The sequence below is a fragment of the Toxorhynchites rutilus genome, chromosome 2 (assembly GCF_029784135.1).
Source record: "Toxorhynchites rutilus septentrionalis strain SRP chromosome 2, ASM2978413v1, whole genome shotgun sequence".
NCBI lineage: Eukaryota > Metazoa > Arthropoda > Insecta > Diptera > Culicidae > Toxorhynchites > Toxorhynchites rutilus.
The window spans coordinates 222,632,941-222,693,888 of NC_073745.1; the positions used below are offsets into that span (position 1 = coordinate 222,632,941).

General features: G+C 38.1%; 3 protein-coding genes across 7 annotated transcripts; all 3 read right to left on the minus strand.

Moving 5' to 3' along the window:
* Positions 1-11,900: 11,900 nt before the first annotated feature.
* LOC129764447 (uncharacterized) lies at positions 11,901-13,845 on the minus strand. 2 transcript variants are annotated; one of them, XR_008741149.1, is made up of 4 exons: positions 13,411-13,512; positions 13,018-13,133; positions 12,578-12,954; positions 11,901-12,272 (listed from the first exon to the last, which is right to left on the minus strand). XR_008741149.1 is itself a non-coding variant. In XM_055763525.1 (4 exons), exons 1-4 carry the CDS (start codon positions 13,579-13,581, stop codon positions 11,973-11,975), a joined length of 834 nt encoding a protein of 277 aa, XP_055619500.1. In that variant the 5' UTR covers positions 13,582-13,845; the 3' UTR covers positions 11,901-11,972. The 2 variants fall into 2 exon arrangements, 1 of the variants encoding a protein (XP_055619500.1); XM_055763525.1 differs by lacking the exon at positions 13,411-13,512 and adding an exon at positions 13,541-13,845.
* A 2,994-nt stretch (positions 13,846-16,839) lies between these two features.
* On the minus strand, positions 16,840-18,310 carry LOC129764443 (ribosome biogenesis regulatory protein homolog). The gene is made up of 4 exons (XM_055763522.1): positions 18,050-18,310; positions 17,490-17,979; positions 17,175-17,431; positions 16,840-17,112 (listed from the first exon to the last, which is right to left on the minus strand). Exons 1-4 carry the CDS (start codon positions 18,196-18,198, stop codon positions 16,965-16,967), a joined length of 1,044 nt encoding a protein of 347 aa, XP_055619497.1. The 5' UTR covers positions 18,199-18,310; the 3' UTR covers positions 16,840-16,964.
* Positions 18,311-32,467: 14,157 nt separating this feature from the next.
* On the minus strand, positions 32,468-60,746 carry LOC129765346 (akirin). 4 transcript variants are annotated; one of them, XM_055765539.1, is made up of 5 exons: positions 60,589-60,746; positions 59,215-59,533; positions 44,195-44,400; positions 34,636-34,792; positions 32,468-34,545 (listed from the first exon to the last, which is right to left on the minus strand). In XM_055765539.1, exons 2-5 carry the CDS (start codon positions 59,426-59,428, stop codon positions 34,535-34,537), a joined length of 588 nt encoding a protein of 195 aa, XP_055621514.1. In that variant the 5' UTR covers positions 59,429-59,533; positions 60,589-60,746; the 3' UTR covers positions 32,468-34,534. The 4 variants fall into 4 exon arrangements, with proteins under 4 accessions (XP_055621514.1, XP_055621513.1, XP_055621515.1 ...); XM_055765538.1 differs by having other exon boundaries at positions 60,552-60,708; XM_055765540.1 differs by lacking the exon at positions 60,589-60,746 and adding an exon at positions 60,338-60,526.
* Positions 60,747-60,948: the final 202 nt, after the last annotated feature.

Sequence of the window (60,948 nt, forward strand, 5' to 3'; positions counted from 1 at the left end):
TTACTCACACAGGAGAGGCCAGAACTTGTATTTTTTGTTATTTCTTAAAATGCCTGAAAAAACCTAATGCACTGCTCCATAAAGCATCACTGTTGTGTCGTCTAGATAGTGAATGTGTGTGCCCTTGTTATCCCCAAAAACAGTTCTAGATTTTCAAATCTTGAATGAAAATAATAGAATGATGTTCTTTGCTTATTTAAATTCGTAGTATTTACTCTTACTCGACCGATGGTAAAATTAAGAATTTCATCATTCAAAATCAAAATCTTTATCACCAAAAAATTTGTTCAAGATTCCTTGCAGAAAACTTGATACCCAATCGAAGGATATTTATACTGAAAGGAAAATTGATTTATCGTTCATTACTTTGAAGTAAAAATGTGTTTATTTGTCTCTAAAACATATTCCTCTATTAGCTTCTTGTACTTATGCAGTTTCTCCCCGTTGCGTATTTGCAAACAAAGAGACGGATATTTGGCTATCCGGCCTAGAAACTTGCCGGATATCCGGTATCCGGTATCCGGCCAGACCACTATCCGTTTCATCACTAGTTAAAACAAAGTGTGCTTTGCGATCCTTTAATGCTGGTAAAACGGGAGCTTCACGCAAACGAGTGTGAAGCAGTTCCCTGCAGACCAATTCGTAAATTCATAACGAAATGACTGAATAACTTTGAGATACAATATTTCCAGAAACAGTTATAGAAATTTTTTTACACACAAAAGCTAGCCGAAGACAACATAAATGGAATTCGAAAGAAACTGAACAGCGATACAAAAAAACTTCCCTGGCAATGTTGAAGAAGTGGAAACAATAAAGAACGAATCGCTACTATGGCGTTGTGCACTGATGACATAACGCAAAAAACGCGGATTTCGTACCCCCTCTCTCCCTAACGTAATGCAAGACACACCCATAAAACATTAGAAGTATCATAACATCGACCCGTTACTACTTCATTTTCTGAACATCATCGTATCTTTATTCATTGAACATCATCATATCTTGTTCGAAGATATTCAAATTCAAAATACAACAAATAACTTGAAGTAATCCTACATCAACTATTTAGTCATAATTCGGAAACAACTCTTAAATTTTCTTGTTTTTCGAAAAAAAAAAGAAAATAGGAAATAGAAATGAAATAAAATTCAAGCACAATTCAATTATTTTCTTGAATTTTTGACGTAGAACTACGTCTTACATTAAGGGTGCCAAATCAGAAAACAGGTCACGTTTTTATGAAATAAAGTTAACGTTAATAACTATTTTTGTCGCGAACGGATTTAGGCGATTTACATACTGAACGAATCGGAAATTCCCTAAGATTTGTTTAATATGCTATACATTAGAATCTCCTGGTTTGTAAATGGTTAAAATACATGAAAACTTTAAGTGCTTCCATTTTCCCATATATTTGTTCTGTCCATATGTGTGCTTTCCCGAACAGAGCTGTCAATAACGAGCAACTTATCGACGAGCAACGAAGGGGAAATCGGGCGTTCATAGTCTCCGTGAACAAAGGAAAAGAAGAAGAATGAAGGGGAATATTTGCCTAGAGTATAAACAGTGGATCTCGCTGAGGCAAACTTTCATTCGGCATCGGACTGTTGAGCAATCCTGTTCACTTTGCTTTCGTTGCGCTTCGATCCAAGATTGGACCCCACCAGTGGTAATTCAACTTGGATATCGTCGTGTGGTTTTTCCAGTTCGTTTTTCGCGTTATTCGTATCGTGTGTTTTTCTTTCCGCGTTATAAATTGGACGCTTCGCGTAGTGTGTGATGAGTAAGAAGAAGAGGAAGGCTGGTTCGAGCACTGCAAAAAACGAAGCGTCGTCCAATAATGCACGCGATGTTGGTGCAGTGAAAAGCGCTCGCACTGAACCGAGCCTTCACGAGTGTGACACCACATCGAACAACAGCGAAGTAGGTGACTTCGGCGCGTCGGTCGAAAATGTAAACGCCGTTACCCTGGCAGCAACCAAAATCAAGCTCCCACCGCAGGTGGTGAAGGCGGTCGCTCTTGACAAACTTATCAGCGAATTCGCATCGATGGGTGTTACAGCAGAGTACAAGCTCTGTGGCATAATTCAGTTTTTTTCCAAGCAGTTAACATTGTCTGTTTTCCGTCATCATAAGGGCTTCGTTGGTGTCTTTGGTGCGCCAAAAAATTATTTGGGGAATTTCAAGCATCTTGAATGTCTCACTGGAATGTTCTAAGTTATTTGAGTTTGCGTGCCAGTTGCAAAACTGCCTTCAACTAGGATTGCATTTGCACTAATATTGATCATAATGAAGCATTGCTACTGTTTTCGAGGTAGATACTAACAAAAAGAGTTTATTTCGCTTGTTTAGTCACCAAGAAAGTAAATGTCGTTCTGGAATTTTGTATGTGATTAGATTTCGCTTGCCAGTAACAAAACTTGCTCCACTAAGGGTGACAGCTGCGCTTCTCTCGAGCATAAGAAAGTAATGCAACTTTTTTCGATGCCAGTAATATTAACAGAAGCGTTTCTTTTGAGAATAGCGCAAAATGACGAGAAGTGTTTATATTCCTAGCCACCAATGTATGGCTCTGTATGCATGCTATGGCGAACGCTTGTTTGGCGCGTTGTCATTGTTGTTTTTTACATACGGTGCCAAAGATATATTGATATAGTTATGAGATGTGGAATAATTGTGCTGGTACAACATGTATATAATCGACTGTAGCCGAGTCTATGTCAATTGCGATAAAGGCCACCGGAATAGCGTTCGAGGTAAATTTCCAATGCATTGACATGAAATAAATTGCGACATACGATCAGCTAGTGTATTGTTTTGCGAGGGCAAGAATGAATCATCAATCAATTATCGTCAACGGATTCTACAATGAAAAAACCATTTCAGAGATTATTCTACTAAGCAGTTGTTTCTAAAATTCCACAGTATTATAGAATAATATCCGAAAATATAAATAAGCGACTTATATAACAGCTTATATAACTTATATAACAGCTTATAATAACTTATATAACATCGTAGTTCTACGTCAACAATGCGGTCGTATCTTGGATACAACCTCCTACACTTTTTTTCCAAAAAAATTCGAAATCTCCACGTGGACAAAAGGGGACGGGTATGAGAAATGTCCACGCTTGTCCGCGGAGGAGGAGAGGGCTGTCTGAAATCGTGCTTTTTCTGTCCACGTGATATGTGGACAGCCCTTTTGGAGGGTTATGACTGTATCCTCAGTTTATGCACGAAACACGCGCGGGTCTATCATTGCAGTGAAAATGCCATCACTGGTTACAGGAGGGTTGTGTTCGTGACACGACTAGTGATGTCTAAATTTTTCATTTATTCGATTATCGATTAATCGTTGGGGCATTTTTCAATATTCGATTCATTCGGATAATTGTCTTTCAATATTCGATTAATCGAACGAATACTTATTTCTCGAAATAATCACGTATGACGTTGTCATTATGGTCACCTGGTCTATCGGGTTGTCGATGTTAGATGGTTGAATAAAAAATGTTGGATAAAAAAAATTAAACAGCCTAATTCTTAGCCTAAAAATGCATTAACTTTGAGAAAGATTCCTACTTTCATTAATCGCGATTACAGTGACAATTATTCGATGTATTCATATTTTGATTTCAAATTATTCGATACAAAATTAATCCGTTATAATTTCAGATATTCGATTATTTGAATTAATCGAACGATTAACCGACGTCTCTAGACACGACCGCATAGTTGACGTCAATCAGAACTGCCTCTGGAGTGTTCATAACAAGTCATTCCTCTGCAATGATAATCGAATGTGGCCAGCTGCCATTAAAGCACTATTTAACGGTCTGTGTGGTTACAAAGGCTGTGCGTTGGCTTAACCTCAAAGTTATCGGTTGGCTACAGAATTACCAGCGAGTGCACAAATATCTGTTTCTCCATATCCTCATCCTGTTCCATCTCCAGTGCGAAAACCTACTCTCTTTTGAAAGCCTCCACCCTTAACTCTTCCAAGTCTGGAAAACCAGTGATTATCTCCAGCGATTCAGCAAGCAGTTTACAAGAATAGAAATCCGCTTCCACCAAACACCCTTGGATTCCTTCCACCGAGATTTTTGCATTAAAGAGAAATGTTTCCTTTTGTTGGATTCCAGGTCACTCTGGAATTTTCGGCAATGATGAAGCCGATAGACTGGTGGGTTTAGGCAGAGACTGTGAGATTGAGGAGACTGCTGTGCCTTCTATGGATGTCATCCGTTGGACCAAAAATGTCATAAGGGAATCCTGGTACACGGAATGGTTCAGCAGGCACAACACTGCCTTGTGGCGAATCAAATCGGTTACATCTGGTTAGCCTGACAATCCCGTTTCACAACATCGTCGAATTCTTTCCCGCCTTCATATTGAACACATAAACCTTACCCATAGTTTCCTAATCACCAAACAATATCCCCCAACTGCATCACCTGCGGTGTTGCCCTATCCATCCTCCACATCCTCCTTTCGAAAATAAAGTGATTCGATTTCTGAAAGATATCGGCCTGTTCGACAAGATTTAGATACTCCAACAGGGACGAATGGCCTTCGGGATAACATCATTTAAAAAACAAGAATAGAACCTAGACGCCTAGAACCTAGACGCTTGGAGTGCAACATGTTATATGATAGTTAATTATTGACCCGAAAACTTATCATTTTCTTTTAAAAATAGGTTTGAAATCACCCGAATTCGTATATATGCTGGCGCCCGGAAATTCTTCGGAAATCAACTCAATCGTTGTTGGGATGTAAGATGAAGAAGGTCACGCTCAAACGCCTTTGCATTATGCTGTCCTCTCCCAATTCCATTTCGTTTCTGCAGCCGAACTGAAAGGAGCATTCATCGAGATAGAGATATCGATAATAACTCGATACCGATGGGTGCCATTGACTATGGATTTGACAGTGACGAATACGAAATATTTGATATAGTGTAGTGAATATTTCATCATATCAAAGAGTAATTCCGAGGAGGAATCCTTCTTTAAGTATTAATAATTCTGCTTCGGATCAACGGAAGGGTGTGATAATCGGAGCCGCATTGTTTGTTTAAACTAAAGTTCTATTATCGAATGCTCACGAATACCGATGATTCCAATTGCCGTGGCTTGGGGAGGGAGTATTATTTGCGCTGTGTATTTACGAGGAGGAATCGATTCCTCCTTTGAGCGTTAATAATGATTTTCCGGCTAAACGAAGTTGTATGATAATCACTTTATTCGAATTATATGCTTGTTACTTATTGATTGTTAAGCCAACGTTAGTCCTACGTCCACCTTGTAGTTGTATCACATATACACTCCATTTCTAGTTTTTTTCGATGCCGGTAATATGGACATATAGTGGGGTGTTAAGCGGACCTTACACGGTCAAATTTATTGACAATATGATGACATTTGAGAGCATAATGACAGCTGAACATGGCCGACAACGCAGAAATCCGGATTTTCTGATTTTCGGGCATCAATATCGTGACATTTCATATGGATGCATCATGATGACGTCTTACCTCACGGACTTCCAGACTGAGTTGCCAGATTTGCAAGCGGACATTTAATGTTTGTTAGTCTTTTTTGCGATTGCAATTAAAATTTATAAACTTTTGAAATTGTACGAATCATAAATGAAAGCTTTTGGTTTGGAAAACTGATACAGTAATTTACATTTAATGCGATATGCCGGAGAACCACTCAGTGTCGCATTGGAGGCGATTTGACCTGTAATTGGACATTGAAGATGAGAGTGGTACAGCGTCGACACCTGGGCCCGAACTCGATGTTTACAAAAATGTCTAACTAAACGTGTCGCATACAGGTCTGTCCAATTAGAAAAATGTCGCATTAAATGTAAATTACTGTACTTAAAATAGCAAAATACTGTACTTTTCGCGATACAAATCAAAACCTCAAAGTAAACTGACAATGGGATGGTGAGAGAGTGAATGAAAATTAACAACGTCTTAGGAATTTTTTAACATTGAACTCAGTCATTCTTTGCGCTAGCGAGCGGGGCAGCCACTTTAGTCTAAATTGTGTGTTTCTTCACACTCCGCTATAAAATTTGGAGAATGAGAAGATCTGGGAAAATCACAGGTGAAAAAACATCACGTGTTAATTCAAGTTACAGTATAATCCCGATTATCCGCGAATAGTCGAGATGATGTTTAAACATAAAAACTATGTTCTATCAATACAGAAATAGATACAGATACAGATAATCGGGGTACAGATACAGATACAGATAAACGGGGTTCTACTGTCATAGTCTTATTTATCGAATAAAAACATTTGCTTGCAGATAATATAATTTGCATATATTTTCGCAATCTAAAATAATCTGGCATCCCTGAAACTGAAAGGATCAGTCTGTATTTGTGAAGCGAGTATTATGATGTATTTTTGAGAAGGAAAAACGAGTTTTAAAGTGTAAATTATGAATGAAAATTAACTTTTTCAAATCAAATTAGTATTCTATGTGAATGCAAATCACTTTTTTTCTGCGAGTGGTGAGAAAATCCCATACAAAAATTGTATCTGAAACTGACGTTATATAATAATAATAAATTTTACTAGAAATATCTGAAAATTCATAGAAAATAGGTAAACTTAGAGTTAGGACTACGCGCCGCGATGGCTAGTGGCGACATTCGAGTTTGGGATCCAAACTATTCTCTATCAGATTAGAAGGCTAAAAGGCAATTTTCAATTGGTAAGATTTGAATGAAAATATCTACTTGGTATTATTTAATTAGTTGAAGCGCGTAGTCCTAACCTTAACTTAACCTATTTCCCCTGAATTTTCAGATATTCCTACTAAAATGTATTATTATAATATAACGTCAATTTCAGACATAATTTTCATATGGGATTTTCTCACCACTTGCAGAAAAAAAGTAATTTGCATTCACATAGAATACTAATTTTATTCGTAAAAGTTAATTTTCATTCATAATTTACACTTTAGAATTCGGTTTTTCTTCTCAAAAATACATCATAATACTCGTTTCACAAATACAGACTGTTGCTTTCAGTTTCAGAGATGCCAGATTATTTTAGTTTGCGAAAATATATGCAAGTTATTTTATCTGCAAGCAAATGTTTTTATTCCATAAATGAGACTATGACAGTAGAACCCCGATTATCCGCGAGCGGGTGATCCGCCCTGCGGATTATTCGTGACTGCGAGTTCCATAGTAAATCAATAGGCCTTTCCGGAATTTGTTAGTGAGTGGTAGGCCCATGCTCTTTTGTCGTGGTCATGGCTTTTACATTATTTAGCCACTGGTGTACACGACCTTATAGATGGATAGTTGATTGATTTCTGTTGATAGAATCTGTTGATAGAACATAGTTTTTATATTGAAACATCTCTTTTCGTGTTTGCATATTTTTGTCCTTTAATGGGTCATCGCGATATTCGTTAATCGCGGTGAGTTTGCCCGACTATTCCGCGGATAATCGGGATTCTACTGTTGCTTGAATTAACACATGATGTTTTTTTCATCTGTGATTTTCCCAGATCTTCTCATTCTCCAAATTTTATAGCGGAGTGTGAAGAAACACACAACCCGCTCACTAGCGCAAAGAATGACCGAGTTCAACGCTAAAAAATTCCTAAAACGTTAAGTTTCATCCACTCTCTCACCATCACTTTGTCAGTTTACTTTGAAGTTTTGATTTGTATCGTGAAAAGTACCGTATTTTGCTATTCAAAGTATCGGTTTTCCAAACCAAAAGCTTCCATTTATGATTCCTACAATTTCAGTAGTTTATAAATTTAAATTGCAATCTCAAAAAAGACTAACAAAAATTAAATGTGCGCTTTCATATCTGGCAACTCAGTCTGGAAGTCCGTGAGGTAAAACGTCAACATCATGCATCCATATGAAATGTCACGATATTGATGCTCGAAAATCAGAAAATCCGGATTTCTGCGTCGTCGGCCATGTTCAGCTGTCATTATGCTCTCAAATGTCATCATATTGTCAATAAAGTTGACCGTGTAAGGTCCGCTTTAGGTTTCAGGAATGAAATGAGATCTTTATTGACGGATCATTTTATACACAGTAAAGGCAAACTTATAATTTGAATGGACTAAACTACACTCTTAACATCCCCCTTCAATTCAATAATCTAAGTAAATCGCGAAGTACGCGAAATCTTGATGCAGCCAGCCCCTTTGTCGTCACGTCAGCCAGTTGGTGTTCAGTTGGCACATATTCGAGACGTAATGCTGGATATCTACATGTTTTATCCACCTCTGCTTGCGAGGTTCCGTATTCAACGCGATGCACGACTGATTGTCTTCATAAACTGTCAAAGGCTGTTTGATGTTACAGCCAATCGATCGTAGTCGGCAGGGCTACCGACGATTGTTTCGTCGTTGCCCAATCAACCATTGATTCGTGCAATTTGATAACGAGTCCCGAAACAGAACGTCAATCATTACGGTCATTGCCCCAGTCAGATCCGAAAATCCCAAAAGTCCTTCCGACGAGTCCTGCCGTCGATATATGAGTTGATGATTCATTGTACCCCTTAGGTAGCGCTGCACTCGCTTTAAGTATCCCCAGTGTTCGTCCATCGCACAACACTGGAACCCTGCAAAATAGTTCACCGCAGCACATATGTTCGGCCTTGACGTCACCATCAAGTACATAAAGTGGGCTACACATACAACGTCCCGTCACCGTGAAGTCAACGTAAAGGAATGAAATGTCAAATATTCTCCCATGGAAATCGTATGCTAGCATTTACATACACAATCACCTGCAACTTTAACGTTGGCAAAATAAGTCCAAGAGAATAGTTGACAGGACGGTGACGGTGATGCTGTATGTGTAGCGCAATTAAGGCAGTCAATCAGTTTCCTGTATGGTTTGTTAGTGAACTGATTAGTGTCCTGTCCTTTCCCAAGTTTCAAATGCGGTTTCATAAGCAGTAGTCTTGTTTGATCCTTTTAAATTTCATATGGTTCATGAAATCATATAAATAAAGCTATGAAAAAATGTAGTTTTGACATGTGCATCTCCAACTGGATGCATGCCATGCTAACCAACCGACTAATAACAGCTAAATTAGGAGGATCTACTCTAACAACGAAACCAACTAGAGGTTGCCCTCAAGAAGGAGTTCTGTCTCCCCTGTTGTGGTACCTAGTTGTCGACGAACTTCTTAATAACCTAGCTAATTTAGGATACGAAGTCATTGGTTTCGCTGATGACATAATCATTTTAGTGAGGGGTAAATGTGCGTATACTATTTCCAATAGAATGCAAACAGCCCTTAACTACACACTCAAATAATGCAACTTGGAAGGACTTAGTGTTAACACATTCGTCACCCATACACTTAGAAAAATCCTCGGTCGAAAACTACTGAATACATTTGGTAATGCAAAATTAGTAGAATGTACAAATTTTTTGTACATATTGTCAACAAACCCGCATCCCTACCAGAGATTAGTATATTTTACTCGATAACATTAGTAAGCTTGGATATTGTCATATCTGAAAATTGGTGAGAAAAGCGCGTATTATACATTTTCATTGTTCCCATAAGGCAATACGGAGGTATAATAAGGATATAATTCTGATACGTGCATTTTCGGCGAGAAAAAAATGTAGCCGATATTGGGCTTCCGAATCATGGTTCTGCTTGACATATGTGTTTATTAGTACGGTCGAAAATGACTATAGATTGGTAGTATTTACCAAAAAATTCGTTGTATTTACTAATTATTTCTCTCAGTGTAGCGACGTTTTTGAGTCTCTTGCGGGACCCAACTTGTGAATAAATTATTAAGTGAAGATCAAACTAAGTTCATAAACAACTTTTAAATCATCTAATAATATCTTGATCAATTTGAAGACGAATTGACAACAATAACACATGCCAAAGCCATATTCTAAGGGTTTCGCAAAAAACTGCAGTACAAACCATCGGTACTATAAATTAATAAAAAGTGTAGTATAAACATAATAATAATGTGGTTATGATTTTATTATTTTTCTACATATCCTAAAGTTGATGAGGGTGCCTATTCTATAGAATTCCATTTCAAAATTCTATTCAATTTGAACGAGAAAAATGGATGGGTTATATCTATGATACAACCGCAAAATTGACGTGGAACTAGCTTAGCTTAGCAATCATTTGTTTGTATTGATTTACTACTTGATTGAATGAAACAATTTCCGAATTCAATTGAACTCAATATATTTGTAAGCAGCCATGTTTTTGGTGCCAACATCTCAATCATCAAAAGTATTTGTTTTGTTCAAAACAGCGATCTGCGTTGACGGCATTGAGCTTCGTTTACTAGTTTAGGGGAGCGTCAAAGAATAGCTGATTTTCAGTTGGAATGAACGTTTTCAAAATATAAAATTATGAATGAAAATTAGCTTTTCTATATCAAATTAGTATTCTATTTTTGTTTGCAGGTGGGTGCGAGCGCTTTTCACTGCACCAACATCGCGTGCATTATTGGACGACGCTTCGTTTTTTGCAGTGCTCGAACCAGCCTTCCTCTTCTTCTTACTCATCACACACTACGCGAATCGTCCAATTTTTAACGCGGAAAGAAAAACACACAATACGAATAACGCGAAAAACGAACTGGAAAAACCACACGACGATATCCAAGTTGAATTACCACTGGTGGGGTCCAATCTTGGATCGAAGCGCAACGAAAGCAAAGTGAAGGAAGGAAGGTCTTGTATTATAGAGACTTTAAACTTTTGCAGTTCATTCGTCTCTAGCCTTGAGAAAGGCCCTTTGAAAACTCTACTCTACTCTATTACTCTACTCCAGCGCTACCACCTCCGCCCTCTTGCCTTGAGAAAGGCACTCGATCCCTCGCCGTCCAGCTCGTCCAGCAACGATGTTGTCCAGTCGGTGTCCACACGAAGAATGAAGCAAAGTGAACTGGATTGCTCAAGAGTCCGATGCCGAATGACAGTTTGCCTCAGCGAAATCCACTGTTTATACTCTAGGCAAATATTCCCCTTCATTCTTCTTCTTTTCCTTTGTTCACGGAGACTATGAACCCTCCGATTTCCCCTTCGTTGCTCGTCGATAAGTTGCTCGTTACTGACAGCTCTGTTTGGGAAAGCACACATATGGACAGAACAAATATATGGGAAAATGGAAACACTTAAAGTTTTCATATATTTTAACCATTTACAAACCAGGAGATTCTAATGTATAGCATATTAAACAAATCGTAGGGAATTTCCGATTCGTTTAGTATGTAAATCGCCTAAATCCGTTCGCGGCAAAAATAGTTATTAACGTTAACTTTATTTCATAAAAACGTGACCTGTTTTCTGATTTGGCACCCTTAATGTAAGACGTAGTTCTACGTCAAAAAAAAGAATGAGAGAACAAGGAATCCTGTCCAGACTCAGAACCGGCACTGCTCGATCTCACACGGATTCAACAGAGAACCATTCCATCTACTCTGTAACAACTGCCGAATTCGCAACTCCGTGTGTGGTCAGCGAAATCGTTATGGAATCAGCCGAAGTGTAAAAGATGCCGAACTATTTCTCAAGATCTAGCGTCTGAACGATGGATCAGCCAAGAAGATTCTTGTTGCTTCCTCTCCACGATGAAAGGTAATTTTCAACGGCACGGTTTCCTCTCCACTGACCTCGAACCATGGTCCGAGGACATCCTTGCCATCTGGTCCTGCAAGCAAACAGCTTTTTTGTTAAGTTATGTTTTGTAAATGGGTTCGTGTCTTTAATTTGTGTGCCTTTTGTAGTCCAATTTTTATATAATAATTTGATGTGCAATGATTTGTTCTCAACGAGGCGAACCAGCCCAGGAGGCCTCTCAAATAAAGAATAAAAAAAATATAATATATTGTTTGTAGTTTGATGTATGATACTATATTTTCTATCGTTTAAAAGATGAGGTATGTTTGGGAAATTGGCGTTAAGGTAAAATATAGTCTAGTTCATCCAGAGAGTCGATCAGCTGCCTCGCTAGTTTTCGCTGAATCCTGTTCGCAGCGTTTGCATCGGAAAGCTTACGTAACTCCTCGGCAATATAATTCCCGAACACCTGATAGCTATCAACTTCAGACAATTTCTTCAATGCCGCTTGTATTCCTTCTAGAGCAATTGCTGTAGTGGGATCTCCTGTAGACTCTGCAGATTGTTGCGTACCCTTATTGCTTTTCGGGCTGCTGATTTGCCGTTTTGGTGTCCCCTTGACAGAATCCTCCTCTAGGGTCTAAAAAAAATAACATTTTTTGATATTATTACAGGTTCCACAAACAGAGGCCGATTATGATAACAAAGCGGTGAAGTTCAACAGCTCATGAAACTTCCCGAACCTGTCCAAGTTTCTCGGGAAAAGAAACTGTAGATTCCAGAAAAAACTACGAATATTCCTATAAACAGATTGATGATACAATCTTTGTAAAAGAATGTTCTACAAAAGTCTCCAAGATACAATAAAATGAGTGGAGCACCTTCAGTATAATCTGCACGGTACGGTGTTTGATTCAAAATATTATGGTATACAATTCAACTTACCAGATTTGATTCGGATTTTTCCGTCTGTTGGTCCTCGGCGTTATTAATAAACATCATTTGCCTGTAGAATCGCCAAGATATTCTAGAATAAGCCCCTTGGTCAGATTTTCGCTTATTTTCTTTTGCATGGTATGATCGGAACTGAATTCGGAGGTTTGTCCATTTGGCGCATACTTCTGCTACACTATATTGTCCGTCAAAAACATTTTCGGTTATATGTTGCCATGAAGCATCGCGCATATCACGATTTTTGTATTCTTTGTTCCCAGCGTTCCAGATGCAGTCATTCTCCTCTACGGCACTAATGAGTTTGTTTATGTTTGCCTCATCCCACGCTGCCTCAACCTTCCCTCGCTTTCTTTTCTTTTTTACCTGATCTGGAACGTATATAAAAACCCATCAGTGAAGAATGGACTGTAAAAAAATATGTAAACATTTACATATATCCTTTTCTTCCACTAAGACTTCCTGTTCGATATTTTTAATCGATTCATCGTCAGTGCCAATATCCACGTCGATTTCTTTCGCCAATCCAGAACGGTCTAACCTTGATAATCTAAAATATAAATTAATTTGAAATGATAAAATATATAATCTTACAGAAGAACCCCGATTATCCGCGAAATAGTCTGAAAGGTCACCGCGAATAACGGAAATCGTGGTTAACGCGATAAACGACTAAAAATGAGGTGCAAATACGAAATGAAGATATTTTAGCATGAATACTATGTTTTATCAATACAGAAATCATTAAACTATCCATCGGTAAGGTCGTGTAAACCAGTGATCAGATAATGTGAAAGCCATGACTAAAACAAAAAGCAAGTATCAACCTCTAACTAACAAATTATGGGAAGCTCTATAGAATTACTATAGAGCTCGCTTTCGCGGGTAACCCGTACCGCGGATTATCCGCTCGCGGATAATCGAGGTTCCACTGTATATAGAGATTCACAAACTTACCTTCTTGCCATAATGCGAAATATAGTGCTATGGGTGCTCATGCACTGTTTCACCGAAGCCAAATATTTGACACTTTTCGACGGATAAAATTTGATCAAAGTGGACTAGTCAAATATGTTCGACACAAAACACGACGCGCAAATATTCAGTTATTGAATGCCTAAAATACTCTTTCGATCTGTTCGCACGATATTATTTCCATGTTCGATGTTTGACGTTGTTTGCCACTGTTGATATTTGAAGAGTGACAAACGAAATAGTGTTTGTAACGAATTCAAACCAAACTTTATCGGTCAAAAAATGTCAAATATTCTACCTCCGGACCAGAGATGCCAGATGCCAGGTTTGAAGACATTTGACTCAATGTGAATACATTATGAAGTGTGTGAAGACATTCCAATATGATGATGTATGTGTTTTTGGGAGATATTATTTCCATGAGGCGTCGTGCACAAATTACGTAACGCGAGAAGGTGGGGGAGGGAAATCTAGTTTGCGTTACTTACTGTGCATTAGAGATATGGAATTGCGTCATGTAGGGGGAGAGAGGGTCCAAATTTCGGATCTTTATCGTTACGTAATTTGTGCACGACGCCTAAAATTCCAAATATCGACAAAAGAAGTGAGACTTTTGTCTCAATATCATACGCTCGCTTTTTCATCAGTGTCACTTGTTAAATTTTGTCCTTGGTAATCAATGGTTACTTTTATCTCAGTGTCGCTCGCCTTTCACCCACCACTTGTTTATATCAAGGCACCTAGAAGTATATACTAAGGTGGGCCAACTTGCTAAAACCAAGACGGGTCTATGGTACTAGGTGAGGCCGTTTCGTCACTAAGTTGGTTAGGGGAGCGGTATATGAAAACAGTACGGAAGAAAGCAGAAGGGGAATTATTTGCTTGTAGCGCGAAAGAGACAGACTGATCACGAGCGAGCTTCGGCACTAGCGTATTGTGTTTTGTTTACAAACAAAACACAGTAGACTTCCAATATGGCTGAAGAGTGGTTTTAGCAAGTTGGCCCACCTTAGGATATACTTCTAGGCGCCTTGGCTAAAACCACTCTTCAGCCATCTTGGAAGTCTTCTGTGTTTTGTTTGTAAGCAAAACATAATACGCTTGTGCCCAAGCTCGCTCGTGATCAGTCTGTCTCTTTCACACTCCAACCAAATAATTCCCCTTCTGCTTTCTTTCGTACTGTTTTCATATACCGCTCCCCTAACCAACTTAGTGACGAAACGGCCTCACCTTAGGAATCCTTCTAGGCACCTTTGTTCATATCTCATTATGTTTACCCGCCAATTTTTTTCTCAAGGTTCCGCTCCGATGCCATCGTTGCCAGTTTATTTGTTATTCTTAAATTGTTTGATAGCATTCCTAACTTCACCTATCGTTGGGGGTGGTATATTTTCATTTATTACTGCTCCAACGTATAGCGAATTCGTTTTTAAAACTGAGTCAGTGCCAAACTGACTCTGTAATAAAAAAACGTTTTCAGTTTCACGAATGCGGTGGTTTGTTGGTGTGCGTTATATAGTCTGATTTGTTTATATTTACGACGGCAAATGTACAGTGTCGACGTCTGGTGGTGATATTAGTGCTTGGGAGGTAAATTGTTCTCCATCAGATCAGAAGGGCCAAGTGCAGTGTAAACATATAAAAGTTTGAATGAAAATTTTTACTTAATATTGTTTGATTACCTAACACATGTAGTTCTGACACTCACTTAACCATTTGTCGATGCATTTCCTGTTTGTTCCACAAATAATTACTATTATAATATAAAATCATCATTAGACACAGTTTTCGTTCAATATTCTGCGATATCGGAAAAAAACTTTTATTTAATCACATAAAATAAATATTCGATACGTTAAAGTAAATTTTCATTCATAATTTTGATTTTGAAATTTATTCCACCTGAATATCCATCATTATTTTCACCTCCCAATGAAAGCACACATCTTAACCATCACTAGGTAGTGGTCCGAATCGATGTTAGCTCCGCGATAGGTTCTGACGTCAGTTATGTCCGAGAAATGCCGACCGTTCACCGACCGATCGACCGATCAGAACATGGTCGATCTGAGATTCTGTTTGATTTGGGGACCTCCAGATGTATTGGTGGAGGAATTTGTGTTGAAAGAAGGTACTGCGTGCGGCCACTTTCTTGGAGGTGGCGAAATCGATGAGTCTTGAGCCGTTTTCATTTGTTAACTGGTGTGCGTTGTGCATACCAATTACAGTTTTGAACTCCCCCTTTTTTGGAATCTCCGATGATGATCATGATGTCATGTTTTGTATCGTTCGTTGCTTGGTATTTTAGTGGTGCAAGCCGCAAGGCCTGCGACCAACCCCACTGCTGCTTACGAGTACCACCGGGACTGGACAAAGACGCTTATAGCGGCGTCAATTCCCTTGAAGGAGCTGTTTCCGGGTTTGTGTGGCTTTTCTTGGGGACTAGAAATGTCCAATGCTCATCCCACCACACCCTAGACAGTTCCCCTGAACCAGTGCAAGCTAGAAAAACGATTGATGACGATAGAATTTTTGACCCGAACGGGAATCAAACCCAAAGCCCCCATCTTGGCAAGCGCAACGCTTACCACTTGGCCATGGGAGCTCTTTATAGATGGCAAAACTGGGGAAGGGCAAGTTGGACAAATCAAAACGTGGGATTTAATGCTGCAGATTTTTCGTTTTCCAATTTGCAGTCCAATGTGTTCCCGAAGGTAATTACGTCAAAAAAAAGATGAATAAATTTCCCATCTAATGGTTTGTGATATGACAATTATATCTTAATAACGATTTGGAATCCCTTAATTTTTTTTTACATGCCTTATTTCCAATACCGTATAGTAACTTCCTATAGAGAAATCAAAGAAATAGTCCTACATCCAATTTTTTCTTGACAATTCGGTGTAATGATCCTTAAGTGCGCTACACATACACCGTCCCGTCTTCACGATCAACGTGAAGGAATGAAATATCAAATATTCTCCCATGAAAATCATATGGTAGCATTCACATACACCATCAGCGGTAACACTGACGTCGGCAAAATAAGTCCAAGAGAATAGGTGACGGGACGTTGTATGTGTAGCGCACTTTATAGATTTTATTATGTGAACAACGTCTCAACATGAATACTAGATGGTTCGATACGACTCCATCAAAACTTATTTGTAACTCTGATATATTCCATGCTTAAATCGTTGGGACTAAATCAGAAGAATGTGGTTCTCTGATAATCAAGGTCAATGGCATGTTCATCATAGGACAGATTAGACAGAACGGCGCATGATCAATATAACTGCTTATATTTGACAACATGTATATTCTTAAACTGAAATATCTACTTAATTTTTTCTTACATTATTATAGACTTTCAGCAGTAGGCTGATTCGTCGTTTTAAACTTCCATCTAACGCCTTTTACGTCCAACGGCTCGCTTGCTATGATTACGTTTGCCTTGTCCACCTTTTGGCTTTTTCCGACTAAAAGTACCTTTCGTAGATTTCTTACCCTTTTTCTTGGATGCACCTTCTGCGGATAATGCTGCCGCTTCACGTCTGTAACGAAAAAAAAGATCATTTGTAAATTCATGTGATAAACCAACGCAATGCTCTCATACTCTGTTCGCGCTTCAGCCTTCTGAAGAGAAATTGCCTTTTCGACATCGATTTTGGGTTTCTTATTCAAAACCTTATTAACGATTTCCAGGTTTCGTTTCTTCTCCCCTGGTAACGTAATTGGAGCGCGCTTACGTTTACTGCCCGGCATCAATTCTTTCACACCGATTCCTCGAGCTTGCTTTTCATTTGAAAGTTTCTCCTGGAAAACACCAACCGATGCGGTCGATGCCTTTGCAATACTAACCGCCGTCACAAGCTAAAAAAGCAATTATGAGCTCAAAACTATTCTCGAAAATCACTCTACAATTCAGTACCTCCTTTGCAGATGCTGATTCCGGTCCCAAGAAGCCGGTACGCGGTGTTTGAATCTTTTTCACGCGAGCAATATTCCTCATACGAGCAATCTCGTTCTTCGCTATCCGCTCTATCCGCAGGTCTCGTTTCTCTTGGAACATATCCTTGTTCGGATCGGCATTCTGGGGCACCTCCAAGACCCAGTCTTTCTCTTTGTCGGCCTTGTAGCGCTGATAACCGTATGTTGGTACCCATTTGTCCAACACTTCGTCGTATACTTTTTTCTCGCGAGTTCGCTTCTTAATGCCCTTCGCCTTGGCAATCTCTTCCCACTTCGTGAGTGGCTTCGGAACTGGAAGTTTGCGAGCACGAGGCAATACAGTTCGCGGGGGAGGAAGTTTGACAACAACAGATTCCTCCACTCGTTCTGTCGGGAGCTCCCAAACGCTGTTAACCAACAGCTGTGTGTTACCGCGGGTCAAATCGAGCAAATATTGTTCCTGATTTTCTCTGTTGTGAAACATTTTGAAAATTTGATCAGGCATTTCCGTAACTAACAAAACAATCAGAATCAACTTACCTTAGTTTGTCTTCATCGAAATAGTTGGGATCGGTTACCATCAGATGTCCAATATCTATTCCAACTTCCAAGTGCTTCTCCACCGTGATTGGTTTATATTTTTCTAAATCCTTCTTCTGCTTTTCCAATACTTCCTTAACTATATCCATTTTAACAGTAAAGGTAGAATCAAAATTACAAATGCCTCGAGAAGTATTACTTCACTATTTTGAATGAACACGTTGTTGTTCCCCTCAACTAAACACCATGTTTACTTTTTTGACAAACACTCGGCTTTTGCGAATGAAAACATAACCTCATTGAAACGGGATAGGTTGCTAGAAGGTGGGAAAACTTTTTTTGTCACAATGTATAGAGAGGGAGGATGCATAAATGCTGCTATTATTTAATTTACAAGTAATAATACAGTAAACTATCACTAAATTGTCATACAGACGCACCACTCAGTGTCGCATCAGAGGCGGTTTTGACCTGTATTTGGACATTCGCGATGACAGTGGTACAGTGTCGATGGAGTGGGCCAAACTTTTGGGCATTACGGCGTCTAGACAATAAAACGAAATTTTTACTCTCCTGTATTTACGCGCAAAATCATAACTCGTATGCTCACGCACGGTGTAACAAACTGTGCGTGTCTATGGAGTAGAAGAACTGAAGTATCGGAAATATTGACCCCTATCATGTAAATTGAATTGAACGGTTCCAAGTGACATTTTTTTGCTCTATTGAAAGTTATGGTCGACCAATTGGATGTGTTAATATTAAATAACTAACAATCTAAAAAAAAAATATTGAAATGGAAGCTTTAATAAAGAATAAAGACACCACTCTTACACCTAATATGGTTTATTGAGGTTAGCATAAACACCTTATTAAATAATCACGGCAAAAGTGGAGGGACATTCGATCCATTGCGTTTGGATGTGACAATATCCTCGACCAGCTGGCGGGAACCTAGGAATAACTATGCGGGCGACCGGTACACCTCGCGAATGAACTGCAAAGTTTAATGCCTTCTACACATCTCCAACTCAGCTCTGCACATTGAGGCAATTCAGACGTGAAAAAAACGTTGAGTTTTCATCCCTCATCACTGGCAGTGATGCCGTTTCTTTAACTACTGAAAGAATTCATATGAGGATCAATTTATGAAGAACGTTTTTGAAAAAAATACAACTTTACATGAGATTTTTCGAGCGAAATTATATAACGAAAGTATTTCATTTTTGCAATTAGCATCGAATTGAATGTATCGTAACTTTTTTAAACTCTACAATGGAATCAAAACGGAATCTTTGAAATACAATTTGCACTATACAGAAAAATCTGTTTGTATGGCATTCCTGGAAGTACTTTTCCCGAAAATGCTACAGCCCGAGATGCTAGGTTTGAAGACATTTAACTTACTGCGAGGACATTTGATTTCGTGAAAACATTTTGAAGATATTATAAAATATGTGAATACATTGCAGTATGATAGTATATGTGAATTTTTCAGAGATATTTGGTTCATAAAATAAGCCCAAAAAAATTAAACTTTTGTTTTAGTGTCATCCGCTCACATTTTATCAGTGCTCATTTTTATCCTTAGTAATCACTTGCTTATTTTTGTCCTTAGTAATCACTTGCTTATTTTTGTCCTTAGTAATCAATCGAGAGTTTTATCTCGATGTCATTCACTCGCTTGTTATTCACGACCACATCACAATCGAAGGTTTTCCGGTTACATACCGTTTCACAATAATTAGCCAAAACTTCAAAGCTGAAATAAACAAATTGACAATGAGAAAAATTGAAATATGACAAATTGACAAATGAGAGTTATCCATTATATTGTTTGCCATTTAAATCTATCTAGCCCACCTTCATAAAACATTTATTACTTCTAAATTTAGTTCGTGGTCGCGCAATATATATATTTTTCACATTTATTGAAATAAACTTCAAAACCTCAAGGTAAGATTAATAAATGTTCTATATTCAACATTTTTTATAAACCTTGAATAATCTATCAAGCATTGTTCAAAATTATGTTACGAATTTTAGTTTCCTTCAATATGACTGTGAAGACATTTTTTCGTACAATGTGAAAAAATCTGAAAAAATCCCCTGGCATCCATGATTAAAACTCAACGAACGCAGAAATTGAAATGTCAACAGCAATTGAACGAAAATGTTGCCAACACACATCGCGCGCCACTCGACATGCTAGGTTGAATCGAAAAAGTTGGTCCGACTTAAATTGCCAGTTGCCTAGTGTGTATGCTCCCATTTGACTACACATGCTCTCTACTTTTTTGGCATATTCGTTAAGTTGGTTTCCAACCTAGGTTGCCTAGTGTGTAGATGGCCGAAGCCTCTCAAAAATAAAGAACTAGAGATGGGCAAAACAGTTCACTTTGATGAACGGTTCAGTCACTAACCGTTCATCTAAGTGAATCAGTTCTTTTGAACCGTTCCTTCGCTCTTTCGTTCAGCTATATCAAGAACAACATAGAATGTTAGCTGGAACCCAACATCAATAGACATCTTGTAAGCGTAGAAGAGAAAGAAAAAACAAAACTTTTGACAACCCCTCGAATGTGCAAGTAGAGTCAACCCTGAAATGTACACACCCCTGACTGTAAGGTTCCCCTCCATTATAAAACCGTTTGTCAGTCTGAGAAAATCATCCGAAGAGAATACATTCAGAATATAATATAAAATTGAAACAGTGTAATTTGTATTTTTTGAACACGAGTCTACAGTTTCAGAAGTGGGATACCCGGCACTTCTCGAAGAGGACGATGGTAAAACGGATAATCTCTTGAGAAGAACAATTTCGACGATATTAGCGACGACGCCATTGACGCGAAAAATGGCTACTAAGCTGACGAAAAGCGAAACGGTTATTCAAACGGAGGCGCCATTTTACGATGCGGAGAATGATGGAGACGAGAAACGAAATGTAGATCAGCAAAAAGAAGATGGAGACGAAGAGGAACAGCACGATGTAAAATCGATCGAAGAAACAAGTTCCGTTGGGGAAAATCGATATCAAAGCGTGGCTTTACATCCGTATGACGTTTGACGATTGATTCCGGAATATTCTGAAGGAGATGGCGTTGGCAAGTGGTTACGAAGAATCGACCATTTTCGCATCATATATGGATGGTCGGAGCAGGTGTGCTTGTTGTATGCTTCAACTCGATTGGCGGGAGCGGCAGCTAACTGGTACCGACGTCAGGAGTAGTCCATATTTAATCGGTGTCAGTTCAAAAAACGAATCATTGCTTTTCCCGAAACGTATGATGAAGCTGACATTCACCGTGAACTGGAAGCAGTGAAGTTAGAACGAGGAGAATCCTACGAGTCATATGTATACCGAGTAGATGCCATCGCACAGAAAGGTGACTTCAGTGCATCAGCCACACTGAAGTATTATATAAAAGGACTTCGTCATGATCGAGTGTACAGCAGTCTTCTTGCAAAACAATACACATCAACACTCGAGTTGTTGAGGCACATAAAGTGGATTGCGTCAAACATGGAAATGATACCTCAAGCTGCTCCAAGACCATCGAAAGCAGATTCCGTGTTGCGTCCTTCAACAACAGATATAGTGTGCTTCAACTGTCGTGAATCAGGGCATAAATCTCTAGACTGCCCCAGGCCACAGCGTAAGGAGCGGTGTAACAGATGTCAGCGTGTGGGACATTCATCCGATATTTGCCGGGGAAGAGAATCTGTGCAACAGGCAGTTCCACAGGTGGCAGTTACAAAACCAGATGGAATGAGGCGATCGGATACGAATGCGATCTTCGATGAGGTCGGTACGGACAGACGGTCAATCAATCATCACAGCAACAAGTGCAAATTGATGCTGCGGGAGAACGTATCAAAGCAATGGCTTTATTCGATACCGGTAGTTATGCTAATTTAATTAAAATAAGATTATTGCCTAAATGTTTATTGCTGGGCGCAGCAACTGAAGAAATTGTTGGAATAAACAACTCGAAAGCGCAAATTATAGGTCAGTTTAGTACAACATTGCATGTATTGGAAACAGTTTGTGCCAAACAACACAATGCAGGTGGATGTTATTCTCGGCAGAAGTTTCTTAGAGAACAATCACATACATCGACTTCGTTTCGTGTCGTACGATATCAATTTTACTTTGGATCACGAGTGGTTTACGCTTGCTAACATCGATGAAACGTGTATGTTGGATATTGATTCTGTTGCGCGTTTGAATTTGGATGTAGGAGATGATAAAGAGACTTTGTCCTGTCGAGAATGGTTGGAGAGCTTAGTGAGGCAAAGTTATTTAGAAAGAAGTAGGCCAGAAAAGCCGTTAGTGAGGTTCGAAGCAGATATTCGTTTGAAGGAGAACAAAGTCTTCTCATCTTCGCCACAGCGACTCAGCGCCTTCGAGAGAAGCGAACTTGATAAAATTGTGTCCGATTTACTTCAACAAAATATCATCAGAGAAAGCGATTCTCCCTATACTTCACGGGTAGTACTCACACGGAAAAGGAATAATACATTTCGGATGTGCGTGAACTATAAACCTTTAAATAAAATAGTTGAAAGGAATCATTTCCCTATGCCAGTAATTGAAGATCAAGTTGCTAAACTTCATGGAAAACGATACTTTACTTCGCTCGATCTTAAGAATGGGTTCTACCACGTTAGCCTGTCAGAAGAATCGAAGAAGTTCACTTCATTTGTTACTGATAATGGCCAATACGAGTTCAATCATTTGCCTTTTGGATACGCAAATTCACCAGCTGTTTTCGTAAAGTATATGACGAAAGTGTTGAATCCGTTAATTAAAGAAGGACGAGTGATAGTGTTTATTGATGACATGCTCATTGCGTCCGATACTTTACAAGAACACTTCGAATCGTTAAGGAATGTACTTGAGACGCTTGCCGATAACCATTTGGATTTACAGTTTGCTAAGTGTCATTTCGTAAAAACTCGTATTGAGTATTTGGGCTACGACGTGCAAAGCAATCAAATCAAGCCCAGTGACAGACATGTTGAATCTATCCGAAATTTTCCTGTACCAACCAATCGGAAAAGTCTGCAACGGTTCCTGGGATTAGTGAATTATTTCAGGAAGTTTATTCAGGGTTTTAACGTACAAGCAGGCCAACTTTACGAATTAATGAAGGAAGATAATGAGTTTGAATTGACCGCTGACCACATCCAGGCCGTGGAATGTTTGAAAAACGCACTAATCTCTAAGCCAGTTTTGCGTATATATTCACCAACTGCCGAAACCGAGCTGCATACAGATGCGTCGTCGTCGGGGTTCGGTGGAGTATTGCTGCAACGACAAAGTGACGATGGCTTGATGCACCCCGTAATGTACCACAATCGAAAAACCACGATGGCGGAATCAAAGCTACACAGTTTTGAACTTGAAACTCTTGCGATTGTCTACTGCCTGCAGAGATTTCGCACGTATTTATTTGGCTTGAAATTCAAGATTGTCACTGATTGCAACTCTCTCAAGGAAACCCTAGAAAAAATGGATATCAACCCAAAGATCTTTCGTTGGGCTATGTTCCTTGAACAATACAACTTCGAGATTGTTCATCGACCTGGAACAAGAATGCAGCATGCGGATGCTCTATCTCGCTCAAACGTATTTACCCTGGTAGATGACGATAATTCTTCAAATGTCTTCGAAAACGCTTTGTGTATTGCTCAGCTTCGAGATCCTGATGTAACAAAAATTAAGGAGGCTTTGAATATTCGACCAACGAAAGGTTACGAGATTCGAAACGCTATATTGTAGTTGTGGGTAACAGATCTCTTGTCTACATTCCTGAGCAGATGATACCCTCGATTATCAATAAGTTTCATAATCATATGGGCCATTTTGGAGTATATAAAGTGTGTGAATTGATCAGACGAACATACTGGTTTCCGAAAATGCGTGAGCAAGTACAGGAACATGCAAAATCCTGTGTGACGTGTATTGCATATAATCCCAGAAATAAACGGTTCGATGGAAATCTATTTGACGTGGAGAAGCCTCGGGTGCCATTTGAAGTGCTGCATATAGACCATCTTGGACCTTTAGAAAGGAGCAAAGGAAAAAACGAACACATATTCGCCGTCGTTGACGCTTTTACAAAATTTATAATGCTTTATCCTACCAAAACAACGAACTCAAAAGATGTGATGAAATCGTTAAAGGGTTATTTTTACGCATATTCCACGCCGAAAGTTTTGGTATCGGACCGAGGTTCGGCGTTTACGTCTGTGGCGTTTGGAAAGTTTATGGAAGATCATGGAGTGAAACATGTGAAGGTCGCTAAGGCTTGTCCCAAGGCAAACGGTCAAGTTGAACGGTACAACAAGACATTAGTTCCGCTGCTTAGTAAGATGGTTGAAGAATCGGGTAAATGTTGGGATACAGTGCTTTCAGATGTAGAGTTTTTGTTAAACAACACGGTTAATCGTTCGACTGGGAAAAATCCCGCAACACTGATGTTCGGTGTGGATCAGAAAAGGAGGATAGATTGTGATCTGACTCAATATTCACAGGATCAAATCGATGTAACCTTTAGAGACTTGGATGGAATACGGGAAGAGGCAAGCCAGTGTATGCGTAAACAGCAACAATACAACAAACGCGCGTACGATAGCCATTGCACGAAGAACACCCAATACCAAGAAGGCGACCTAGTTATGTTGAGACGAATGAATATGGTAGGAGAAAGAAGTAAACTCAAACCGAAATTCCGAGGGCCGTATGAAGTTAAAAAAGTACTCGATAGGAACCGTTATGTAGTAGGGGATTTAGATAACTATCAAGTATCCAACACTCGCTTTGAAGGAATTTTCGACCCTATAAATATGCGACTCTACCAAAAAGCAGAAGGCAAGGCATCAGACTCCGACATTGAATATGAAGACATAGAGTATCTAGAAGAAGATGAAGCATAATATTGATTTGTTTAAAAGGTTTTGTGCAGGATGGCCGAGCTGTAAGCGTAGAAGAGAAAGAAAAAACAAAACTTTTGACAACCCCTCGAATGTGCAAGTAGAGTCAACCCTGAAATGTACACACCCCTGACTGTAAGGTTCCCCTCCATTATAAAACCGTTTGTCAGTCTGAGAAAATCATCCGAAGAGAATACATTCAGAATATAATATAACATTGAAACAGTGTAATTTGTATTTTTTGAACACGAGTCTACAATCTATTAATTGATATCGTTGGATTCATATTTTGGCAATTTAGTGGAGAAAAATAAGCTGCTTCTTCTTTAAAAGTCGCAAACTGTATGTATGTATGTGAAAACATGTTTATCTGCCTACAAAAGTATATGTAATAATTTGATGCGCACACAATATGTGCAATTTTTCATATTTTCTGTTTGGACAACACATGTAAGAACATTTTTCATAATGTTCATTCAGAGAAAAAAATCAGCAGCGATCTCCACTAACAATCAATTACGATAACACGTACACGCAATAGGTCAAACAATGGATTGAAAGCAACGAAAAACCTTTTTTTCTAAACTTGCCCTCACAAGAAGATTTTATGTTTACCTAGTTCATGCATCGCTTCAGCTTCCCCCAGGTTTTTTTTTTTGATAATCAGGAAGTATATGCATGTTACGCGGAATTAAAAAAATACATGAAATTTAAAATATATAGCTTCGCCTTTAAAACTACGAAAATATAGTTTAATTTTTAACCCAAAATTTAGTATACATCAACAAAATAAACCCTGAGTTAAATGCATTTTGCTCGTAAATAACAATATCGTTTTATTTTCCTTACAAGCATTCTCGTTCTATTTATTCCGTCCAGCGCAAATCAGTTCAGCTGCACTCGTTCGTTCGCAAACACTTCGTTCTCAAACGGTTCGTTCTCAAACAGTTCAGTCTCAATCAGTTCTTCCCCATACAGTTCACTCGCAAACAGTTCGTTCACAAACATTTCACTCTCAATCAGTTCACTCACAAACCGTTCTTTCGGAATCAGTTCGTTCACAAACCGTTCGCTCGCAATCAGTTCGTGGGTAGAACTACCGTTCTTTGAAAAAGAACGACTCTCTTTTCGACGATCTAGTTCTTTCGTACCGTTCGTGAACGGTTTGCCTATCTCTACAGAGAACCGAAACCGCGGACTACCGTTTATCCATCACAGTTATAGATGTTAGGCGATGGAATTCATGATTTCTTCTCTTATTCTATTCATACTCGTTGTTACTACTTATATATTTCTTATTGAATACAAAAGAATCATGATGACATGATCCTGGATGGTTAGCATCAACAAAACTTAGCTTTAAATTGTGATCAATTACCTGAAATTGAAATAATAAATGTTGAGCTATAAAACAGTATAATACAGGCTTCCACGTCTGTTGTCGCCAACTGTGAGCTGATTCTTCCTCTAATAGCCAGACTTGAAAAAGGGAACATTACATCAAACTTCTACACCCCCAATTATATAGGTCATGAGTGAAAATAACTGACAAACAGAAAATGAATATTGTGCGATTCACATAGAACGTTACGGAAAAGAACGTCTACGTTCCGTCAACGTCTCCACCAATTACACATGCAGTCAATGCTTGCACCAGCACCGTCACGTCAAATGTCAAACGAATGATTTATTCAATGTTATTCGTGGTGTCGCCATCTACAACAATTTTAAATTGCAATGCCCTCTTTCAAATCAGCTTACTTAGAATCAAGATGTGTGGAATAAAGGTGTGACCGTGTCGTCAATAAGTGCGCGAGGGGAAACGGTAAAAATATACAGAGGACTGTGGAAAGGGATTTGACTGCAAATAGAGATGTCTAAATTTTTCGTTTATTCAATTGTCGATTAATCGTGGGGTCATTTTTAAATATTCATATCATTCGAATAATTGTCTTTCAGTATTCGATTAATCGAGCAAATATTTATTTCTTGTAATCAAGAAGAACAGACATTCATGATTAAAAATATGATGGCATAATTCTAAAAATTACATTAAATATAATATTGTAATAAACATGGTGCGGAATAATGGTTTTTGAATTAAATGGTATTTCAGTATGTTGATAAATTTACCATTTCATGATTTTGTGAGGACGATTGAAAAAAGGGCACACCATGAGAATGATGCACAATATTTTTATTACACCAACATAATTATTTTCTGTTCAAAACTACCTATTCTTCGATTGTTGTTGGATTAGCTGATTTGTTTGAATATTTCTGCTTGGTCTCTATAGCTACTAATTACTATTTATAGAATCATTGACCACTAGTATAGTATATTTTCCTTGGCACTCTGAATTTGGATACTTCTATTTTAGAACGGGAGCTGAGACTACCTTCTTTAAGTCCGCATTTTACTCCTACAGATCCTGAATTCTTCTTCCCAGTCTCCTCCACCTCCAGGGAATTATTTTTATGCTTCAACCGTAAATGATTTAGCATATCCGATGAATTTCGACGAAACACCAGGACGGTTAACACTCCTATACTCGCGCATAGGCCTGAGAGACCAAGAAATCAATAATTCGTTCATTTCTCAGAAAACATCAACACTACGACATTGCGATTCTCTCTAGCTTAGTCATTCGTTGTTCGTCATCGTTTAGCGTATCGTATAATTTGGTACGAAGAGGAGGTATATCACTTTTTCACCACCTTCGGTCTGAGACACCGACGCGCGTAAAAGAGTAACTTTTTGGACAAGTGACTTTTTTTTCCTATTTAAGAATATTGTTCAATGAAATGTATAAATTAATGTCAGTGGCGTGGAATATTTATTAAATATAATGCATAATATCATTTTCGGACTATTCTTATTTGATTTTAGTCCTTTTGTCACCGGATTGAACGCATTCATATATTATTCGTCGATATATTCGTCGTTAGATTCATACGTGCAAAAGTAAAGTACAAATGTTTGACATTCGTATAGTTGTTCACTAAATATAAGTCACGCATATACACACTTGTGAAATAATTGCACAAATTGTAAACAGTAGATTATAAATTAATCGGTGGCTTATGGTTATTTTTACCGTTACAGCTTCGAATTTTTTTTTCTTTAATATATGAGCTGAACAAGTCAAGAACAAGTCGCAGAAAGTTCCTATAAATCCTTTTATATCACCTTTTTATGCCACATCAAAAACAGGCATTAAGTTTTTGTTAACCAAGAACACAGAAACAAAGAATATTAGATATAGGAAAACTTGAAATTCCAGAAACCTTACAATCGAACAAATAACCGACGTCTCTAACTGCTAAACGCGGGAAAAATACCTCCATCACCGACCGACATCGAAAGTCGATTTATTCTCTTGAGCTGAAACATATAATAAGATAGAGTATATTACAAACCTAACTTTAACCGTAATAGACTTACCTTTCAACTTTTCAATGCCCTTATTCCCACCAAAACAATTCCACACACAAAGAGCGAAAAAAAGATGTTGCAAAATATTGCAGATTGTTTACATACAAAATCCAAGATGGCTGAAAGGCCTTTCTCATAAGTCGCACTACCGTATTGTATCTATCGTGCTTAGAATCAGTTTTTGGTCCAAAAACTTGTTTCAACAGAATTGAAATTTCTTTCAAAACAGGCTTTTGAAATCACCAATCGGTATATAAGCGAGTGCCGCTCGGAAATCCACTCAGTTTTTTTTATTCCAGTTACTGCTCTTGTGCTGATCGGTTGTATATTCAGAGAGCTCGGGATTTTTACAAACTGCTAGCTAGGACTGTTAATTTGTACGTTTTTCACCGTCCGATTTTTGTCGAGGATACGTCCAACGATGTTGGAATATTTAAAAATAAACCAATTTTAATTTTTTCATTCAAAAACACATTGACAATTTGCATAAAACATGCCGAAGACACGCCGCTGGCACGGTGCAATGTGAGTGAATTAAAATATCGTTGCTAGAAGTGAACACGCCCCGCTCACGCCACGTTGACGCCCCGCTGCAGTGAGAATATGGCCTTATCGTATCGAATAATACACTGTTGAAAAGTATTAGATTAGTTGATGGACGATTAATTTCAAAAATCGGGGATCACTAGATGGTATCATCGATTGGCTCGTGGTGGAGGAGAGATTTTTTAAGAAACAGAGTCGCGTCGAAGTGGAAGGGATGGAATTTTGTATCTGATGTCAACTGCTTGCAAATGAGCATAAATAATTTTATTTATTGTTTATTAGCAAACAGAATTATAGGAGGTTGTGTTCAAGACACGACCGCATTGTTGACGTAGAACTACGCTGTAATTTAATTCAAGTCGCTTGTTTATAACTACGGATATTATTTTATAATGCTACGAAAACTTTGAAATTACCATTCTACCAGTTTGGTCGCCCTAAAATGTTTTTTTATTGCATTTGACGATAATTGTTTGATGATTTATTATTGTGATGGCAGAACAATACATGCTCGAGATAAGCGCAGCTGTCATCCTTAGCGGGGAAAGTTTTGCTACTGGCAAGCGAAACCAAATCACATTCAAAATTCCAGAACGACATTTACTTTCTTGGTGACTAAATAACCGAAATAAACTCTATCTGTTAATCTCAACAACCTCGAAAAGAGTAGCACTGCTTCATTATGATCAAGATTAGCGCAAATGCAATCTTCGTTGAAAGCAGTTTTGCGACTGGTACGCGAGCCCAAATAAATTAATAACTTAATCTAACTTATAGAATAACTTGATGCACAACCTTAACACCTGCTTCACCACAGCGTCAGCTCAATGCATTGATGCAATGTCAAAGACACCAACGAAGCATTTATTATGACAGAAAACAAACAATGTTAACTGCTTGGAAAAAGGCTGAATATTTGTCTCAGCGGAGATTCATTACCAATACCCTAGCGTAAATATTTCCGCTATCTCCCCTCCTTTATATTTATCATTACGACTGCATAATTTGCAACACCAAACAATCGTCAATGATAGCATAAAGAAATTAGGCAATTGTTGCATCGTTACAGGGCCAATGCGCACAAGAGCAGATACAAATGGGGTTTCAGCGTAGCGAAGATGCACACTAATATTCATATATCGATGGCTTGAAGAAACTAAATATATACACACTTATCTCCGTTTTGCGCTCAGTTGCTCATCGATAAGTTGCTCGTTATTGTCAACTCTGTTCGGGAAAGCACACACATGGACAGAACAAATGTATGAGGAAATGGGAATGCTTCCAATTCTCATCAATTTAAACCATATACCGACTATGGGATGGTAAGTATAGCATATCAAACAAATCTTAGGGAATTTCCGATTCGTTTGGTATGTAAGTCGCCAAAAACCGTTCGCTGCAAAAATAGTTATTAACGTTAACTTTATTTCATAAAAACGTGACCTGTTTTCTGATTTAGCACCCTTAAGGTGAAGGTGGAAGCTAGCCACAAATGGCTGCCACAATGGCGCTCATTTCTTTCATCGCCCTCCCTCACCCCTCGCCCAAAAATCAATAATTTTGCGAAACAGTGTGAAGAAAATTATCGTTTTCGCACACTTCCCATCAAGTAATATCAACCAAACTCTAATCGATTACTCACAAGATATTAAATTTTCATCTGCTTTCGCACCGTATAGTGAAGAACGTCGGAAAACTCGAGCAAGTGCTCTGAAAGTTAAATTTTCGTTTTTCAATCTTCTGCAATGGTTTTGTTTGTATTGGTGGAAGCATCGTTATTTTTTCGACACTGATGCCAAACAACATCATCGAAACAGCTATAAAAACCACTCAATAAAATGTTATTCCGGAGTCATAGCGTCCCATGTCATGAAAAACAAATAAATTAAAATTGTGTTGATATAAATACAATTATTATTTTTACGTTTAATGGGTCTATAATCAGAGCTGCAATTTGTCATTGTCACTGCATATATTTGGGCTACTATGACGACCATTGCAACATTACCACCAAACGACGTACAACAAAATATAAACCAGCAAAACAAATTCCTCACTTTTCGATACTAAATAGTTTGTCAGAGTGTGTTGACGACCTAAGCATGTTGCAAGTCAGTGCCATATGATAGTCAAGACGGGAAATACTATGTCACTTGATGTAATGGAAGTTTACACGTTTACCAGGGTGCATTTGTTTACGTTGGGCTACCTGAATACCATTCTTACACGTTATGGCGTGTTCCACATAGTATTTACTATTACTTTGCTCGATGAGAATAAAATGCAGTCTCCGACAATCATCAATTCGATGCTGACAATTTTACCGCCTACTTGGTCGGTCAAAACGTATTGACGAAGCTCAGTAACAGGCAAATTGTTGCATCGTACTCCGTCAGTCACCATTTGACCAACATTTTTGTCAGTAGGATGTGACTAACGTGGCTCGTCAGTTGTCAGTGACATTGATGAAAAAATTCAGCTCTGTCTATAATGTAAGTTTTAGCAACTTTAACATTGGGTAAGAAAATTGTATTGCAGAGCTCGGAACACTGCCACGGCTGCCTATGCTTTCAAAAACAGTAAACGGAAAAGTATTAAATTCAATCTAAATGCCTCGGCCAACGAAGAGAAGGGTTAAGGCTTTCCAACGTGAATATGTGAAAACAATACGATCAACGAAGGAAAATATTAAGGAATTATCAACATCGAGTTACTATGCGGAAGAACTTGTTAATACCAAAAGTGCCCCAATTCGCATGTGTTATAAATTTGCTCATGTTATGCTCGCGTATAATCAGAATCATATGCAAATGCACCTTCTATATATATTTATATTTGCAATTGTTCATCGGAACATATCGTTCATACATTTTACTTTAGTATTGAATTGTTATTTGTTTTTTTTTTCAAATGTATTCAAAGACTCGTGTCAATGAAGCGCCACACAGTCTGATAAGTGAATTGATCTATTTACGTGTGCTTTGCTCTTCTCTCACAAACACTATTACCCCATTTTTACACGAGGGTTTACCTATACTACTACAATGGCTAGCTTCCACCTTCACCTTTATGAAAGACGTAGTTCTACGTCAAAAATCAACGTTAACGCCTGCTCAAGCCCTGGCTCTTTTTGTAGACTTGAATCAGTTAACGATATTGTTGAAACCTTGCCTAAGCTGTCCTGTTCTGCTGATCACTGCTTAACACGGTGACCTCTTATCGAAATCAAATCTCGTGATCTCGATTTCCATTTTCACATTCACTATAAATAGAAAAACAATCAGCTCGTTAGAGTGTTTATTTGCGATTCCCCCGATACATTGAAAACTGAGTAAGTAATGTCGCGATCTTGCATTCCATACTACTTCAAAAAGATGCACGCCAAAATCAGTAACCAGTCAAAGATTCAACGGTTCAATACCAACTACTCTACTTGATTGTGATGAACGGAACTGTGAAACTATCACATACGATTTCTCCTTCTCTTCAAGTTACGGACTTAGCAAACTGCAATTTATTCCCATTTTTGTTTGGTTACTATTATATCTCCGACTTCTTATACATATTTCGTTCAAATCCAGCTGCTAAGGTAGGCGAAAACACTTTCCTGAACCGACACATTCACGCTATGGCTATGGCTTTAAAGCTTTGAACACTATTTCGTACCGTAAATCGTCGCGCCTATTTTGTGCGTCGATTTTCCGAGTTTTATTTTCTCCTCTCGTCTCTCCGCACCACTCTCAGAGTAATGCTTATGACTCTACGTACCAGCTGGTATTATGGTATGTCGTTCTGCTTGTTTATCTTTTCATTCTGAGAGTATTTGGACTCTGACACTTATTTGCTTTGGTGAGTAGTATAGTTTTTTTTTTCTTGTGGATTGGTTTGTGTGATTCCTTTTTTGACTAAAACATCAAATTGTTCGAACTGTGTTATAGTATGAGAAAGATTAGATTCATGCTTTTTTTTTAATGTAGCTTATTTTGGCGAAGGTAGGTAGGTTCTGCTCTTTAGCGCTGCTGCTGCTGCTGTTGTTTCATTTCAATACAGAAGGTATATAGTATATGGTGCTCGCTCGTAACTTTACACAATTTTATTTCGGGCATAGGATGATTTTTGTTCTAAACTTCCTGTTCGTTATTCGGTTATTTAGTGGTTCAAGAAATTTTTGTTTTCTCATTTTATATAAAACATATGTATATAAACGCTTAATAATTAACTTCTTACCGTTAATAGTATAAGCTTAATTTTTGTGTTTTTCTTTTTATCTTTTATTATTTTACTCGTTCTTTAGCTTTTATCTCTATTCTAGTATATAGTGACGACCTTTAAAGTTAGTTATAACTTGTTGTCCTTCTCGTCTTATTTCTACCTTACGCGTAGTCAGAAACTTAACCTTATAGAACTGCATTTTTTCCTCCGTTTCAATTAGTTTAAATCTGATTTCTAGTTATTCGCAAACTCTTGCAGTATTCAATTTTTACGCCCTCCTATATTTGTATATAAATATATAGTTTCATATGTATAAATGTATATGTTGTGTGTTCTCTATGTGTGTTATGCTTAGTTTTTTAACCACTTGACCACTATTGTTCACCGTAAGTAGTATTAGGTTTCCCTACTTGATGAGATATTTTCGCATCCTTTCTATTTTTTCTTCACTTGAGTTCCGAATGATTAATGTGTGCAAGAATAATGTAAACTCAAGAAAAAAAACGCAATTCCTCAGAGTGGAATCACATCGTATTAAGGTAACCTATAGCAAAAAAAAATTACGATGTACAAAAAAATGGTATAATCTTATGAGAACAAAGTTTTGTAAAAGGTATCTAATTAACGAAATTGACTACAATGAAAAAAGTTAACAGATGAACAGAGGGGGACACGAGTTAAAACAATGAAAATGGGCAAAAATGTCAAGCTTCAAACGAAACAGAATTCTTAGAACTAAATTTTGCTATAAAACTAAATTGCTGATTATCCGAAATAAAATAGAGAATTAAACTAATTTTTCGAACAAGATTGAATCGCATCATCATCCAAAAGTAAAATAAAAATGGGGTTCAACTCGAACAAAAACTACTTTCCCTAAAGTGTGTATAGATTAAGTTTCTAATTATGACATACGGTTACACCAATGGGAGACTCCAGAAAAACGGAAATAAAAAAAAATTGCTTCTTGATCCTCCCGCAATTGTTTGAAGTATATGCAATTGCATTCGTTTATTAGATTGTTACCCTATCTGAACAACATGGACAAAAATATGCCAAAGTGAATTAATTTTAGATTTTAAAATTTTAATTCAAAAAAAAAATTATGTTATAAAACATAGCTGACGATGAAAGCAATTGAGTTTGTATGGTTTTTTTTCCTCTGTGGCTAGGTTCAGTGAGATGATGGATAGCGTTAGTAAAGACTAAGAAAAAAGAACTCTATTCAGTAATATAGTCAACGGAGGATTTAAATATACACGTGTTTTGTTGTTGTGTTGGGGGAGTTGTTTATCTTCTTACGTTGCTGTTTTGCTGCTGAATTATATCATAAGATAACTAGCTGATTAGGAGAGGTCTGTAACGAATATAAAGAAAAAAAAATCATATTTCATTCGCACTCTTGCACATGGAATGTAAGTTATTCTTCCTTCGTTGGAATACTCACAACTCGGCGCTGCTTCATAACGTCTTTGTATTTGGTCGTAAGTAAATTTGACAAATGCATCATATTGTTCGGCCAGTTTCGTGTTCAGAACAGCGTCGTATTGCTCCCGTAAGGAATCCTCTCGTTCTTTCAGCATACGTTCGCAAATCATTTGCACCTAAAAATGGAAAAAGCCTTCATAATACTTTTAGCAGAAACAAGCAATGGGAATAAGGTGTGATGTGATTAATTGATATTGATTTAGGAAAGTAAATCCCATCTTTCAAGTTTAAAGCAAAGTTTTCGGTTTTTCACAAGGATCTTTTTGCGTATATGGAACGGTTCACTTTATTAGAAGTGATGACAGGTGTTTATTTGAGCTTTTTCCCATTCAGAATTCAGATACAATAACCTAGAATCATCAGAAACTTAAGAAGATGGTGGAAAAAACGATTATTATTGGGTTTATAAAAATTATACTCCCGATAACTCTTGTAAGCCAAGAAGTTCAATTGAAGGATTGTCATTTCATTCCCTCAACTGTTCCTTATGTTTTGTTCCTGTTTGTGATAAAAAGATCCACTTGTTTCGAAACCTTTCATGCAGGGTTACCACAAATCTGTATATCTGTATTTTTAGCAAAAAATCTGTATCGGAAAATTAACAAATAAAAATAACGGTTTATTCTCATTTTGAATTTATTTTTCTTATTTATGGGTTGTCATATTAATACAACAAAACAAACCATAAAAAGGTTTTCTCATAATCCTATGAATTGTATGATGTTTATACATAGTTTTGTTGAACTTTGTCTTCAAATTTTTCGGAAAATTTCATCCTTGAAGCTCCTCCATGAGCCGATACAAAGTTCTTCGCTTTTAAAGTCTATAATTGTGGGTGCCAACCGATTTACGGAAATTTGTTTTGTTGGCATTTGAAAGCGAAAATATTCGCTCAACACACGATGATGAATGTTATCAAAAAGTGTCTCAGAAACAACCTTATTAACACTTTCGTAGCCCCGTCACCCAGATATGGGTGACACTTTCCTCGTTCAACGTGAATAGGGTTTTGAAAAGGAATTTGATAGAATAGGCACCTAAGTGTAACTATAGGATTTGTAGAAAAATAATTAAATTATAACCATATAAATATAATGTTTATACTACAGTGGAGCGATTATTGCCTTATCCGCGATTTCCGTTATTCGCGATGAGCTAGCCAGACTTTTCCGCGGATAACCGGGTTTCTACTGTACTACTTTTTATTAATTTATAGTGCAGATGGTTTGTAATGCAGCTTTTTGCCAAACCCATATAATATGACTTTGGCATGTGTTATTGTTATGTTATTGTGTTATTGTGTCAATTCATCTTCAAATTAAATTAAAGATTGCCAGATCATGTAAAAGTTGTCCACAAACTAAGTTTGATCTTAATTTAATAATTTATCTGCAAGTTGGGCTACGCAAGGAAGAGCCCCATAAGATTCATCTTGAGTAGACTGAATTTTTCTTTCGATTTTTGCGATCTTAGATTTCAAACTTTTTGTAGATTCGTTTTTCAATATACATCGATTTGACCAATGACCACTTAACAATTTTTTCGAACATAATGTCAACATTTGGATCGCATCTTCTACGATTTATTTTCATACAAATGCGACAGAGATAGAACTAGCGGCAGCTGCTGAAGGGATGTTGGGGAGCCGCGGGTAAGACGGACAGTAGGGGTATAATGGGTATAATGGGGTATAATGGAATGGTGGTTGATTTGTATAGTTGCATTTTGAATTTCAAATTTCTGTTGATGAGAAACCCTTCTACATGCTTTTCTGTAATATTTGAACCCTCATATATCATATACAATGAATACTGATCAAAACAGGAATAGAGAAACCAAAACCGAAAATCGAACATGATTCCGCGTGTGTATGTAACTTTTGCGGCTTCGATATTAAGCATTTTGAATGGTTTAATTGCAAAATTGAATTCGCTGATGGTTATATTTCGGTTTGTGAATTGACAGAGAAGTGATATTAGGTATGTACAGAAAAGTGAATTCATTCGTAAGTGGTAAGTCTAAATTATTGAAATAATTGCACTGGGGGGGTTGAATGGACAGCCACTTCCATAATCACATCATGGAAAGTGAAGGGAATTGAACTCTTTTTTATATTGCTTTCTCTTATTGTTCTATTTCAGTTACTGGATGCACAAATACTGAGAGAGAGAGTGAAATTATTCCTCTCGCGAGCGATAAACTTCTACGCTTCATATATTATGAACCTGTCCATATATTTTGATGTTTCATCATAAATATGAAATTTGTATTCCCCGTTTAAAGAAAAGGCAAAACTCCTATAGTATAAGCAGATAAATTGAGAAAAAAGTTTTCGATTTTTCAAAGATCGATTCTTTGGCACTGATTTAATCAGTGGATCGATATCTACGCCGTTTGGGAAATCGATCTTCTTATAACGTCCGCCCAATCCTAGTTTCAACACTTTTAGCTGGTTCGTCACTTTACTTCCCTTTCGGAAGAATGTCAGAAAAGAGAATTGAACTCGTGACCATTAGTGTGAGGGGTATGGATGTTACCACTAAGCCAGATCGCTTCCACGTATAAAACCAGTTGTATTTCGGGATTAGTTAAGGAGGTAGTACACTATGAACGTCATGTGATTTTTGCAATTTTTTTCAACGAGAAAATAAATTACTATGATTATCCTGATATCACAGTTTTATTAGGTATATATTACATAACAAACAAAAAATATATTAGTGTCAATTGGACTGTCCCCTGAATAGCCGCAACGGGTTTATTGAAACCTTCCAGCCAAAACCTTCTAAACTAGTGGGAGTTCTACAAGTTTTTCTAGTGGACCGATTTCAACCAATGATTTTTTTACGTAATCTTTGATATATTTACTGTCATCGTACGTAGGATTTTTTCAAAATATTGATTTTTGACGAAATGGCGACATTTTTCCTGCAAAAAATAGCGTTTTTGCTACAAAAATCGAGACAAAAACATTCACCAAAATTTTACTTTTCAAAATAACAAAAAATGCTACGTTCGATGACAGGAAATTTAGTGGAGAATCTGGGAAAAACTATTTCATCAAAATCAGATGGACCGTTCCGAAGATAGAACTTCCAATATTTTGAAAAACTTAGTTTCAAGAAAAACGCGTTTTAAATTTTGAATCCGCGCTTTAGTCAAAGACTCGGGTCCACTAATTGGCTTGTAACTTTGGAAAGGAGCATCAGACAAACATGGGACAAAAACTATAGTAAAGTAGACATCCCAGAGAAGGTTTTAGGCCAGAATTTTTTTTATTTTAATTTTTCTAAGTTTCCATAGTTTCCATTCTATTCCACGATCTCTTGAATTTCCGCTTGACAATTGCTTGATATATTTCAATTGGGCGAAATTGGAGCCAATTTGGGAGGATTGAGGTCTTTTTCAATCTAATCGGACCCACTGTCACGGTACCATTGAAGCCCCTCTCTACTATAGTGGCAGCTTGCCAAATCTGACCAAAACTTCACCGAACCTTTCCTAGCCTAAATAAATGGAAGGAGACATTTCTACAAGCACTTTTCCCCATACATTTCCGAGTCCATTGTCTTGTTTGTGACGAAAAGCATGGTTTTCTGTCCACAGCAAATCCCTTGCCAAATCAAAAACATCCTGACAAATTTATTAATGAAAACAAACTTAAATTTTCTGCGGGCAACTCTTTTGCCTTTAAGGTGAAGGTGGAAGGAAGACACAAATGGCTGCCACAATGGCGCTCACTCCTTTCATCTCCCTCCCTCATCCCTCGCCCGATAATCAATCATTTTACGAAACAGTGTGTAGAAATTGATAGTTTTCGCACACATCAACCGCATCAAGTAATATCAACCAAACTCTAATCGATTACTCACAAGATAATAAATTTTCTTCTGCCGTTTCTGCTGCTGTCTAGGGAAAAACATCGTTAAACGCGAGCTAGTGCTCAGAAAGTTAAATTTTCATTTTTCAATTTTCTGCATAAGTTTTATTTGTATTGGTGAATGCATCTTTATTTTTTCGTTACAAAATGTTATTCCTGTGTCACAGGGTTTCATGTCATGAAAATCAATAAAATAAAATTGTATTGATATCAATACAATTATTATTCTTACGTTTAATGAATCTATAATGCAAGTTTTAGCAACTTTAACCCTTTGCGGTCGTTTTAAATTTGGTCCTGGATGTAGGAATGGTCGGAATTATTTTTACTTGAAAAGGTAGTGATTCATGAAAGAGTCGCTTGAGGCACTTACGCGATTATTCAAATAACATGAGATATTTATGCAAACAGTAGTTTTGATAGTTACAATCTTCACACCAAAGTGTTACAACGGCTAAATTCTACTGTTATGATTTTTTTTACCACACTCCTACGCATTCAACGCACTGTGCGTTATCTTGCGTGGGTGAATACTTCGTTTGATACTGAGTACCGTTATCTACTACTCATAGGAGTACTGTATTGATTCGTGAACAGGTTCACTAGACATCAAGCTTCGTTTGGCAAAAGCTTAAACTGGTACTTGGTTGGTTAAAATATAATATTAGCATGGTTTCTTGCTGTGGTGGCACAAACGATCACAAAGAGTAAACATTGATTAAGAAAATTGTATTGCAGAGCTCGGAACACTGCCACGGTTGCCTCTGCTGTCAAAAATAGTAAACGGAAAAGTATAACATTCAATCAAAATACCTCGGCCAACAAAGAGAAGGGTTAAAGCTCTCCAACGTGAATATGTGAAAAAATACGATCAACGAAAAACAATATTAAGGAATTGTCAACTGTGCGGAAGAACTTGTTAATACCAAAAGAGCCCCAACTCGCATGAGTTATAAATTTGCTCATGTTACGTTCGCGTGTAATAAGAATTTTACTTCATATGCAAATACGCCTTCTTTATATATTTATGTTTGCAATTGTTCATCGGAACATATCGTTCATACATTTTACTTATGTATTGAATTGTTATTTTTTCTCAAATGCATTCTAAGACTCGTGTCAGTGAAGCGCCACACAGTCTGATAAGTGAATTGATCTGTTTACGTACCAAAACCAAAACAACCGGTGTGCTTTGCTCTCCTCTTACAAACACTATTACCACATGAAAACTCGTGGTTTTACCTATACTACTACTTCGTTCCACCTTCACCTTAAATAGTCTGTATATTATACGTTTTATATGTTTCACATATGTATCTTTAAAATGATGAAAAATCGCATTGTGAAGATGAAATGATGAAGAAGCCAGGAGCCACCTTTTGAATACATGATGCTCATGAAAGAAAATGTTTCTGTCAGAGACATATTGGTACTCAACCAAGACGCCAACCTTGGTTACAATATACCTATACCTCGCTATACGGCCGCTCTTTATACGTTTCGTTGAACAAGCTTGGAACCGATCCGATAGAGTTTGTATGAATTTGTATTGGAATAATTGATTCGTTATTCGGCTTTTTTCTTAGCGACCCAGGAACGTATCTAGGCCAGTCTTCGGAAAGCAGCGCGGTGTTGATGTGCAACTTTTTGTTTTGTACCCAGTTGAACTCTCACTCCTTGCGCACACCCGCGCCCGGGCGAATCAACGCGCACCGAAACAAAGTTGAAATGTTTAGTTTCAACACCGTTCGCTTTACAGTTCGAACATCCATTCTGCACCGTATCATTACACCGATGTAGTGATCCCCGATAATCGTTCGATTAATCGATTAATCGAATACTTCCTACAAAAATCGATTATTAGTCGAACGAATACTGAACAACCAATAATCGAAGCGAACGAATAATTTACGTCGATTAATCGACCCAAGCCCAGAGCAAAAAAAAAGTACTGCCACTGCAATTTTATCCTGAAAATTAATCATTGTCATTGGCGCTCCACTAAACTCGTAAAGGAAGCTCAATTCGCGTTGACGGCATTGAGCTTCGCTTACGAGTTTAGGGGAATGTCAAAGATAATAATTGATTTTCAGGCGATTGAACACTTTTTTGTTTCCAGATGACTTTCTAACAAATGAGAAATATTAGTCTAACTAATTATTTCTCTCAGTACGACGATTAATCGATTAATCGATTATTTTGGGCGATTAATCGTATCGAATAACAAACTGCTGAAAATAATTCGATTAGCTGATGAACGATTAATTTCAAAAATCGGGGATCACTACACCGATGTATATCGAGATGGAAAATGTAAGGTGGGAAGATTTTCAAATCTGTGACGTCACAGATTTTGTTTATGTGTAAGTAACAAAATACAAAATACTCCACTACATAGGAAAAGTATTGATATTAAAAGTAAAAATAATTAAATGGAATGAACGAACTATTTTTTTAAACAATGCTAGCGTTCAAAATCATTATGGCCCAATTGAAATTTAAGTATTATTGAGGTGTTCTCAACTTAATTTCAATTCAATTTTACTTCTCGTTACGTCGACCAAAAACGTAAATGAACAAAGTTGGAGTTATACAATCGTTTGTTTCTTTAACGGAAAACACTTGACAGTGCATTGGAAAAAGGCTGCATGTTTTTTTCGAGTAACATTCACTTGGAAAACAAATTTAATTAACTCAATATGACCTAAATTGAGACGAAAAGTTTTCCACTTGCGTCCTAGTTTTAGATGAATGAAGTGTTCAGCACCCTAATTATGAAAAAAGGAATTAAAACTGCTGAAAAGAGATAAACTTCCATGTTGCTCTAAAATCCAGAAATAGTAGACATTAGAATACTAATTCTGATATAAGATGAAATCAAAGATGAAACATTTTTGTTCGTGACATGTTGTTTTTTTTTAAATGATGAATGTATTGTGAAAAATATTTTTGGAAATATGTAATTATTTTCTATATATCCTCTTTCAAAGTTATTAGTTGAAACATTCAATTTTGTGCCATTTGAGTAAATGACTGTCATGCCTGGTATGTGAACTTCCTATCTTCCTGGATACTAATACAATCAAAGTTTAACACAACCAAATCCCGTGAATCTTCCCACCTTTTATTCCTCATCTCGGGTGTATATGCTTTCTCTGTTGAGACGGTGCGTATGGGGACGCGCTGTTGTTTTTATGCTTTGCTTAGAACGAACGAAGACAAAGCGGGCGCTAGAATTTGATGTGTATGTGTGTGTGTGTATAGAACGAGACGCGCATCACACAAGTGAGAAGAAATGTTAAGTATCTGAGTTCTGCGCCGGGTACATTTTGCGCTGTCGTGCTTATGTAGGGTGTCGACTCAAAATCCGAAAATAAATTCCCTGATATTCCCTGATTTTCCAGTAATTTTTCAGAAAAATTCCAGGTGTAGACTAGCAATTAAATTCTCTAAATGTATTATAGCTGTAGCTCCTAAAACATTTAATTAGTTTAAACAATGAAACTTAAGAACGTCTGTCAATATTTTCCAATAAATTAATTGTTTGTGATTTTTAATTAAGTTTAACCACGACTGATGGTGTCGTGAAAGATTTTAAAAAATGGATATACTAATACAGTTCAAAGTTATTTTGAAGGAGTCTTAAATATTATTACAGAATGAGACATTTTCATTTTGATTCGGATCGATTTCATGAAACTGTTACGATTTGAACGAAATGCTTTATCTCGCAATCTTTCGGTCCTCTCCTGTACGTTTTGCAAAATTTTCCCCGTTTTACCTCCAGAGATTTCACTTCTGTTTCCCGTAGCCGTTTTATTAACTTTGATTCATATGACGATAAAATAAGCTCAACATCTTTATTGATGCTATCCTTCCAAAGTGAAGTATAGCATCATAAACTTGTCGCATAGCACAAACGTATTTTCATAAAAACATTCGCTAATGGCTAACGAGTCTAACGAGAGAAAGAAGACCATTTTGGGTAAAAAATTCCGTAAACCTGTCCTTTTCAAAAATGGTCTATTCATTCATTTTTCGGATCGTAGTGAGCAAAACTTGTTTATGTTGCTAGCAATATTCTTTAAATGATAAATCTGCTGGAGCTCCACTGATACGACCAAAATCCGTCAAATATCAAAAAACCAATAGTCAAAAGCTTCACGAATCGTTTTCCCTCCATTTTCTATCGGAATCAATGATGGAAACATCAAAGATACATCAACGCAGTGCTTCACATTTCAGACGAAATTTCAAGATTTGTCAGTCGTAAAATTTTGGCGAGTTTTTTTAATCCTCTGATGAACCGTGTAAAATATGCAATCCGAAGCTATCCAAATTCAAGAGCTTTTTTTTCTTCATTTTAAAAAAACCAGTAGCACCTCGCGTAATATGACAAATTCACATTTATACCGTCCATCGACACAAAAAGAAGTTTGTTCAAATAAATAATTCCTATGCCTTCTTCAAAAGCTGCAAGTTTATTCCTGATGCTTGGGAATGTCCCAAGAACATTGACGTCATCATAAATCTCATTTTATCACGCCCTAGTTAGACCTTCTCAGCTTCCTGGTTGTCATGAAACATTCTTCTTAATACAACCATATATTTTTTTCAGCAGTGTGGAGTGATTTATGCTACATAACTGTTTCCAGGCACCACAGGAGCTCAGCTGTCGTAGTATGATTGTCAAGCATTAATTTATCGATAGTTTTCGAAGAAAAGGAAGGGAATTGGTTGAAGCTGAACGGCAGATACTGATGCCAAAAATGCCAGAAAAACATTACGAATGTAAAAGCCGTCTTCTTTTGCGCTGTTTACCCTTCGGAAGGACTAAGTTCACCTACAGGCAAAAGCAAACTGAAAAACCTACAGAGTCAAACTAGTCCAATACACCTTTTTTGGTATCATTAACATTCTTCGCACCATGATAGAATACACGTTTTCTTCGAGCGCGCGCTGATGAAAATTAAACTCAAGCGCAGCGCTGAGTTTGTTTTCTGAAGACTGATCTAGGCCGTAAAGCGAGGTATGGGTGTACATTACGCTACAGTGCCGGCTAAATGTTTATCCATACGTGGCAAGTTGCCCCCAAGATGCATGCTGTACAAGGAGGAGTTCAATGCAGAGATGTCCGATATTCAAAGGGCGGTACCACAATTTCTATAGCAAACTACAGCAGAAATCAAATGCGATGTGGCGATCACAATAGATTCGTATATAGTTGCCGGATGAAACTAAAATAGCCGCGATCATGACATTGGGAAAACACCTAATCAAGGGGAAGTGGTATTCAATGCAATGCTCCATCAAGCTATTGCGATTTACTCTCAAAATTAATGAATTGTAAAAAATAATATAAATTTTCAATTCAACAATTCATGCTCCCAAAAAAATCCCATTATTGCATCTTATAATCTAATCTATAATCTAAATCTACGCAATATTTCCCACAAACGTTCAGACCCTCTGGATTTGCTTTATCCTTAGAAACGAAGAGGTTTACCATAGAATAAAACATAAACACCTGCTGCGACTTTGTCAATATACGTGTGCACAGCATCTACTGAAACCCACTGCTGCCTCAAAGAAGAATGTCTGCGTCGTATGTGGTGCTGTAACAATGTAAGTAACGAACCTGTTTGAATGTGAAGAGTGCCTTCTCGGGATTTTTCATCATGCTTGGCGGGGTGTCCGGCCGACGGGGACTGTCTGGGCCCATTTCCGAACCGCTCGATTCCGAATCTTGCATTCGTTCCATGTTGTGCTGTGTGCTGTTGAACGTCAGCTGCTTCCTACGGTGCAGTCTTCTGATCTCCTCGGTGATGTTTTGGGCCATTTTCTCTGAGAAATATTGAAATGAATATTGGTGAGAATTACTAGTCCGGAAATTGTTGCACAAACATATAAGCAGTGTTGCCACATTTTCATCTGTATGGAAAGGAATTTTTTTTATCTGTTTTTTTATCGAAAATATTCGTTGTTATATTTATATATTTTATATATAAATATTCTAAAACGCGAATCAAATTAAAAGATTTGAGTCAACGTTTTAACATTCTTTGAAGAATAAAACAAAACTGAATACTCGAGCATACGAAAGATATATGACTGAAAAACGCAGAGTAAATGCTGAATTGAGATGGCGCAGTTATTACAGGAACATGAGTGTCATTGTAAAAACAGAACCACAATATATCTTATCACATGCTGAAGTAATTCTTCCAACCAGAAATCGAATTTGAGGACTACGCTAGCCCGAATCTAAAAAATTGAGTATTTCAACATAAGTTGATAATTCATCAACAAAGATAGAAGCTATGCACACTACAAATAATCTAAATACAGGTAAACCGGTTTTGTGCGAGAGATAGGAACCGCACAAAAAATTGTACAAAGCTTCACCAGTAGCTCTAAAAAATTGTGTTCGCTACACAATTTGAAAAAAAAAACTTTATGCGGTGGATAGGTACCGCTAAGAAAAGGAAAAGCGTCCACTTTTAGTTTTATTATCAGAAACACATATTATTGAAATTGAATCATTTGATCAATATAGTATTCCGGGATACAATGTAGCTGCTTGTTTATCGCATTCTAGACATACTGGCGGTGTTGCTATTTATGTCAAAGAATCAGTTCAATTCAATCTTCGCCTCAACGAAGTTATTGATGGAAACTGGTTTTTGGGCATTACAGTTGAACGTGGCATGAAGATGGGTAATTATGGTGTTTTGTATCATAGCCCCAGCTCAAGTGATCAGCGAAATTTTAGAAAATTGGCTCGAAATGTTCCTTGATTCTAGCAAATTAAATATATTAGCTGGTGATTTCAATATCAATTGGCGTGATGACTACAATTCGAACCATTTGAAGCGCTTATCTGATTTCTTCAATTTGAAACAAACAGTAAATGAATTCACGCGTATTTCCAGGCACAGTAAAACTTTAATTGATCATGTTTATTCCAATTTTGAAACTATTAACAGTCACTGATACCAATTTGAAAATAACCGATTATGAGACCTTAGTTATCAATATTGTAGATAATTTCGTGCCAAACGACGATTTTGTTAAATTAAAGTGCTGGAGGAAATATTCGAAACATGCTGTTATGGAAAATTTTGAAATCTTTATTGAAACCTAGTAATAGTAAACCGCGGTCCATAGCTTTTCATGGCACACTTGAACAGTCTGAACAGGCTATAGTATCCAAGTTTAATGATTATTTCGTTAATAGTGTTTCATTGATCAATCAGTCCATTGAATTGGTCGATGAACCTGATGAAATAAGACAGCCGGTTGATAGTAATTGTAGATTTGAAAGATTTCACCCAATTACATGAAATGAACTTAGAACTATTTGCTTTTCTTTAGGTAAAACGGCTGGAGTGGATAATGTCAATGCTAGAGTTATTCAAGATTGCTTTCATGTCATTGATCACATCTTGCTGGACCTTATTAATAAGTCTTTATTAACTGGGCATGTGCCTCATGTGTGGAAGGAATCTTCCATACTTCCTATTCAAAAGGTTGCTGGAACGATTAAAGCCGAAGAGTTTCGTCCCATCAACATGTTGCACACATTAGAGAAAATATTAGAATTAGTTGTTAAAGGCCAACTGTTGCAATATTTAAATCTCAACGCTTTGCTAATACCAGAACAATCGGGATATCGAGAAGGACATTCCTGTGAAACCGCATTGAACTTGGTGTTAGCAAAATGGAAAGAGAAATTAGAATATAAAGATACCATCATTGCTGTTTTCTTGGATCTGAAACGCGCTTTCGAGACAATTTCTAGGCCCTTGTTGTTGAATACGATTAAGCGCTTTGGAATTACGAGTACTGCATATAAATGGTTTGAAAGTTATTTGTATGACAGAACTCAACGGACTATTTTTAATGATTCAATTTCCAGTCCCGTAGGGAATAATCTTGGAGTACCTCAGGGAAGTGTATTAGGGCCCCTTCTATTTATTATGTACATCAACGACATGCGACGAGTTTTACGATTTTGTGATATTAACCTTTTTGCAGATGATACTGTGTTATTCATTGCAGCTAATTTGCGTTCTTTAAGTAGATGGTTGAAGTATAAGCAATTGAAGTTGTATATAAATAAAACTAAATTTATGGTAATCTCGCGAAATCGTTCTAATGAAAACGTCTCAATTGTAATTGATGATGAGACCATTGATCGCGTTCGGGAGATTAAATATCTTGGCGTGATTATTGATGACAAACTCAAGTTCAATACTCACATTGACAATGTCATCAAGAAAATTGCCAAGAAGTATGGAATCTTATGCCGATTGAAAAACGATTTAACTATTTGCAGCAAAATACAGCTATACAAATCAATCATCTCTCCTCATTTAGACTTTTGTTCTTCCATATTATTTTTAGCCAATGATACACAAATATCGAGATTACAACGTTTGCAGAATAAAATAATGCGGTTGATCCTAAAATGTAATAGATTCACTTCCTCATCTTTGATGCTGGACGCTCTAAAATGGTTATCCGTGAAGCAAAGAAGTCTATTTAACTATGGTGTTCATTTTTAAAGTAGTTAATGGTTTGCTGCCTCGATATTTGTGTGATCGAGTTGAAAGAGGAAGTGATTTCCATAGATATAACACTAGAAACGCGAATGAATTAAGAACACCTAATTTCTTGTCATGTGCTTCACAAAATTCGTTGTACTTCAAAGGAATAAATGTTTTCAACTCGATGCCAAGACATATTAAATGCCCAACAACACTTACAGAATTTAAGAGGCACTGTATTTCACACGTGAAAGCTGTCTTTAGTTAACAGTCGAACGATTTTTTTTTAAATTTTATGACGAAGATTTTTATTGACGAAGTTTTATACGAACGGATAATTAATGTGGACAATTTTTTTTTAGTTTGTTTTAATATTTTCAATTAACCTGACGAAGTTTTTTGAACGGATTATATTATGTAGACTATTTAATTTTTTTTTTAATTATCTTTTTTTAATTAGTATTGATCTCTATTATGTCTGTCATGATCTGGTTTTGATGGACTATTTTTATTTTTATTTTGTTGTTTTTATAGTTGTATTAGTTGAAAAAAAAATAAAAGTAGTCTACAAAAGTTTGAGCGTCGCGCGCGTGCCACAGATATAAAGGATATTAAATTGAAAGATTTTTAAGTGCCGGTCTAGGAAATTTTCGTAAAGGATATTTTCTCGATTTCTCTGAATGAGGATATTCATTGTCAATCCAAAACAAGGCTGGCGGTTGGACTTGTGCTCTGGTGGACCCTTTGGCTGCAAGGGCCTCGTCGGGACCGTATCGGTTCTGTGGCGGACATGACTGAGTATTGTCTTGTCTTTGGAAATTGCAATTTTTTGAACTTATATCTGTGAATAAAATCAGTGCGTTTTTTTTTGTGTTTGCTAAACTGATTTCAATGTTGAGAAAAAACAAAAAAATTATCTTTTAGATAACTCGTCTTGCTCAAACCTCTGTAGGGGAAGGAGGCGGGAACATCATCATCATCATCATCATTAAAAAAAAGAAAATAACTCAAATTCTAATGATTCCGTTCTTGAGCACCGATCGATCTCCTTCTGTTTTCCCACTGAACGTTGTGACAAGTTGCGTTTTCACAATCATATTGAAGGAATCTAAAATGATAACATAGTTTTGAGCTATGTTTGAATAATTATTCAATGTACGTTCTAATTGATATTTATATATAGCGCGTTTCATTGAACTTACCCTGACGTTTTGAAGTTTATTTCAATAAAAGTGAACAAAGAATATATTTCGCAACTGCGAACTAAATTTTATAAATTTAGAAATGATAATTGGCTTGATGAACTGTTGATTGAGTGAATGTCGCCCAAATTTTTCCACAAAAACAGAACTTTGATAAGTATTCTATTAAGGTGGATTGTACCGAAATTTAGAAGCCAGAAAATAGAATGAATGACACTCATTTGTCAAAAACTTTCTATAAATAACTCATTTATTCATTTCAACTCTGGAATCCATATCCACATCCAGGGCTCTGCATAGTCATAGTCAACTGAGGATAGTAAGCTGACTATCTGACTGACTATATCCGTATTCAGTTAGTAATGACTTTTGGCTTCTATACGCAGTTTCTCCGGCAAAACGACTAAACAGTCAGTCGGGCGTTTAGTCGCTATCTCCCTTTACCGACTCGACTATATCATTTTATTCTTCCCAGTCAAATTGTCCTCATTGCATTTTGAAGTGACTTCCCCCAAAACAAATTCATTCTTCTCTTTCTCTCTCCCATGTACGTGTGCATGCATCGATGTTTGAGTTCAGCTTGGTTTGACATACGCTACAGGTGAGCTAGATTCCTTTGTATCGTACACGAAAATTACTCACACGTATAAAATAGCGTGCAGTGTGTGTGCGCTATTTTGCACGCTATTTACTAATACTAACGCGAGGACCTTTATAGCGTACTTGATAAATGTCTAAGTTCGTTGGTTTGAGTTCACGATGAGTAGACAATCAACCGTCCATTGATAGAGTAACTTATTTTTTGCATCAGAAATAATGTTTTCGTTCCTCTTTATATGGAAGCAAAAATAAGATTGCGTACGCGGGTATAAATTTCGTTCCTAGGGGAGTAGAAATGTGGATTGAAGTCAGTTGAATGAAGAGGCATATTTGTATTCATTAGTCGAGTCAGTTAAAATAACCACTGACTGGAATAGTTCACCAGTCATCCACGCTAGTCAACGCTAGTCAATTCATGTTCTAGTCAAGTCACATTTCGTTGTGGGTGACTGCCGGAGCAGTTCTAGTCGAAGCGAAGCTACTGAGAGTAGAGTCGGTCTTCATTTTTCACCTTCGAAGATTTCGGGCCCTGTTCACATCTATAAAACTATTTATTGAAACGGTATGCAACCGGAAAACCTTCGAGTAAATGACACCCAGACAAAAGTCTCCATTACTAAGGATAAAACTAAACAAACTGAACCTGATAAAAAAGCGAGTGAATGATACTGAGACAAAAGCCACACTTCCTTCGACGGTGACGATGGAATTTGATGGAAATAATATCCCAAAAATCCACATATATATTATACAGGCAAACCTTTTTTTTTGTTCGGGGGATAGGGATCGCACGAAAAAGTCGCATAAAAAATCGTGCGAAACTTCACCAGCAGCTTCAAAAAACCGTGTTCGGTACACATTTTGAAAAAATCTTTTTTTGTGCGGTAGATAGGGACCGCATAAAAAAAGTTTCCTCCATCCATTTCCTCAAATCCACGCCGTTCGCCGTTCAATTTCCTTTTGTTGCCCTGCTTTGCGATGGGACAGTTCGCCTCTTCGGTTGCGCGTGGCTGTTTTGTATTTTTAGTTGCATGCCGAAACGTGATGCTGTTAGAAATCATGTCATGCAAAAACTTAGAAAAACTTAGAGCATTTGATGAGAGGAGGGGAATGATTTCAGAAGTGGATGATTAAGTCGCAAATATGCTTTTTCGCACTGGAATGCATAGAAACCATCGAAAAAAATAAAATGGACGGTAATGCTTCTTTTCATGCGCCGCACAAAAAAAAATCGCACCAAAAAAAATCGCGCAAAAAACCGCACAAAAACAGGTTTTACTGTACTGAAATGTCTTCACATAACATACATCACATCATTTCGTCTTCCTAAGCTCGAAGCCGCCGGACGGTTTTATATCGTTATCGTCCATCGTTGAAGTGATACCGTTATTTTCGTGGCTGGTGAAGTGAGTGTTGGACACTAACGGGATTCCCTGTGAATTCATTGAAGCAGACACAACAAGCGAGAGGAAGAAACCCTGCACGCGAGCGCTGTGTGCTGGTGTGTTATCGCCGTAGCACCGTCTTCGACATCATCACCGCGTGGCGCGATACACGGGTTCAGCTGTACCGAACGATCAACACGCAGCACCGTTATAAATAATCCGCACTGGTGTGCATAATAAGTATACTGAAATTAATAGGTTAAGGTTAATTATAAAAAAAAATTGCAAAAATTATAAGAAAGTGTACATCTGCCATTTTAAATGGCAGAAGGGGAAGAAAGCGTTGACATGGATATCGAATCCACTGTCTCCCCCTCCCCAGCTACGGGTGCTGGGAAGTCGCTTAAACGCGTTCCCCCCTCAGAAGATGTCTCTTCACAGGAAGAGTTAACTCACCTCAACAAGCCTCCCTCAAGAAAATTTGCAAACCTTTCCTCTTCACCCCCTCATTCTCCCGCTCCCGTTTCCGCTCAACTCCCGAACTTGCCTCCCAGCCCTACTGATCCCGCTCCCGCTCAACAATCTACCTCGACCTCCCCCTCAGTTGCTTCCTCTCCTCGTGTCAAGGTCTATCCAGAAGATTCACCTGGAGCTGGCCCATGGGTTGTTTTTTTCCGGCCCAAACCGAAAGGAAAATCCATCAATGTCATTCAGGTTTCGAAAGATCTGGCAAGATATTATTCCTCCGTGGTCGAAATCTCTAAGGTTAGACCGAACAAACTGCGTGTTGTCGTGAGTGATCGGAAACACGCAAATGCAGTAGTGATCGACGAGAGATTCTCCCTAGAGTATCGTGTCTACGTGCCGTCCCATGACGTAGAAATCTCGGGGGTGATAACTGAAACGGGTCTGACGTGTGAAATGATAAAGGAAGGAGTTGGTAAATTTAAAAGACTCCCGTTGGTGGGCGTTAAAATTTTGGACAGTCGCCATCTAGGGAAAGTATCCCAAGAAAAGGGAAAAACTAAATTCACGCCGTCAGACTCGTTTCGAGTAACTTTTGCTGGTTCCGCTCTCCCTGACTACGTCATGGTGGGCAAATTAAGACTGCCTGTGCGACTCTTCGTGCCAAAGCCCATGACTTGCCAAAAATGCAAGTCAGTTGGTCACACTTCAGATTATTGTGCCAACAAGGAGCGCTGTGCCACTTGCGGAGAGCAACATGAGGGGAAATCCTGCAGTGCGACTGAGCATAAATGTCCATATTGCGGGGGATCCCCACACGAGCTCTCAGTTTGTGAAACTTACAAGAGTCGCTGGGAGAAACAGAAGCGCTCTTTGAAGGAACGCTCGAAACGCACTTTTGCGGATATTTTAAAGGGCGCTTCTCCACTGGCCCAACAACAACAACCAATCATCACACAAAATGTTTTCGCCACGTTGCCCGTTGACGAAATGGAAGCGGACACAGCTAACGGGGGCACACCGTTCATTTTCCAAGGGAATCCCCGGCGCAAAAATGTGACCACTCCCAAAGTTCAAGGACAAGCCCCTCCGGTTATACCACCTGTTAGCATGCCTAAAAAATCGAGTGCAGCGGACAAGCAAAATCAGGTTCCTCCTGGCTTCCGTGGGAATAGTTCACCTTCGAACGACCCAGCATTCAAGGGGACATCAAAAACCCCAAATGTCCCTATTTTTCCGTCCAGCTCAACTCCCCAATCGGGATTTATAAAGTTGACTGACCTTCTGGCTCAAATCTTCACATGCTTTAATGTTTCCGACTCCATCAGAACCATTGTCATTTCAATGCTTCCAGTATTAAAGACAATTTTGCAACAATTGATGCAAACATGGCCCCTCCTTGCAATGATTATCTCTCTTGATGTCTAATTCAAATAGAGAGGTCGGAGATATCACTGTTTTACAGTGGAATTGTCGTAGTCTTATCCCTAAATTGGATACATTCAAATTTTTAATTCATAACTTCAATTGTGACGTTTTTGCTCTGTCCGAAACTTGGCTTTCTTCGCGAGATGATATCTCTTTCCACGATTTTAATATTATACGCTTGGACCGTGTTGACAGATACGGAGGGGTGCTATTGGGGATCAATAAGTGCCACTCATTTTTTAGAATTGACCTTCCACCTATTGGGGGGATCGAAGTTGTTGCTTGTCATGCAAACATCAGAGGCAAAGACCTCTGTATTGTCAGCTTGTATTGGCCTCCGAGAGCTGCGGTTAGCCGCAAGCAACTTGTTGACATGTGCTCACTCCTTCCTGAGCCACGATTGATCTTGGGAGACTTCAACTCTCACGGAACTGCCTGGGGGGAACAGTACGACGACAATCGTTCATTGTTGATATATGACCTTTGTAACAGCTTGAATATGACCGTTTTGAACACTGGGGAAACAACACGTGTACCTAAACCTCCTGCTAACCCAAGTGCTCTTGACCTCTCGCTTTGCTCGAATACACTATCGTTAGATTGCAAGTGGAATGTAATCCAGGACCGCAACGGCAGTGACCACTTGCCAATCAAAATTTCCATCACCATTGGTTCGAATTCTTCTGAATCTATAAACATGGCATATGACCTCACAAGACACATTGACTGGAAAAAATATGCGGACGCAATTGCTCTAGCCATCAATTCCAGAGATGGTTTGCCTCCATTGGAGGAGTATAACTTCCTTTCTCGTTTGATATATGACAGCGCGGTTCGCGCTCAAACGAAACCCATCCCAGACTCCACTTTTCGTCTAAGGCCTCCCAATCCATGGTGGGATAGCCAATGTTCCAAGCTTTATCAGGATAAATCGAACGCATTTAAAGCTTTTCGGAAACGTGGAACCATTGAGAATTTTCAAACGTATTTGGACCTTGAAAATCAATTTAAAAACTTGATCAAAGGGAAAAAACGTGCTTATTGGCGAAATTTCGTGGGAGGTTTGTCACGAGAAACGTCAATGAAAAAAATATGGAAAGTCGCTCGAAACATGAGAAATCGCTCTTCATCGAATGAAAGCGAAGAATATTCACATCGATGGATTTTTAATTTTGCACGGAAGGTTTGTCCCGATTCCGTTTCTGTGCAAAAAATTGTTCGAGATATACCACAAGATAGGTGCGATCTTGATTCCGAGTTTTCGATGGTAGAATTCTCTCTTGCTCTCCTTTCTTGTAACAATTCGGCTCCAGGAACGGATAGAATTAAGTTCAACTTGTTAAAAAACCTCCCTGATGTGGCGAAACATCGCTTGTTAAATTTATTCAATCGGTTTCTGGAGCATAATATTGTTCCAGATGATTGGAGACAAGTGCGAATTATAGCTATTCAAAAACCCGGAAAATCCGCGTCCGACTTCAATTCGTACCGCCCAATAGCAATGCTGTCTTGTATACGGAAATTGTTGGAGAAAATGATCTTGTTTCGCCTTGATCGATGGGTTGAAACGAATGGCCTACTCTCAGATACACAATATAGGTTCCGCAGGGGCAAGGGGACGAATGATTGTATTGCGTTGCTTTCTTCAGAAATTCAAATGGCTTACGCCGAAAAAAAACAAATGGCTTCAGTATTCTTGGACATAAAGGGGGCCTTTGATTCTGTTTCAATAGAGGTTTTGTCAGACAAATTACACTCTCGGGGTCTGCCGCCTCTGTTGAATAATATGTTATATAACTTGCTTTGTGAGAAACAGTTGAATTTTTCTCACGGGGATTCGATAGTAAATCGGGTCTCCTACATGGGCCTCCCCCAGGGCTCATGTTTAAGCCCCCTTTTGTACAACTTCTATGTAAGCGACATCGACAATTGTCTTACACAAAATTGCAGCCTAAGACAACTTGCAGATGACGGGAGTGGTGTCTGTCGTAGGATCAAACGAATCCGACCTGCAAGGACCCTTACAAGATACTTTGAACAAATTTTCAACCTGGGCCATTGGGCTAGGGATCGAATTCTCCACGGAGAAAACAGAGATGGTGGTTTTTTTCTAGGAAGCATAGACCAGCAAAACCAAAGCTTCAACTTTTGGGTAAACCGATCACTCATGCTATGTCATTCAAGTATCTTGGGGTCTGGTTCGACTCCAAATGTACTTGGGGGGCCCATATTAGGTATCTGAGTAAAAAATGCCAACAAAGAATAAACTTTCTCCGTACAATCACCGGCACCTGGTGGGGAGCCCATCCCGAAGATCTTATAATGTTGTATCGAACAACTATTCTCTCAGTGATGGAGTATGGCAGTTTCTGTTTTCAATCAGCTGCCAAAACACATCTCATTAAACTCGAGCGAATTCAGTATCTTTGTCTCCGTATTGCGTTGGGATGTATGCCCTCAACGCATACCATGAGTCTCGAGGTTTTGGCAGGCCTACTCCCACTAAAAGATCGCTTCAATTTATTATCTCTTCGGTTCCTCATCCGGTGTAAGGTTATGAACCCATTGGTAATCGGGAATTTTGAGCAGCTAATCGAGCTAAATTTTCATTCAGGATTCATGAGCTCATATCATGAATTCATCTCCATGCAGGTTGATCCTTCTTCGTATACTCCCAACCGTGTTTGTTTTCCTGACTACATCAATTCCTCTGTACATTTTGATCTGTTCATGAAGGAGAAAATCCATGGAATTCCAGATTATCATCGATCGGGGATCGTTCCTACGATCTTCAATGCAAAGTATGGGCGTGCCAATTGTGATAATATGTACTTTACTGATGGGTCCTCTATGAATGAGTCCACAGGATTTGGAGTGTTCAACGAAATTTTTAGCACCTCCCACAGTCTTCAGAATCCTTGCTCAGTGTATATTGCTGAATTGGCAGCAATACATTGGGCGCTGGACAGCGTCGCCTCACGACCTGTTGAACACTTACATTGTAACGGATAGTCTTAGCTCTGTCGAAGCTATCCGTTCAGTGAGGCCGGAAAAAACACTCGCCGTACTTCCTTGAGAGAATACGAGAAAATTTGAGTGCTTTAACCAGACGCTGTTATGTCATTACCTTTGTCTGGGTCCCTTCACATTGCTCAATTCCGGGTAATGAGAGGGCTGACTCATTAGCAAAGGTAGGTGCAATTGAAGGCGATATTTATCAGCGTCAAATCGCTTTCAATGAATTTTATTCTTTAGTCCGTAAAAATACCATCGCTAACTGGCAACGTAAGTGGAACGAAGATGAATTGGGTCGGTGGCTTCACTCGATTATCCCTAAGGTTAGCCTCAAACCATGGTTCAAAAGTCTGGACTTAAGTCGGGACTTTATTCGCACCTTCTCTCGACTCATGTCCAATCACTGTTCGTTAGACGCGCTACTCTTTCGTTTTAATCTTGCCGATGGCAATATCTGTGCTTGTGGCCAAGGTTACCACGACATCGAACACGTTGTTTGGTCGTGCGAGGAGTATCTTGTTGCCAGATCGAATTTAGAAAACTCCCTTCGGGCTAGAGGAAGGCAGCCCAATGTGCCGGTGAGAGATGTGTTGGCTCGGTTAGACCTTGATTACATGTCCCAAATATATGTCTTCCTAAAAGCTATCGATCTTCGTGTGTGATTGTCCTTATATTCTCCTTTTCCATCGCGAGAAATCAAATCCCTTTTTACTAACAATAGAATAAGGTGAAATGTAAATACATGTTAGATATAAGATAGGCTTAAGAATTGAGTATGATGAATGTGAGTGCGAATGTGAGTGTGAACATTGTCAACATATCCTTATATCCCATCCTTTTCCTGAAACAAAATGTCACCCTTCTAAACTCGAGCAAGCCGCGAGTAATCGGTTCTCTACTTCATTAACATTAGAATTAATAAACAATGTTTATGTATACTTGTAACTATACAGATAGGAGTTTGGCTCCTTTAAACTTATGTAACTGAGCCTGTAAAAATAAACGATTTAATAAAAAAAAAAAAAAAAAAACACATCATAATGTCTCCAAAATGTCTTCACAATAAGTCAAATGTCTTCAAAACTGGCATCGCTGGACAGTCACCCCTATTCCGTATTTCGCTCGACTTGATTAAATTCCATTCTGTGTTTCGTGCTTTTGCTGATGACATTGCACTATTATCGACGCGGCGCTCGGTGCATGTTCTTCCGCGTCTGGCCTGGAAATTAATGTCAGCAAGACGAAAGCTTTAGATGTCAACACGGTCACGCTTTCTAGCTGGGCAAGCAGTGGAGTGGGTCGGGAGTTTCCAATATCTTGGTAGCCAGATTGCGTCAGATGGTGGTACAAATATTAATATATGCGCGCGGATAAAGAAGACGAGAGTCTGCGAGTCTGAGGAAGACATGGAGGTCAAATCAGTCACCACATCAAAATCCGGATTTTTAATTCCAACGTAAAAACTGTGCAGCTTTACGCATGTGAGACGTAGGGCATAGATACGCATAGAGTCTGTCCAAAAACAATGTCTTCTTTTGTATAATTCGGGCCTGGTCGCCAGACAACTGGATCTCAAATCCATCGTCGTTGTCATCAGATGCCGATTTTAACGAAGATACAGGAGCGTAAGCGACGGTGGGTCGATCAAACGTTACGATAAAGTGGCACTGAAATTTGCAAGCTAACACTAGACTGGAATGCGCAAAGACGTCGCAGCAGAGGCAGACCCAGAGGTTCCTGGCGACGAAGCCTCACAAACGAAATGAGAGGAGTCGACCCAAATTTGATCGATCCTGCGGGTCGCCCAGGATGGAATCTGTATGCTCCCAGCGTAAAGCGCAGCAACAACAAGTGTATTCCGTTCGAGTTGTTTTTGCGTTTCGTTCGATCTACTTCTCATCGAACATTAAATGGGCAAAACGTTCGAAATAGAAAATGCAAAATTATAACTCGAACGAAATAACAGTTTCGATCAAAATGGAAAAAATGGATGTATCTTATTTTTCCGAGACCTCATCTTCAAAACGATATAAATAATCGGCGAAGGATAAGCGTCTAAGTAAGCCATGGAGAATATACATGGGTTGATTTTTATTACTTTTCAAAAAACGTGGTTTTGAGGAAAATACAAAAGTCTTTAAGGCAGTATTCTAGTCTAGAAATTTGAAGAAAAAATTCACTCATATTTCTGTAGATTAGGCATTCAAGAATATACCCTAGAAAGGACTTATCGAAAATTCTATTATTACCGAGTTAGAGCCATTTTAGTGATGCGGTATCTAACCTGTCACTGCCATAACAATGAACTTCAAACGCGTTTTTCTAGAAAATAGTTTTTTCAAACTGGCATACACGATATCTCAAGTTCTACTGAACCGACTCATGTCGAATTTATATGGATACATTCCGCAAGCAGCTGTCTATTGCATGAACCTGCAAAAAATATCGTTTCTTCTAAGTTTTTGCTGTTTTTAAAAAATGGGGAAACGTAAGAAAAATTTTTTTAAACGGAATTTTGTTTTTCAAACGGCCGCCATTTTATCAAAAAACATGTTTTTGACTTGTCCGAGATTCATGCGTTAGCGGCATTTTTAATGATTCAGAATCTGTTCGATTTTTTCGTTTCAGATAACCAGACTTTCTTGCGATTTTATAATTAAACCGGAACTTGAATCGCACGAATCTATTGCACAAATAATAACATGAAACGGGTTACACAAATGGGGAATCGCACAAAAACAGGTCAGCCTGTAACCCAAAAAGTGCTTCTAAATCAATTGAAACTTTTTCTAACGTTTCATGGTTGGGTATAGACTATTGTACCATGGAGCGTCAATCACCCGCGATATAGATTCGCTGGCGTTTTTTTGTCTTACCAACCAACAGAATGATCCCGGATTTTAAAGCAATAACGTGTAATTTCATTACCCGCTGCAGCGGTTTGAAATGGAAGTTCTGATAATTTCGCTCTACTTATCTTGGACGTTGTCTGGCAGGGCGCAATCGCGCCCCATTGTAAACGGATTCGTCGTAAAACATTGCGGCAAATATACCACATGAAAAAAAAACGCTATAGCGGAGGGTGAAACTCAAGTGAATATCGCTAAAATAAAAAAGTACAGCAATAAATTGCCGTCCTATGTTATGGAAAATCATATTAGGTGTAGTGAGAAGAGATCCATCACTTTCCAATAGATGGTATCATGTGTTACAATAGTGCGATTGGATTACGCCAGGAGGTTTCGTACAAAAGGATGCAATTTGACCTAAATCGAAAACTATGCTTATTAAAGCCTTTTCATGCAGAAATATAGATTTTCTTTTTACTTCCTTGATTATTACGATAATTACCTATACATTCGAATACCTGCAGGTACATTCCAACACAATTTAAAAAGTTACAGTTTGAACATTTTTTTCGTTCGAAAATTTTCCTGTTAACCTATCACCGATCAGCTGTTTGAAAAATCGAACAATAATTTATAATTTTTAGAGTTTGGTCGGTAATGGTTTAATATCACCGTTCCAGAAATGCTAAATTTATAGTATGAGAATGTTGGTTTATTGCTATAGTTTTCCGCTGCGTAAATATTTGATAATTATAAATTATTTTCATAATTATTTTTATAATTTTTTTTATACATTTTTCAAAAGTTATGTAAACACGTGATGGAAACACGTGTTGAATTTTTTATCGTAAGTCAAATAGTTCATTAACCTTTTTTTTGTTTCTTTTATATCCTGCATCATGTCTGATATTTTTCAGCCAACTATTGAAAAAGTGAAAAATGTCTCGTCATAGGAATTTAAAAGTTAATCAAGATGTTATAATGCCCTTTCCTGAAACCACAGCATTTCAACACCATTCAATCTTTCCTGGCAAAGTTGACCATTGTTGGGCACATCTTTTAATGTTGAAAGAAACGCTGTGATTGCCTCCTGTGCAAAAAAAAAGCAATTCCGATCTACGGAACATACAATCACAGAAAGCACAATGCGAAAGGACACACTTACCTGGTGTTAGTTTTGGGCAGCTAGCATCGACAAAAGGGGAAGGCTTCGGTTCCATCACACGCATTGCACTGCTAGAGGCCGATGCGGCCGACGGGCTGCTCTGATTGCTGGCGCTGCTGCTTGGACTGCCAAACGGATGGCATCTTCTGCGCTTCGTTGGCCGCTGATTCAGACTTTCCCAGTCGAGTGAGCGTTTCAATGTTGCACAGGCCATTTTGTGGAGTTAATATGTCCTTTGATGTGGCTTTCAGTCTTCTTTTTTGTTTTTTAATGTAAAATCCTACAACTTAACGACGACGGGGAAGTATTTTTCTTAGAACTGTTGAAGAAACGTTGAGTAAAAATCGTCAGTGAGCTTCGTTTGTTTCTTTTAACTTTGTGTATGAAAAACAAGTTAATTCAGCAACTCATCGGAAAAGAATTTCTTAATAGTACACACAATAGTCACCATGATTGTTTTTTTCTTTATTTTCTGTCAAAATGTACTGCACAGTTTGCTGCACGCAATTGCTATCAAGATTCATCTGTCAATCTAACTCGTTTTTCCTGTTTCTGTTCCACTCCTTCCTACCAACACACACACACCCATACAGTATTAAATTGCTTTCTTTTCTCTACAAAATTCGGACACCGTTTTCATTACTTCTTTCTATTGTTGGAACAACTTCATTCTTTCCTTTTTTTGCGTCTCCACAATTCTGCAGTTGCTTTTATCGCTTGTTTCCGAGTATCCTAAAAACGCAATGGCCTCCGAACGCTTGGATACACTCCTTTGGGCTGCAGCGAGTGGACGATCAAAAATTATACACATATGGCGCAGAGTTGCCAACTTTGCTGTGGTCACACTCGATTTTCCTACAGGGAGCTTATGCTAATCCCAAAACTCACAAAGAAAAAGAAACGACTCAAAGCTAATTTATGCATTCACACTCGCTAGGCCAAATAAGTTCCTATAACTTTGAATATGAATTTAATCGTTTCACTTTCTGGCAACCGCAGATGCATAAGCGTTTTCTTTTCAGTCGTTCACAAAGCGCAGGCCGATATCGAGAATGCAGCGAGCAAGATTGGAGAAAAAGAAGAAACGTGAGATTGAAGGAAAGTGAAAAATACTTGTACGCACTATTTCAGCACTAATTTCACGTTTTTTCTGCAAAATCGCCTAATTTCTACTACTTCTATGCAGTATCAAAACGCTGCAGCTGGTATAGACAACCAACAAAACTACGAATTAACTTGACTTTTACGCGTTAACTGCCCTATTGCTGGACTCTTGATAATGGAATATGTTTAAAAAAATATGGCTGCACAAAACTCTCGCTGTTCCTTTTGTCTACCTTCAGCAATATATTACACACATTAAAACACACACACCATTCCCAAATGAGATAGTCCACGGACAGCGTTCAAACGGCACAAACGATTTAACGGCGAGACGGTCTGTCCGAACAAGTGAAGAACAGTTTTGTAAATGAGTGAAACACAGGCAGAAAATGGAGAAAGATACGAATACGGATTTGGAACGCGACGAGACTGCTCGTGGAAGTGCGTGTGTGTATGTGCATGAGCAAGGCGCCTAGAAGTATATCCTAAGGTGGGCCAACTTGCTAAAACGACTCTTCAGCCATCTTGGAAGACTACTGTGTTTTGTTTGTAAACAATACACAATACGCTAGTGGCGAAGCTCGCTCGTGATCAGTCTGTCTCTTTCACGCTACAAGCAAATAATTCCCC

What these genes read in the sequence shown, in the direction of transcription:
- LOC129764443 (XM_055763522.1), bottom strand. Translation starts at nt 18,198, where the DNA reads ATGGATATAGTTAAGGAAGTATTGGAAAAGCAGAAGAAGGATTTAGAA. An exon ending in AATCAGCATCTGCAAAGGAG is followed by an intron (nt 17,432 to 17,489) that starts GTACTGAATTGT and finishes TTGCTTTTTTAG; the next exon opens with CTTGTGACGGCGGTTAGTAT. An exon ending in AAGGCTGAAGCGCGAACAGA is followed by an intron (nt 17,113 to 17,174) that starts GTATGAGAGCAT and finishes TTTTCGTTACAG; the next exon opens with ACGTGAAGCGGCAGCATTAT.
- LOC129765346 (XM_055765539.1), bottom strand. Translation starts at nt 59,428, where the DNA reads ATGGCCTGTGCAACATTGAAACGCTCACTCGACTGGGAAAGTCTGAAT. An exon ending in CTGCCCAAAACTAACACCAG is followed by an intron (nt 44,401 to 59,214) that starts GTAAGTGTGTCC and finishes AATATTTCTCAG; the next exon opens with AGAAAATGGCCCAAAACATC. An exon ending in CACTCTTCACATTCAAACAG is followed by an intron (nt 34,793 to 44,194) that starts GTTCGTTACTTA and finishes TTCCATTTTTAG; the next exon opens with GTGCAAATGATTTGCGAACG.
- LOC129764447 (XM_055763525.1), bottom strand. Translation starts at nt 13,581, where the DNA reads ATGAGCACCCATAGCACTATATTTCGCATTATGGCAAGAAG. An exon ending in TTTCGCATTATGGCAAGAAG is followed by an intron (nt 13,134 to 13,540) that starts GTAAGTTTGTGA and finishes TTTATATTTTAG; the next exon opens with ATTATCAAGGTTAGACCGTT. An exon ending in AAAAATCCGAATCAAATCTG is followed by an intron (nt 12,273 to 12,577) that starts GTAAGTTGAATT and finishes TATTTTTTTTAG; the next exon opens with ACCCTAGAGGAGGATTCTGT.